This window comes from Notamacropus eugenii, chromosome 1, assembly GCF_028372415.1.
Source record: "Notamacropus eugenii isolate mMacEug1 chromosome 1, mMacEug1.pri_v2, whole genome shotgun sequence".
NCBI lineage: Eukaryota > Metazoa > Chordata > Mammalia > Diprotodontia > Macropodidae > Notamacropus > Notamacropus eugenii.
Genome location: NC_092872.1, coordinates 592,700,382 through 592,772,470, shown reverse-complemented (window position 1 = coordinate 592,772,470; position 72,089 = coordinate 592,700,382). Strand labels below are relative to the sequence as shown.

Below are 72,089 nucleotides of genomic sequence, written 5' to 3'. Positions count from 1 at the left end.
ATCAAATGGGAATAACAATAGGTACTACCTGTCAGGGTTGTTGTGAGAATCAAGTGAGATAATATGTGTACATTGCTTTGCATTTGTCACAGAGCTAATAAATAGCTGAGACTGGATTTAAACTCAGTTCTTTCTGCCTCCAGACCCAGTGCTTTATCCACTACTCTATCAGCTGCCTTCTGGAGTGGGGGAAAGTGGCAAAGGAGGGGAGCAATAGGGGAGAATATTGGAAGTAGTGCTTAAGGTAGGAAATAGGAGAAAAGGGAACTCAGGATTCCTTTTTTTTGGCAACTTCAATCCCCCCCTCTACTTGAGAGAGTGTAAAACTCATCACCTACATTCTTTAACCACCCTTCAAATCCTAACTCAGGTACTTCCTAGCAGTATGACCCTGGACAAGTCTGTTAATCCCTTAATTTCAGGATGAAGGAAGAAAAGTTGCCATGTTTTTTTGCTACCTCACGAATTGTTTAAAAATAATTTTTCCTAATCTCTGGCCCTGAAATGGTTCCTTTATGGCCTCATAATTCTTGCCCAGAGACATCTAAGAGTGATCTGAATACTATTCTCAAATAAGTGAAGGCTTTTCTTGAAGATGGACACTCACCTTGTTCTAGAGATTCATAGAGGACTTAATAAGGGGAAATGAACAGCAGGAAAACATTTTGTTTGGGTAGAATGATACACTATAAACTTCTTGAGGTCAGGGATTGTGTCATTTTTTTTTTTTTGGTCTTTATATTCCCAGCATGATACCTGATGTGGAGAAGGCATATTATGCCTTGATTTAGAGCTAGAAGTAACCCTAGAGATCACCTCATTTAACTCCATCATTTTGCAGATAGGGAAACCTAGGGTCAGAGAGGTTACATCACTTGCTCAAGGTGACACATGAAGTAAATGGCATGGCTGGATCCCACGACTCCAGTGGTCCTTTTCTTTTCACTACAGTACAAAACTTCTCTCTCAAGAGCTTGTTAATTGAGTAACTGATAAGGAAGTCAGGGTGATAAGAACTCTGGAATGGCCCCCAGGAGAGGAGGTAGGGCCTTTATTCTAGCAGGTTGGCTAGAAGATAAGATAACTGCAAGCCATCTGTCTTGGAGGGCTGATATACTCATTTACCTAGAGACCTAGGGAAAGTGAGATGATCTTGAAGGGTGAATTTTCCATTCCAGTGAGTTCCTTCTCCACTATCTCCCACACTCACCATAACAACAGTTCATATGCCTATATAACTTTAAGGTATGCATGGGATTTTAAAAAATGACCACCTTGTGAAGGAGGGTAATAAGAAAATCATTATTATCATTAATAATAATAATAGCATTTTTACAGTGGCCTTAAGGTTTGAAAAATCCTTTACAAATGTTATCTCTGTTGATCCTCCCATCAAGCCTGGTGAGACAGGTGATGTCATTATCCCCATTTTGCGGATGAGGAGCCTGAGGCTGAAGAGGTTAAATGACAGCTAGTAAGGGTCTGAGATTGGAATTGGACTGAGGTCTTCCTGATGCCAAGTCCCACACTCTTAGTCACTGTACCACCTGCCTGCCTATGTAGTGCAGTATCATTATCCTTATGTTATAGGTGAGAAAACTGAGGCTAAGTGACATGTCCATGGCAACACAGTAAGAGCTAGAGCTGAGGTCTGAATGTAGGCTTCCTGACTATAGGTCCAGGATTCTTTCCACTCCGTTGTGTTATCTCTCATTCCTGCTCCCAGGTCTTTGTTCATTTGGGTCCCTTCTTCTGCAAGAAATATTCTCTCAATTCTTTTCCACTTAATTAAATCCTAAATAAATTTCTTTTTTAAAAATTAATTTATCTGTTATTTCAAACATTGTTTCTTTTTAAATTTTGAATTCCAAATTTTATCCCTTTCTCCCCCTGCCTTCCCCTATCCACTGAGAAGGTAAGCGGTATATCAATTATACATGTGAAATCATGCAAAACATATTTCCATGTTAGTCATATTTTTAAGAAAACAAGAAAAATAAAGAAAATGAGAAAACTACACTTTAATTTGTATTCGGAGTTTATCAGTTCTCTCTCTGGAGGTAGATAGTATTTTTTTTCATCATGAGTCCTTTGGAATTGTCTTGGATCACTATATTGATCAGAGTAGCCAAGTCTTTCATAGTTGATAATCATGACAACATTGCTGTTACTGTGCATAATGATCTCCCAGTTCTTTGTACTTCACTTTACATCAGTTCATATAGGTTTTATCATATTTTTCTGAAATCATCCTTTTGTAATTTCTTTTAGCACAACAGTACTCCCTCACAATAATATACCACAACTTATTCAGCCATTCCCTAACTGATAAGCATCCCCTGAATTTCCAGTTCTTTACCACCACAAAAAAACAGCTTCTATAAATATTTTTGTACATATTTCCTTTTCCTTTGATCTCTTTGGGGTATAGACCTAGTAGTGGTACTGTTCAGTCAAAGGGTATGCATGGTTTTATAGTCCTTTGGGATAGTTCCAGATGGTTCTCCAGAATGGTTAGACCAATTCACTACTCCAGCAGCACTTCATTAGTGTACCTATTTACCCTTATCCCCTCCAACATTTGTCATTTCTGATAGGTATGAGGTGGGACCTCAGAGTTGTTTCAATTTGCCTTTCTCTAATCAATAGTGATTTGGAACATTTTTTCATATGACTACAGATAGCTTTGATTTCTTCTTTTGAAAACTGCCTGTTTATATCTTTTGGCCATTTAACAATTGGAGAATAACTTTTATTTTTATAAATCTGACTTAGTTTTTATATCCTTTGGCCATTTAACAATTAGAGAATAACTTTTATTTTTATAAATCTGATTTAGCTCTATACTCAGCATATACTTGAGAAATGAGGCCTTTATCAGAAAAACTTGCTGTAAAAAATTTTGACATTACTTCATTGTCTATGGTACCCTTTAGGAAAATATAGTTTCCCTGATTACATCTTTTAATTAGATTTATATTTGCTTTTGCTTTGTCTGATATCATGATTGTTATCCTTGCTTTTTTTTTTTTTTCTAACTTCAGCTGAATCATAGATTCAGCTTCAGCCATTTATTTTAACTTTATACATGTCTTTGTTTCAAGTGTGTCTCTTATAAACAAAGTATTGTTAGATTCTGGTTTCTAATTCATTCCACTATCTTTCATTTTATAGGTGAGCTTGTTCCATTCACACTCACAGTTATGATTACTTAACTATATGTTTCTCTTTCCTAACCAACAGTCAAAACTTATCTCAGGACCCACCTTTTCTGTAAAATCTTTGCCAGGTACTCTAGTGCATAGGTTTTATTGACCTGTTACCTCAGGCAAATCACTCAATCTTTCTAAGTCTCAGTTTCCTCATCTGTAAGATAAGAGAGTTGGAACTATCTGGCCTTTCTAGTTATAGCTCTAGGATACTACTGTAATGGGGAACACTAACCACTGTCCCATATACGTCTTAGCATTTGACTACCTAATGTCTCTATTGTCTAATTTTTTTTAAGAGTGGAGGGTTTTGTCTGTCTGGTTAGATCTCCTTGAAAAAAGAGGAAGCTAGGTGGTGAAATGGTTAGAGAACTGGCCTGGGAATAAGGAAGATCTGAATTCAAATCTCATCTCAGACACTAGATGTGTGACCCTAGGCAAGTCACTTAACCCTGATTGCCTCAAAAAAAGCAAAAGAGGACCTTCTATTTTATATTTTGTCATCACCCACATTATGGGTTATACAGTAGGTACTTAATAATAAGAGACATTTAAATAGCTCTTTTGAAATTGGCAGATCACTTTATGTACTTTGTTTTATTTGAACTTTACAATAGGAGGTGAACTAATAGCTAGTATTATTCTTTATTTTATAAATATACAAACTAAGAGAGGTAAATAGTAATATTTAGCATTTAAATAGCACTTTAAGATTTACAAAGTGCTTCACAGGTATTTTCTCACTTGATACAATAATCCTGGGAGGTGGATATTATTATTATTATCCCCTTTTACAGATGAAGAAATTGAAGCAGGCAGAGAACAGCAAGTGGGACTTGTTGAGGATTGCACAGCTAGCAAGTCTCTGAGGCAGGATTTGAACTCAAGTCTTTCTGAAGTCCCACTGTCCCACCTAGCTGACTTGTTCATGATAATATAGATAAGAAGTGTCACTATAGTATTTGAACTCAAGGAAGATCATGGATAATAAGCTGCAGAGGCAGAATTTAAACCCAGGCCTTTCAGACTCAAGGTGCATCTAACACTCTGTCTACTCTGCCATGCTGTCTTCTCTATTGGTTCATGCATAGATTACCCCAGATCATAGACTCAAAGCTAAAATGAGATTTATTTTGAAGGGGAAAAAAGTATATATCTTTGTATAAAATAAAATAAACACAATAAAATAAAATAAAATGAACACAAAAATGGGTGGATTGAGGAAGCAGGGTGGGGGATCAGATTTAATTTCTAAAATCAGGGTCAGAGTAACCCAGCTTTCTTCAAGAAGTCTTAATGGCCAGTCTTGACTCTGACCATTCTTTGCTGGGCCCTTTTCTCAGGAGATGGTCCTAGAGGTATATGAGTGTGAGTGTGTATGGAGGGAGCTGGGAGGCGTAATGTAGGAATGGGAGCGAATATAACAGCTAGAGTTTGTATAGTTCTCTAGGGTTTACAGAACACTTCCCACATATTTTCCACATGATCTTCACAATGACCCTGGATAGTAGGTACTATTATTATCCCCAATTTACAGATGAGGAAATAGAGACTTAGAGAGGTTAAATGACTTAGATAGGGTCACACTTTTCTAGTAAGCAATAGGGCAGGATTTGAACTCTGATCTTCCTGACTCCAGTCCAACACTATCATACTGTGCCACCTAGCTGCGCAGTTATGATTGGTTATAAAATAGAGTAAGAGTTGCTAGAGCACTTTCTAGGAGGATAGTAAGCCCCAAAGATATTATAAGGTAGAATCTAAAAAGGGGGAAGAATCCATCTGCAATAGATGAAGCTTGCCTCTCTATTCATGGGGAATTTTATATCTCCATTTGAACAAATACATGCAAAAAGAAAGACAATCCCTACCTTCAAGGAACTTAATTTTAATCAATGAAGGAGAAGACAATACATAAAACGGACCTGAAAAGTGAAGTTTGGGGTGTGGTTGGGGAACCATATTGAGAGTCTAGGAGTCAAGGGCTGATTCATATTTGGAGTGAGCATGGCATGCAGTTTCAGAGACAAACACCAATTATTCGGACAAAAGCCTAAGGACTGGTTACCTCTATTTATTCATTTGTTTGTTTAGTATTTTATTTTCCCCCAATTAAATGGAAAAGCAGTTTTTAACATTTGCTTTTCAAAACTTTGAATTCCAAGTTATCTTCCTTCCTCTTTCCCCACTCCTTCATTGTGAAGGCAAGCAATTTGCAACAGGCTATACGTATGTAGTCATGCAAAATATATTTCCATATTAGTCATGTTGTGGAAGAAAACACCAAAAAAACCAAACTCAAGAACAATAAAGAAATTTTAAAAGCATGCCTGAATTTATATTCAGACACCATCAGTTCTTTGTCTGGCGATTGATAGCATTTTTCATCATAAGTTCCTCCAAGTTGTTCTGGATCACTGCATTGCTGAGAATAGCCAAGTCATTCACAGTTGATCGTTCCACAACATTGCTATTGCCTTGTAGACAGTACATTTCACTTTGCACTAGCTCATGCCAGTCTCTCCATGTTCCCCTGAGAGCATCCTGCTTATCATTTCCTTTTTATACTTCCCTTGAGTCTTCATTGGAAAGTTAAATTTTCTATTCAGCTCTGGCTTTTTCATCAAGAGTGATTGAAAGTCCTCTATTTCACTGAATATCCATTCCCACCCCCCCTTGCCCCAAAGGATTATATTCAGTTTTGCTGGGTGGGTGATTCTTGGTTGTAATCCTAGCTCCTTTGCCCTCTGTAATATCATGTTCCAAGCCCTCTGATCCTTTAATGTAGAAGCTGTTAAATCTTGTGATATCCTGATTGTGATTCCACAATATTTTAATTATTTCTTTCTGGCTGCTTGCAATATTTTCTTCTTGATCTGGGAGCTTTGGCATTTGACTATAATATTCCTGGGAGTTTCCATTTTGGGATCTCTTTCAGGGAGTGATTGGTGGATTCTTTTAATTTCTGTTTTACCCTCTGGTTCTAGAATAACAGGGCAGTTTTCCTTGATAGTTTCTTGAAAGATGATGCCTAGATTCTTTTTTTTTTTTTTTTTGATCATGGCTTTCAGATAGTCCAATAATTTTTAAATTTTCTCTCCTGGATCTATTTTCCAGGTCAGTGGTTTTTCCAATGAGATATTTCACATTGTCTTCTATTTTTTTCATTCTTTTGGTTTTGTTTTATTATTTCTTGATTTCTCATAATGTCATTAGCTTCCGTCTGCTCAATTCTAATTTTTAAGGAATTATTTTCTTCAGTGAGCTTTTGTAGCTCCAATTCTATTTGGCCAATTTTTTTTTCCTCTAGTGAATTTTTCCATTTCTGCCAATTCTGCTTTTCAAGGGATTTTTCTCTTCATTGAATTTTTGTGGCTCTTTTACGATTTGACCTATTTTGTTTTTAAGGTATTATTTACTTCAATATTTTTTTGTGTCTACTTTAACAAGCTGTTGACTCTTTTTTCATGATTTTCTTGCATTGCTCTCATTTCTCTCCCCAACTTCTCTCACTTGATTTTAAAAATCTTCTTTGAACTCTTCCATGGCCTGAGACCAGTTCATGTTTTCCTTGGATGCTTTGGATGTAGGAGCTTTGACTTTGTTGTCTTCTTCCGAGTGTGTGTTTTGATCATCCTTGTCACCATAGTAAGTTTCTATGGTCAGAATTTTTTTCCCTGTTGTTTGCTCATTTTTCCAGTCTATTTCTTGACTCTTAATTCTTTGTTAAAGTGGACCTCTGCTTTCAGTGGGCTCACTGTCCCAAGCTTTAAAGTTTTGTGCAGCCATTTTCAGAGATACTTCTAAGGACCTGTAAGTTTTTAGTTCTTCCAAGGTGCTATAATCTAAGTGTTTACTACTCTCCTGGCCTGTAGTCTTTTGTATGAGTGACTACAAACACTCTTTTCAGTGATGGAGCTGTGACAAGGGACCTTGCTCCCCTATAGCTGATGTGCTAGTGTTCCTCCTTGCCCTGGGACTGCCTCTTAGGACTGCAACCCAGATCTGAGTATGGGCAAAGCAACATAGTGCCAGCAAAGAGATCCCTGCAATCTCCTTCTGATCAGTTGTTCAATCCCCTTGCTGTCTGTGGGCTGAGAGCTCCAGAAGCAGCTGCTGCCATTGCTGATTCAGTGGCTTCCAAGGTCTGCTTCTAGTTTGCTGTGGCTGGGGCTGTGCTGGCATGGCCTATACTGGACTGTGCTCCATTCTAACCCAGAGGCAACAGATCTTTCCTGCTGACTTTCTAAGTTGTCTTTGGCTGGAAAGTTATTTCACCCATCGTTTTGTGGGTTCTGCTGCTCCAGGAATTTTTTTCTGGCATTTAAAGTGTTTGGAAGGGTTTTGGGGAGAGCTCAGTTGAGTCACTCCCTTTTCTCTACCATCTTGTGGTTGCTTCTATTTATAAACTATAAAATATTTAAGTTGAAGGAAAGATGAAAATAAATCCAAACCTTTAAGTACCAGTTGAGCACCTTATATGAGCTTAACTGAAGTCTTTACTTGTTCATCCTTCTTTTACCTATGGGTTTCCCTAGACAAACTTCTATTTCCCACCTTTCTGGTTCAGTCAGTTCTACTTTATGTTTGTTTGCAGTTTGAAATATAAATTATAGTTTCCTTCTTAAAAGTTCCTTGACTCACTCTGTGGTCTCAACATCCCACTCAGCTCCAAGCTTCTTTTCTCCACAGTGAACCTGAACTGTGCTTAAAAAAACGATTCACACATATGTTATTCAGTAATTTTTTCAGTCATGTCCAACCCTTTGTTAACCCAGTTGGGATTCTCTTGGCACTCTCTTGGAGTGGTTTGCCATTTTCTTCTCCAGTGGATCCATTTTGTGGATCTGAGGATAAGTGATTTGCCCAGGGTCACACAGCAAGGAAGTGTATGAGGCGGGATTTGAACTTAGATCTTCCTGACTCCAGGCCCCCTGCTCTATCCACTGAATCGCTAGCTACCTTTTTGTATCCATTGAGCCATCAGCTGCACGTGTATAACCTATATCAAATTGCTTGTCTTCTTAATAAGTGGGGAGGAAAGGGAGGGAAGTAGAGAATTTAGAATTCAAAATCTTAAAAAATGAATTTTAAAAATTGTTTTTACATGTAATTGAAAAAATAAAATATTTTTTTTTAAAATAAGGGTTTTTTTGGGGGGGGAGGGGAAGAAATGCATACAATTGAACTGTCTTGTCTCAGTTTTTCCTAGCTTATTTAGAGCTTTTCCCCCTGGGGGAACAATCTCCTCCTTTTTTTCCATCTTCCTTTTCAAAAAGATGAGACTCTTATTCTTTCTGATAATTTAACATAGTCAACCAAAATATGGGTTATATAGAATTTTAAATGTATATTTCCTCTGATACCATTTGGTTTTCATTGGCAAATTTGTTTTCCATACAGCAGACAAATCTAAACACACGATGAAAACACCAGCAAAGTATATTCCCTGCAAAACAGTTAAGTGAAACAGATTCTTTAACTGTAGTAATACAGCTTTATACCTTTCAAACAGTTAATTATATTTCTTTCCACCTTCGCTGCAGTGTTTCCATTTTAAAGGAAGATGCCTGCAGAGTCAATCCAAAGGAAAGAGGAATGCGTCTCTAATGGTAGAATTTCCAAAACTATAGCAATTATGTAAACCCTGAGTAAGCAAAGACTGCTAGGTGAGACAGTGGGTAGAGGAGGTTAAATCTAGCCTTAGACACTTCCTAGCTGTGTGGAGGGAGAAGCAGTTGGGTGGATGGGGAGGGCTGTTGTATTTCTCAAATATTCTAATTATGACCTGAGATTTTTGACCTTATCAATAAATTTGCGATGTGTGGCCAACGTCATGCAGTTATGTGGTATCTCCTTGTCCCTCATGGTGGAGAACTTGGCACAAAAGAAACCTGTGGTGGGGGTGGGAATAGGGTTAAAAGTGGAGGAAACATGCCAAGCTCTTCTGTTTCTATGCCATTGGACTGATAATAAATGCTTTTAGCACCTGCTAAAGTTGTCACCCTGAGGCAAAACATCAGTCACCCTTCCTTATTTTGGTTCTGTATATATGTCATCATCCTTCAATATTTCAATGGATCTGTGATCTCATTAACTTGGATGGTTGCTCCTGCTACCAGTGCAAATTGGAAATCATCTATGACTTTTCAAGCTTCCTTGTTCTCCATAGGGGACTACAGCATCAAGAATATATGGCATCTATTTATTGTAAACATAATCTTACCTTTTTCAGTTCAAATGATGATGTTTTATTCCCTTAAATTCAGTACTAGTTTCTACATCTTTGTCATTTCCATTATCACTTTTCCATCCTGATCTTCCTGTTGACTATCATCTTTTTGTTTATTTTAAAATTTAATTTATTCTTTTCATTGAGCAAAAATATATTTTTTTGTCTTGCTCACCTACCACCTGCCCACAGGAAAAAAAAAGAGAAAAATAGAACCTTTATGAACAAATATGCATGGTCAGCAAAACAAATCTCTTCATTGGCCATATGCAAAAGAATATGCGTCAGTCTGCACCCTGAGTCCATCACCTCTTTGAAGGTACTTCATCATCAGTCCTTGGGAATCAAACCATTTATCATCTTCATGACCATCCATTGGCATTAAAATTGCAGCTGGAGGCTGCATTCAGGTTTTCAATAAGCCAAATCTAAGAAGCAAATCTGACTCCATTGGCTGACTGCTTCTGCATTGTGGGATGGGCTGCCCCCACCCCAATCTTTCTTTTCATTTGAATGCTGAGAGCAGTAGCAGCAGCACCCCCTCAGTTTCCTGCCCCCAAGTTGTGAGTTCTGAATTAGGTGTACAGAGGGTTGGTGATGATTGCTGTTCCCTTGCTCCCAACAGGCTGCTTCTGCATTGGTTATATCTGTCTCATTATGCCTCTGTTTGTGCGACTTGATATGAGCCTCTTCATTCCTCTATGTCTCCTCTCTCACAGTCTGAATGAAAGAGAGAAGCCTTTCCAGACATGTGTCATGTTTCCTTCCTCTACAGAGTCTAGGTTTTAGCTAGACTAGATTATTTCACCCGCCTTCCAGTATATCTCAGACTTTCTCACATCTGGACCTTTGCTCAGGCTGTTCCCTGTGCCAGGCATATCCTTCTCTCCCCTCTTTGCCTGTTGAATTACTACTCATCATTCAAAACCCAACTTGAATATCACCTCATCCAAAAAACTTCTCTGATCTCCCAGGTCTACAAGGATCTTCTTCCCACTATGCCCTCACCATATTTGACACTATATTTGGACTTCTCTAATGTGATCACAGTAGCCAAGTTGTTGTGTTGGTCCTTCGTTCTCAGAGGATCATCACATCAAGATGATGGCATGACTTGCAGTTGACTTTGACTGAGGGAAGGAAGTATGCAAGGTCATGCAGACTGCTTTCTCAATCTGTCCCTTCCCCTCCTCCTTGCCTTCTTAATAGGATGGGGCCCTGCAAGGAAGAGGCTGAGGGACAAGAGAGGAGGCTGGGCATATCTGAGGGAAGTGATGTAGGATCTAAGTTGGCTTGTGGGCCTTTTCAAGGAGAAAGAACTGCACAGGTTCACAAATGTTCTTAACCTTGAAGTCTGTGAACTTACTTATTTACAAATATTTTGATGACTGTATTTTCAATAAATTGGCTTCCTTTGTACCCTATGTATTTTCTTTTATGCATTTAAGACACATCCTTCAGAGAAGGGGTCCATAGGCTTTATCAGACAGCTAAAAGGTACCATGACCCAAAAGAAGTTTAAGAACTCCTGGTGTAGGGAGAAATTCAGTGGCCATTGGTTGAGACAGCCAATTTCTTGCCTTATAACCTCTTTACTGGTGATAAGATCTTAACAGTGAGAAGAATTTTGCATGAACTGGCTCAAGGCAAGTGGTAAATGTATGTGACACTGACATGTGGCCAGCAAAGTTCATCTGAAGGAAGAATCTTCCTTCCAAGCCAGATATCTAATGGAACCAAGGGCCAGAGTTGCCATCATGGAGAAAACAGAGTGAGGAGAACCAGTCAGAATCTTTAGCACTCAGACCAGCCATTTGGCTCCATGGATAACCTCTGTCCCTCTTTTGCAGTGGGAAGGGGAGGCTTGAATCTGAGCACCAGAACTATGTTTTTTATTTATTTTTATTTTTGTAGATTCTCTGTTTGGGCTTACCTGCTGAAAAAAAGAGGAGTGGGTGTTCTAGAAAGGAGCTGCCAGCACATAAGTCACTCTGAATATTTAACATATTTGGTTTTGTTCCTCTTCCTATTGTGATGAAAAAAAAAAGAACAACTCAACAAGCCCTGTATAAAGCTATGCTATAATTATGAATAAACATTCCTTGAAACACAGAAGGGATGAGAAGAGAGGCTGGAACTTTCCACTTGTGGAGGGCACTATGAACTAAGAGGTTGATTGAATAAATGAACACCCATTTAACCTTTAGATGTATGAGAAGAGGCCTACCACTCTCAGAGGGATGGAACTCAGGGAGAGAGATAACCTCTCTGAGCTCTCTGAAGCATCTGTGGAGCATCTTCTGGTGTTGAGTGAGATGAATACATTCTGGAGATGAACATGTTACTGATGGTATTTTGCACTTATTCCTGAATAAGATCAGGCAACTGGCAAGCAGTGCCTCCTGATGGATAAATGCAATATTGTACATTATAATTACCTTTGCTTTTGTATTATGCTCTGAATGGATTGCAATGAGGGTAGAGACCATATCTTGTCTAAACTTCATATCTGCACAGAGCTCTGCAAATCATGAACACTTCCTAAAGAAGAGCATAGGAATTAAGACCTATCTGACTGCTCCTTCTCAGTCTCCTTTGCTGGATCTTTTTCCAGGTCATGCCCAATAGCCAAAGGTATCCCCTAAGGCATTGTTTCGGACCCTCTTCTCCCTTAATACTAGATGATATCAGCTCCTGCTGATTCAATTATTGTCACTAGACAGATGACTCTCAAATCTTATTCAGTCTTGCCCTTTTCCCTGATCTCCAGTCTTACATTTTCCTTCCTCCCTCCCCCCTCCTTCCCTCTCTCCCTTCCTTCCTTCCTTTTTCCCTCCTTCCTTTCCTCTCACCCTTCTTCCTTCCCTTCCTTCTTTCCCCTTCTCTCTTTGCCTCTCTATTTCACTCTATCTCCTGACTCTAGACATTTTCACTAGCTGTCTTCTCACATCTAGACTGCTCTCCCTCTTTATCCCTGTCTCTTCTTTTCTCCCAAAATATCTATTTAGACATCTTGAACTAGATGTGTAATAGACATTTTAAATTAAATACATCCAAAATTGATCTTTTCCTCAAAACTCTTTTCCCTCTTCCTAACTTCTCTATGAGTGCTGAGGGCATTGCCATCCTTGAAGTCCCCCAGGCTAGCTAACAAGATGTCATGCTTGACTCCTCACTGTCTCAATCCCAATAGCCAAATGGTTGTCAAACCTTGTCAATTCTACATTTGCAACATCTTTCCTGAGCCGCCCTAATGCAGGTTCTCATCATCTTGCACCTAGATTATTGCAATTGTCTTCTGATTGATCTTCCTGCCTCAAGTCTCTTCTCATTCCAGTCTATTCATCACTTGGTCATCAAACTGCTCTTCCTAAAGTACTGATCTGAAAATATCACCCCCCCCCCCCCCATTCAGCATACTCCAGTTGCTCCTTATTCTCTCTTCAATCAAATATAAAACCCTCTATTTGACTTTTTAAGGATCTTCCTAACTTTCCAGTCTTCTTAAACTTTATTATCTTTCAGGAGCCTGGTCTTTACTGTTTCTCACACAGATATTGCTTCCCTACTCTGTGCATTTTCCCTGGCTGTCCCCATGCCTAGAATACTCTCCCCTCTTCTTTGCCTCCTGACTTCCCTGGTTTCCTTCAAGTCCCAGCTAAAACCTCACCTATTTTTTTCTTCCATTTCTTTATATTTATTCACTTATTCATTCATTTATTTGTTGTTGCATTTTGAGTTGTCTCCCTCCTTCTCAACCTCACATTGTGTGTTCATCCTTCCTTGCTGAAGAAGACCATGTCATCAGAGAAATGATGACATGACTTGCACTTGACTTTGTTTTGAGTGAGGGAGGGCTGTGCAGGTCACCAGCCTCCCTTCTCCAGAACCATCTCAATCCAGTGACTAGATATTCACTAGGATGACTGGAAATGACCCAGGATGAGGCAGTTGGGGTTAAATGACTTGCCCAAGGTCACACAGCTAGTGAGTGTCAAGTATCTGAGGTGAGATAAGAACTCAGGTCCTCCTGACTCCTGCACTGGTGCTCTATCCACTGCACCACCTAGCTGCCCCAGCAACCTCGTATTAGCCTACCCATGAGCAATGAATATTTCTCCAATTATTTAAATCTCACTTTATTTGTATAAAAGTGTTTTATAATTATGTTCATATAGTTCCTGGGTTTTTCTTGGCAGGTATACTCCCAGGTATTTTCTACTGTCTGGTTATTTTAAGTGAAATATCTCTTACTATCTCTTTTTTCAGGACTCTTTTTTTGTTGTTGTTCAGTCATTCCATCATGTCTGACTCTTTGTGACCCCATGGACCATAGCATGTCAGGCCTTCTATTCTCCACTAACTCTGAGTCTGCCCAAGCTCATGTTCATCTCTTCTGTGACACTACCTATCCATCTCATCCCCTTCTCCTTTTGCCTTCAATCTTTCCCAACATCAGGGTCTTTTCTATTGAGTCCTGTCTTCTCATTATGTGATTAAAGCACGTAAGTTTCAGCTTTAGTATTTGTCCTTCCAATAAATAATCTGAATTCATTTCTTTAAGTATTGACTGATCTGATCTCCTTCTTGTCAAGGGACTCTCAAAAGGCACTCTTCTCTAGCACCACAATTCTAAAACATGTTTTGCTTTTCTTATAATCCAACTCTTACAGTCATGCGTTACTATTGGGAAAACCATAGCTTTGACTATATGGACCTTTGTTGGCAAGGGGGTATCTCTGCTTTTTTAAGTATGCTTAAAATTTGCCATAGCTTTCTTTCCAAGGAGCAAATATCCTTTAATTTCATGGGTCCAGTCACCGTCTGCATTGAGCCCAAGAATATAAAATCTGACACTGCTTCCATTTCTTCTCCGTTTGCCAGAAAGTGATGAGATCAGTTGCTAAGAGCTTAGTTTTTTTAATGCCAAGCTTTAAGCTAGCTTTTATACTCTCCTCTTTCACCCTCATCATGAGGTTGCTTAATTTCTCTTCACTTTCTACCGCCAGAGTTTTATCACCGGCATATCTGAGATGGTTGAAATTTCTCCCTATCAGCTTTTGATTCATCCTTGAAGTCCTCCAGTCTAGCCATCCAGCTGGCTAACTATCCAGCCTGGTATTTTGCATAATGTACTCTGCATATAAGCTAAATAAATAAGTCTTTGTTAGTGATATATAAAAATACTATATGAAAATATATAAATACCTCCACTATTTCTACAAGACACCTTTCGCAGTCTCTTTAATGCTCATGCCTGCCCTCTGTTGATTATCCCCAGTTAATCTCATCTATATTTTGTTTGCACATAGTTGTTTCCATGTTGTCTTCCCTTGATGGCAGAGACTGACTTTGTCTTTCTCTATATCCCTGTGCTATGCTTAGCACAGTGCCCAATACACAGTAGGCCCTTAATAAATACTTGTTGATTGTTACCTGATTAGGAGTTAAAAAGGGCACTGGAGAGCATTTTGAGCCAAATCCCACATTTTGTTGACATGAGAAATGATTTGAGCATGGTCATACTGAGCTGTTGTTAAAAACCATCTCTTCCTATTAAAGATCCAATGTCCCTTCCATTATGCCATTATAAAGGGGGAAGGGTAGATGGATTGGGGGGAGGAGGAGATAATGACAGAGAAACAGAGAGGAAGGCAGATGAAAATAAGAAAAGAAAAAGAAGGTAAGTGAGAGGAAAAGAAGAAAAGACTCAGTATCTGTCATGGTCGTCTTTGAGAACAAAGGACAAACACAATGACAACTGTGTGCTAGGTACTGGAGATGTATGGAGATCTAAGGAAAGGTATAAAGATAGTAAGTACCCAGTTTCAAGGAGCTCATTGTCTACTGGGAGAGACACGATGCAAACAACTGTGTACAAACAAGCCATATGCAGGATAGATCTAGATAATCAACAGAAGAAGGCAGTAGAATCAAGGGGGAATCAGGAAAGGCTTCCTGTAGAAGGTGGGATTTTAGCTGAGACTTGAAGGAAGTCAGGAGGTGAGGATGAGGAGGGAGAGCATTCTAGACATGAGAGAAAACCAGTGAAAATATCTGAAGTCAGGTGATGGAGTGAAAGAGGGAGAAAGGCAGGGAGAGAAGGGAGGAAGGAAGAAAAAGGAAGGGACAAAGAAAGCATGGCAGATAGATCTCAGCAGATGCCTTGAGATTATGGACTCAGCAGGACCTGGAACTGGTTGTGTTCAAAGTGATATTTCACCTTCACATGCATCTGTAGAACAACAACTAGGAAAAGATACATAAACAAGTGAATCCTTGTCATTTCCCTGCTTGGCTAAGTCCCTTGCATGACTGTCACTAGAGGAGAGCAACCTGAGAGGATAACTGCTGCACATCTTCCAAAAGGTGTCATGACTAGATTGCCAGGGGCAGTAGGGCAGTCCCCTCTCTAGGGATCAGGTGTCAGAAGTGCAGGTTTGTCCCATGGGCCATGAAACAAATGGTTTGTTGCCCTCTGAAGGGGTGAGTCTCATATGTAACACTGGACAACTGTACTCCTTGTTTCTCTTTGTTCCATATTTTTATGTTCAGAACCTCAAATAGAGTTTTTTAAAGTATAAGAAAAACTTTGTGCTTTTACTAAAAAAACATTTCATTCCATTTCTCCTTTCTCCTTCCCTCTACCACACCCAATCTAGAAAAAAGGTGGAGGAACTGATTATCTGAAACCTGGAAGAAGATACAGAGAATAAAAAAAGATGCCTTAGTCATTTGAGGCATTTTAATCAAGTCACTCAGAAAGGGAGAGTTTTCTAGAAGATCTTTAGTGTGGCAAAAGAAATAGAATAAATTTCTGGGTAAAACAGAAAGAAAAGACACAAAAGACCCAGTCATAATCCCAGTTTTTCAACTACCTCAATGTATTGCTTGGGTTAGGTTTCTTAATCTCTCAGGGCTTCATTTGGTTCATTCATTAACTGGGCAATATGTACTAGACAACCTTTAAAATCTTTTTCAGCTCTAAAATTCTATGACCTGTGATTTATGAACATTTCACAAATGATTAATTATTTCTTTTTATAGTTAGTGTCCTATTACTTTCCTTCTCTGCACCATAATGTTTATTATATGTACCAATTCACTGATTCTTAGCATATTCTGCCTTTTATTGCTAGTTAGCTTTTCATGTGCATGTGTCTCAATTTACCAGCCATGTTGTAAGCTCCTAGGGGTTGGCATGCTTTTCCACATCTTTCACATCAGCTTGGCAAAGCAGATAGAAATAGCCTAAGTTGGAGACCTAAGTTGAAGTCTTGCCTCTGACTCACACTAGCTATGTGATCATGGTGGACAAGTCACTTAACCTCTCAGTGGCTCAGCAAACTCCCTAAGACCAGAAGCTAGAGGCAAATTGCAGAGCTGAATTGGTGAACGCTGAAAACCAAACCGAACCAAAAAACCTCCCACAGTGCCCTTAATGAATGACTGTTGATTGGTTGACTGCAGGTACTTCAGTAGAGGCTCAGTAAAGCCTCACTCTAACCTCTTTTCCCCATCAAATAAGAGAGGGCACTTTACTGCAAGTGTGCCTTGATTTAAGTGATGAAGGTTTTGCTTAAAGGATGCATATTTTAAATGCACCGTGATATCACTAGTTAAAGGAATCCTTTTGGAAAGGAAAATCATGCCCAATAGATTGCTTTTATGAATTTGGATCTTCCTACACAGGCAAACCTTATTCTCTGCAGGACATATGTTCCTTACTTTCTTTTTTAAAGCTAAAGCCTATTTTAAATGCTTTATAGGAAGTGGCTGTAGCAATATTATGTTGAATCAATTCTGAATTGATGAATGATGAATAGTTATTTTATTTTATCAGGCTTTCATGTATCATTTGATTGAAGTCAGTTTCAGCTGCACACACTTTTCCCATCTTCTCCATTTCTACTCTCCCTCCTGTTTCCCCCTTCCTTCCCTCAAAGCCAACAGGTTCTGGTAGGTATGGTAGAGCCAGAGGATAAGGCCTTATGCTAACTTGACAGCCTTTAACACAGGCCTCAGAGAGGAAAGCCCAGTAACCAGCTTTTCCAGAGTTGCTCCTAGCTCAGGCCTCATCTTTGCTGCCCTTATAAATTCTTGGTCTCAATTAGTATAGAAGAAATTTCTTTGGAGGAAAATACTGAGACATTGTAGTGCTGGGGATTCTGAGAATCCCTGGATGTCGTAGTACATAGTATCTGATTGGGAGTCAGGAATATCTTGGCCTTTTTAAAAAATTCAACTCGCCATCCCTCCAGTTAAGAAGCATTTATTTCTCTGCTTCTCATTCCTTTCCTCCAATAAAAGAGGAAAAAAGAAAAAGAAAAAAAAAACCTCTTGGGGTAAATATGTACAGTCAAGTAAAACAAATTCTCCCATTGGCCATGTCTAAAAATGTGTCTCATTCTACATGTCAAGTCTATAAGCTCTCTGTCACAAGGTGGATAATATTCTTCATCATTTGTCCTCTGAAATCATGACTGGTTCTTGTATTGATCAGAATTCTTAAGTCGTTCATGGTTTTGTTTTGTTTTTTACTATGTTGTTTTTGGTTAAATTATTCTCTGGTTCTGTTCACTTCATTCTGCATCAGTTCATATAAGACTTCCCAAGTTTCTCCTTTATCATTTCTTATACAACAGTAGTATTCCATTCCATCAATATTCCATACTTTGTTAAGCCATTCCCCAATGGATGGGTATCCCTTGTGTTTCCAGTTTTGTTTTTTTTTTTTTGCCACTATCAGAAGATCTGCCATATTTGTATCTATGTATGAGTATATATATAGATAGATAGATATACACACATATAAGTATGTATTTGCATATATAAATTCTTTCCCTCTTTCTTTGATATCTTTGAGGTATATGACCAGCAGATATATGGTATTGCTGGATCAAAAGATATGCACAGTTGAGTAACTTTGGGGGCATAGTTCCAAATTGCTTTCTAGAATGTCGGAATCAATTCAAACTCCATCAACAGTTTATTCACATGCCTGTTTTCTCACAGTCTCTCCAGCATCTGTCATTTTCCTTTTCTGAGTCAACCTTGCCAGTCTGATGAGGGTGAGGTAGAAATCAAAGTTGCTTTTATTCACATTTCTTCTATTATTAGTAATTTGGATCAATTTTTTATGTAACTAAGATTCAAAATTTAATATTGCCTCAAGTATTTCTTAGTTGTGTGACTGTAAACATTATTTTCCTTTATAAAGAGGCCACCCTCATTCATAGAGTTGTGATATCATATCAAATGTGATAATGATAAAGGACTTTGTGAACTTTAAATGCTTCTATAGGAATGTCTCTTACTGTTATCCTCTACTACTCTGACAAGCTTTCTCCTTCTCTAGGCTATACAGAATCCCAAGACCTTTCAACATTTGGCCCTGGTATCTAGCTTTAACCCTGACCTTTGCCACGGCTTCAGTATCATTTCTCAGAAAGAGGAGGTGTTAGCCCAAGTTGGGCAAACAGTCCAAAGTCCATTTTGAGTAAGCCCATGCTGATTGTCAAGACTTCCTGGAGGGGAGGCGGTGCACAGGATTTTCTCCTGATTTTCCATGTTTGCTAGAGGTGTGATGATATTGGACACCATTCAGATGGCTTATGCCAGCAACCTCCAGAGCAGCCTCATGTGGTTAAAAGGGACCCCTGGACAGTTATGTCTGATGACATATATTGAATTAGGTTCATATCTTGTCAGCTCAAGATAGATTTATTATCTCCCATATGCCCAGTTTTAGGCATTATTGGTGATATGAAGGAGACAAGAGACAGGATTCTTACTCTCAAGGAACTAGCTAGAGAGATAAGACCTATATGAAACAGCTAGAAAGCAAGGCAAGAGAGCTGTTAGTAATAACAGTACCTAACATGTGAACATGGAAAGCTTTATAGCTTACAAGGCATTTTACATGCATTATCAAATTTCAACCTCAAAAGAACTTGTGAGGTAGGCAGAGCAGATGTTATTATCCTCATTTAGCAAATGAAGAAACAGAGGCTCTGAGAACTTAAATGATTTATAGCTAAAACATCACAGGAGCCACCATTCCTTCTCTTGACTGGCTTATTTGTAGCTGCTGAGAACAAAGTACTTTGTTTGCATAATACTTCTTTAGACCCTGGGGAACATCCAGGGAACATTCCCCAAACCAATAATCTCTTTCCAATGGGTATGGAATGTGAGCACCTGCCCAGTTTAGAGAACAAGGCTGAAAGCCAGGCTACCACCTCTTCTAGCTTCTCCATGTGGGCACCAATAATGTTCTTCCTAAAGAGGAAAGGGCTCAGGAGTCTGAGTGGTTAAAGGGAGTTCAAGCTGGTTTGGATGGGGGTGGTTAGAGTGAGAAAGAAGGCATTGGACAAACAAAGTGGGAAAAGAAGGCCAGGCCATCTTTAAACACCACTTCTGGGTCACTTTTATTAGACTGTGAATTCCTTGAAAGCAGGGACTATTTTTTGCTTTTATCTGTAACCCAATTTATAAAGTAACAGTGCCTGGCACATAGTAGGTGTTTAATAAATGTTTATTGATTACTGATTTCAAAAACTTGTCCCAGGTCTGCCTAGACTTTTAAGGAAGCAGGTCAAGGAAACTTTGGGCCCCAGGGAATTGGGCTCTGGGAGGGTGTGGTGGGTTACATTCCTCAAAGAGAGGCAGCATGTTATAGTAGAAATGATGCTGGCTCTGCAATCAGAAGATCTGGGTTCAAATCCCACCTCTGATGATTAGTGACTGAAGACAGGTGCTTGCATTTTTCCCTGGCTACCTCCCATGCGTGGAATTCTCTTCCTCTTTTTCTCTGTCTGCTGGCTTTCCTTGCTTTCCCCAAAGCCCAGCTAAAATGCTGCTTTCTGCAAGAGGCCTTTGTAAGTCCCCTTCAAAGCTAGTCCCTTCCCCCTATTGATTATCTCTGATTTATCTTGTATAAATCTTGTTTGTCCATGGGTATCTGCATGTTGTCTCTCCTATTAGATTGTGAGTTCCTTGGGATCCAGAAGTGTCTTTTTTTTTTTTTTTTTGTATCCATAGCCCTTAGAACAGTGCCTAGCACAGAGTAGGTATTTAATAAATGCTTAATAATTTGACCTAATTTGACAGAACCTCCCTGGATCTCAGTGTACTTATTTGTAAAATGGGGGAGTTGGACTACTATACTCAGACTGAACTCTGAGATTCTTTCTTGGTCTGGGTCTATGATGTTAAGATTTTATGAAAAGCTAAATAATCTGTGATGAGTGAATCATTAATGTTTCCCCAAGTATTGATCTGCCACAAATTTACATTAGTGACCTTTTCAACATCCATTTGCCACCCCTATTCCCCTGGTCATGGCAAGAGGCGGAGGGAACCTATTAGCCTGTTCCTGGTTGGTGATGCAGGCCCAGAACAGAACTCTATTTTTGAAATTCCTGAAGGTGTTGTCATTATTTTCTAAAGAGGCTTTTCAAGTCAGGCTGTGTTCCTATAAATCCCCTTCTGTGCGACTGGAGAGAGAAAGTGTGGCGGCTGGAGGACCAGGTATTCAAAATAAGCCCTTTGTTTGAAATGTCTAACTAAGCAAAGCTGTCTGCAAATGTTCAAGATCTGGGCAAAGAGCACCCACACAGAACCAAACTCCACATCCCAAAACTGCCCAACTCCCCCCTGATTGCCCGACTGCCCACACAGGACAGAGAAAATGTGAGGCTGCTCCAGTCGAGAAAGATGAAAGTCAGAAGGGAGTGGGATCAAGGGATTTAAAATCGCAAAGGGTATGAACACAGCAAAGACAGATTCATTCACCAGATTCTACAAAATTAGAACCAAAGAGACCAGTCCCTTGAAAGGTAGTTTTGAGACTAATTGATGGAAAAATTATTTGATACATTCCAAGTATTGAACTAACACAACTCATTCCTCCAGAGAGGTCTGTTTTCCCCAAACTCATGCCTCTTCCAAACTGCCCTAGTTTAGTACAGGACATCATAATCAGTTCAATTACCCAGGTTCCTAACCTCAGAGTCATCCTTGACTGAACTGCTCTGCGTCATCCCCCACCACTCCCACCCCATCATATCCAATCAGTTGCCAAGTGTTGTTGATTCTATCTCCACCACACTTCTCACATCTGGCCCCTTCTTTCCATTCATTCAGACAACTACCATTCTAGTTTAGGCTAATCATCTCTCACCTGGTCTATTGCAAGAATTTCCCAATTGGTCTCCATGTTTTCACTCGTTTCCCTTTCAAACTCATCTTCTACACAGCTGCCAAATTAATATTACCAAGACACCATCTGATTATTTTGCTCTCCTCCTCTAAAATTCTCAGTGACTCCCTGTGGTTCCCAAGATAAAACACAGACTCCTCAGTCTGGTATTTAAGGTCTTTCATAATTTAACTCCCACTTCCCTTTCCAGACTTATTCAGTGTTATTTCCACTTGTTCATTCTGTGTGCTAGCCAAAATGCTCCTTTAGTTGTTCTCCAAAGTCAACATGCCCTCTCCCATCTCTTCGTCTTTGTACAGAGGTTATACCCCATGACTGGAATGTTCTCCCTCCTCCATCTCCATCTTTTAGAGCGTTTAACTTCAAGGTGCTGCTTCCGGATTCCCCCATTGTTAGTTCTTTTTTGCTATGTCCTCCAAACTTCCAATCAGAAGGGTAGAGGCAATTGAAGGTACTGACGAGGTACAATCTCTGTGATGATGCTTTTCTTGATGGTGAGTTTTTCCTAGGATGGATGCTTCATGATGGTGGAGTCCAATCTAAGGAGAACAGCTGATTGGAAATGACTTTCCTAAGGGTTTAGAAAATATCCTGGGTCATTATGAGAACTGGTGTCTAAAAGATTACTTAGGGAAGCTAGGGATGTTTGAGGTGTTGGTTTCTGGGCTGCTGAGGTCAAAGGGCAAATATGTCCTCTTGTCTCTCCTTGGTAGCTGTGCGATTATGAGCAAATCATTGGTCTTTGTATCTGTGGCAAATAGCACAGTGCTTGGGAATAGTAGGTGATTGATTAATGTTTGTTGAACAAATATTGAATTAAATAATTTATACTTTTGGGGCCTTAGTTTCTTCCTTAGTAAAATGAGTAGGGCATATTAGATCAATGGTGACAGACTCAAATAGAAAAAGAGACCACTAAATCATATATGAGGTTCCCTTTGGGTTATGTATTGACTTTGAAAACCACAAGTTTATATATTTCTTTTAAAAAATCAATACATTTCACTCTGGTTAGGGCTGTATTCAGGGGTGTTGTGGGCCACATGTGGGCCCAAGGGTCATGTGCTTGATAAGTGTTTATTTGATGATCTTTAAGATCCTTTTCAAGCTGCACTCCTGGTTCTCTGGACTTATTCTTCCATGCCATAGAGACCTCCTTACCTTTACCTTAGAAGTACCCTCTGCCCCTGCACCTTCTCCCTCTTATTGGTGACTTATTGGAGCCTCTCAGAACCTCCGCTTTAAGGAGGACACTCAGATCAGCCAAGTTTTCCTTGTCTCCCTTCCTCTGCAGACTGTACAGGCAGGTCCCACTTCAGATAATGTGTATGGAATGGGCCTTTGGGGGGCATTCCAGGAACCTTGAATTGGAGATTCTCCGACTACTTCTAGGGACCCAAAAGAAACACGTGACTCAGTGCTGAAGGCCTTGTACTTCGAGATGACCAGGGAATCCCATTATTAGCCTCTGAGCTAAAAGAGCCTATGGCTCAGTTGTCTTTAAAGGAAAGTGCCCCACTCAGCTAGGTGGCACAGTGAATAGAGTGCTAGACCTGGAGGCAGGAAGACTCGTCTTCCTGAGTTCCAACTTGCTCTCCAACAGCTCTTACTAGCTGTGTGACCCTGGGCAAGTCACTTAACCATGATTGCCTCAGTTCTTCATCTGTAAAATGAACTGGAAAGGGGACGACAAACCTCTCCAGTAACTTTGCTGAGAAAACCCAAATGGGGTCATGAGAACTCAGACACAACTGAAAAATGACTAGACAAAGACCCGACCTCAGCCTCTTTCTTCTCCTCCTGGATGCATAGTCTATCTAGACTATTTTAATCTCTTCTGGGAAAGACTCAAGGAAGGGGTCATCCTTTCCTTCACTCTGGGTCTACAATAACTGCTTTCATGTGGAGATTTGAGCCTGGGTGTCCCAAGCCGCCTTTTCCTCTTTTCTTTCCTGAATACGGATGACTAAAGAGATATCCTAAGACTGTACATATCCATTGGGACACTATGTGGGATGGCCATTATAGTCCTATTTCATGCATGGTCCCTGGGGTGCATATTTCAGTTTAACGCTTATTGTACTCAGCCATGCTGTATGACAGTCTGACCATGGCCACTGTGTGCTTTTCCACTGTCCATTCTTCAGAGGCCGTAGTATTCCATGACTCATAGCCATGTAACACAGGAAAAATATTGGTATTAAAATGATGGGTCTTTGTTTTGTGGAGAGCTTTGGAGTCATTAAAATAACTTTGTAATTTTCCAAAGGCAAGTTCCTTCTCCTTTGTTTCATTCTGGATATGACTCATTGTCCATTTGCCAGGAAAGCACATGTGAAGATGGACTAGCTCTACGATCTGGATCAGTGGTGTCAAACTTAAATGGGCTATACATTGACTTAGAAAACCACAAATTAATATTACCTATGTCATATTGTATTTTAATTTATTTTGTTAAACATTTCTCAATTACATTTTAATCTGGTTCAGCCATCCTTGGAAGTTTTGGGCTTGGAGATAGGCTCAGAGAGATTAAGTAATTACCAATGATCCCAAAACTAAAGCACGTCAGGACAATAGGTGATCTTCATTCATTTGGTTTTTCCTGTGTGAATCATTAGGTCAAATTCTTAATGAATCTTTAATCTTTCAGATGAAAAAGCACTCTATACATACGAGTCATTATTTATTTTGATTTTGAATTGTGACACCAATCAGGATACATAAAATCTCCGTGCCTCAGGGCTACAGGTGGCCCTCTAGATCCTCAGGTACTGCCCTTTGCCTGAATCCAAACTTCACAGAACAAATGTCCTTCGGTAAAATCTGGACCCAGGCAAAAGGCTGTACCTGAGGACCTAGAAGGCCACATGTGGCCTCAAGGTTGTAGGTTCCTCACCCTTGCCATAGAAGGATGTCTCATGTTCCTCCTAGAGAGACTGGACAGATCACACAATGGGAAAGAAAGCCTACCTTATAGACCAACGCCTTGGGCCCTCTACAGCAGGCAGATAGAATGGTCCAAGTAAAACATATGGTATCCAGACCATGTAGATGCTCAGTATCTCTCATTAGCATATTGTAATATTGTTTTTAGGCATCATTGATAAAATTTTTTTTGTATATTCTAACTGACATTCTAGTTATTCTGTTTACTGGGTCTTGCTTGAGGATTATAGACCTTTAAAATGTTATAATTCTTTAATTAGAAAACTGCATCAGTACAGCAGAAAACTAGTTTATTTTTCCTGACACCATGCTATGAACTAGCATTCTTACTGGAAAACTAGGTAGAAGTATCAAACAATATCCAGATGTAGTCCTTTGAATGGTCACATATGTATATCATAATCTTCTCTGAGAAGATAATATATTAATTATAATAATAGAACATATCTTACTTGTATTTGCTAAGCATCTTGAATAAGAGCACTAATGGAGGGAAAATTAAGAAAATGATAGAGAAAATTTTAATAATACAGACTAAACTTTAAGTGTGTTATGGGTACCCATATCCCTCTCCCCTCCTTCTCTCCTCCCCCAGAGCTGGTTGTTAAACATTTACTAGCATACCACTACTTTTAGGGTTCCTTATTGACTTGAAACTTATAGTTTGTGTTTGGTTCTTGATCTTCTCCCAGTGCAGTCCAGGGGTCACTAGCCTAGTACCTGATTTGGGCACTTGGGAAGAAGTCTCAGAGATATGGATAATAATAAAAAACAACAGTGATCACTCACACTTCTATAGCCCTCCTAGGTTTCCAGAGGGCTGGCCTAGATGAACTAACTCTCAGCTACCTTCCACTCTGATATTCAGAGATTCTGTGATTCTGCTTCTCCACTTGCTCAGCCCTGTGCGGTGCCTGGTGGGTCACTGGAGGCTGGCTAAATTTATTGAGAGACCCTGAGCTTCCCTTGCCCAGGCAACAACATGAGTCTGGAAATGATTAAGTGCTTAATAGTGTGGTACACTGCAAATGCCTTTTGGAGCTCAGAGAGGCAGCTGATAGATCAACGAAGGCTGGAATAGGCCTTGAAGACTTCTTGGAGGAAGTGGGGCTTGAGTTGGACTCAAGTTTAGGCTTAGGGGTCAGATGAGCACATTAACAGGTAAAGGGGGCAATGGGTTAGGCTGGACCTAGTGCGTTCATAAGACAATGAGAAAACTAATCTGAGATTCTCTCCTTCCAGCCTTTTCCTTCCCCGGCAATTCATATCTCTGTCTTCAGAATCCAGTTTAGGGCTTGTCTTCTTGTACCAGTTTGGCTATGACTCCTAATCTTAGTATGAGCCACTCTGCACTGGTCTCATTCTAGGGCAACTAAGTTATTTGTCCTGGGGTGGGCTGGGGTCTGTGTGTCTGTTTTTCTCCTTTATCAGAGTAGAGAAATCTCATCAAATCTTAGATCTGGGAAGAACCCCTGGAAATCATCTGAGTGAGCACCCTTCCTTGAGAGGCAGGAGTAGAGTTATGGTCCCCATTTAACTAATAGATCAGGGTTTAAGTGTCTTGCTCATTGTGGATTTAATGACTTGCTCAAGGTCACGTAGGCCTCCACAAGGGTTGGGGTCAACTGCTTTTTTCTACCTAACCCCGTTGAGCCACCAATTTCCAGATGCAGATGAGGTAAGGGGCGGGGGTGGGTGTGGGTGTGGGGAGTGGTCTGTGCACATCTGGAAATGAGTAAGGACATCATAGTAGGAAAAAAGTTAGGAAGCCCTGGGTGAAGTTCTCCTGGCTAAGGAAGTTCTCACTTCTTGTCCAGGTGAGCTGCTATCTTGTCTCGCTACTTCTAGACTCCTTAGCAGTGTTAATGGTGATGGTGAAATGTTTACTTTTCTTTTTCCTATGGCTTTAAGGTTTACAAAGTATTTTTTTTTTCTCACAGCAACACAGGTAGTTTGAACACTATCACTCCTATTTTACAGATGAGGAAAGTGAGGCTCAGAGAGGTCCATGGTGGTACAACTAGTAGGGGTCAGAGTTGAAGCTCCTTATGTATGCTGTATGCATCCCACTTCCCACCCTATCTCTCCAGCTTGAATCTGGAAATAATAAAAATGAATAATAATACTAGCTAACATTTATATAATGTCTTAAGTTTTGCAAAGTACTTTACACATATTTTCTCCTTTTAACCTCATAACAACCCTGAGAGGTAGATTCTATTATTATCCCCATTTTATAGATGAGGAAACTGGAGTTCAGAGAGATTATGTGTCTCGACCAGGGTCATCCTAGCTACTGTCTGAGGTTGGATTTGAATTCAGGTCTTCCTGACTCCAGGTCCAGCATGCTGTCCGCTGAACCCCATATACGTGTTGCTGTGACTCTTTTATTGTATATCCTAAACCTTTTTAAAAATTCAAATGAATTCTTTTACTCTTTTGTTTTGCTTTGTAAAGTATTCCCTTTGCAGTTTGAGTGGTATGGCACCAAATCTGCTGAACTCATTATCTTTCCTCTCAGCCCCCTCACTCCCAACCTCAAGCTCTTTTTAGAATCCCTTGTTTCCTTCACCTCAGGTACCTTACACTTGAAGCTCCAGACCTCTCCAAAGAGCCTTATATTTAGTTTCTATGTATCTCACATATGTTCATTTACGTTTTCTCTTTTCCTCTCTCTTACTTTTTCTCTCTTCCTCCTTCCCTCCCCCTCTCTTCCCCTTCCCATCTTTCTCTCCCTCCCTTTTTCTTCCCTCCTTTCTTCTCTCCTCTCTCCCCCTTTCCTTTCTCTCTCTTTCTGTCTCTCCCCAACCTCCCTCATCCCCCATATGTGCTCTTTGAGAGCAGATCTATTTTGAATTTGTCTGTTCGCATTCCTATCAACCTAGCACCGTGCCTGGCACATAGTAGGGTCCTGAATAAATGCTTGTTGATTGATATCCTAATGCTTTCCCAAACTTCCTGAAAGATCTCTAGTTCCTCCATTTCTCCATTTCTCCCATTCCATTCTCACCCCCAACTTCTAGACCTGTCATTCAGGAAACATGTGGAGCTGAAGTTTCTGGCAAACCACAATGCTGTGGTTTGCTGTAGCTCGCTTCAGGACCTGGGGCACATGTTCTGAATGTGGTTCCTTCCCCGGTCCACCCTGAGGCATCTGGACCAGGAGATGGATGGTGCTCTCTATATAACAGGGTAGTGACAGCAGGAAAGAGGCAATAAATAATGGTGGCTAATTACTTCGGTGTGCTTTGTCTGCAGAATAAAATTCCTAATCAGCCGCATGCATAGCCAGGGTATTGGCAATGAGTCCTGGCTAGCCTGGACTGGCAGCATTAGGAATTAGACCTTGATATAGTGCCTTGGTGACTGCGGGCTCTACAGAATCTCCAAGTGTCTAAGTTACCCCTGCAGGAGTCACTGAAGAGTCTTTGCAAGCTGTGTTCTCTCTGAGCCCACCAGGGAATCACTTGGCAAATCTCTTGGGATCCATTTCATAAATCCTCAGGGTCTCCTGTTTGCCTGTAGGAGGAAGTCTTAACTTCTTAACCATTTAGTGCCTTAGCATTTGCAAACTACTTTATAAGGCTGCTTAGAGTAGAGTGTAAAGAACCAGGCTCAAGCTAGCAAGATTCTGGACACATACCCACTGATTGTGTCACAATCCTGTTTTCCTCAGTTTCCTCATCTGTAAAATGAGCTGGAGAAGGAAATGGCAAACCACTCCAGTATCTCTGTCAAGAAAACTCCAAATAGAGTCACAAAGAGTTGGATAAGACTGAAACCACTGAACAACAGGAGGCAGCCTTTCAAAGTGACATAAACTTCTATCTTGGAGTTGAGAGAGATGTCAGAGGCTGTCTTGTTCAACCTGTACTTGAAACAGGAATCCCCTGACAAGTGGTCATCCAGCTTTCAGATGAAGACCTGCAAGGATCCCCTTCACCCAATTAGACTTTAAAGAATGGGTGGGCATTCGACTTGTAGAAAAGAGAGGAAGATATTCCAGGCATAGATAGAGGGAAGTGAAGAACCTATTTGGGGCATAGGGAATATTGTCATTCTACTTGAGTATACAGTACTGAGAAAGGAATGGATAAGTTCAATGGCAACAGAGTGAATTTCTCAGTAGGTGAAGGGAAATACTAAAAGATTTTGGGCAGAAGAGTGATATGACTATAGACATAATAGGTGATCAATAAATACATTATGGGATTGTCATTGTTATAATGAGAATTTATACAGCTCTTTAGGAATTGGATTCTTATAACAGTTCTAAGAGGTAAGGGTTATCATTATCTTCATTTTGCAGGTGATGACACTGAGGCCCAGAGAGGCTAGGGTCACACAGCTAGTGAATGAGGTAGGATTTGAACTCAGGTCTTCCTGATTTGAAGTTTAGGACTCTATTCACTATAACACTTACTTGTTATTTAGTCATTCAGTCATGTCTAACTCTTCATGAACCCCCTGACCATACTGTTCATGAGGTTTTCTTGGCAGAGATACTGGAGTAGTTTGCCCTTTCCTTCTCCATTGGATTAAGGCAAACAGAAGTTAAGTGTCTTGCCCAGGGTCATGTTGCTAATAAGTGTCTAAGGCTGGATTTGAACTCAGGACTCCAGGCTCAGACTCAGTGAGCCATCTGGCTTCCCCACTACACAAACTACCTACCTCATAAACATAGAAGCCTAAAATATAGGAAAGAGGAAGAGAAAATAATGGAGTTTTGTGACTCCTGAGGTCTATGTCTTCTTTTTCAAGCAGTTTTTTTAAAATGACATTTTACAACCAGAATATCAAGATGTGTGTTTGTCCTTCATTGCCAAAGAAGACCATGCCATCAGAGAGAAATAATGACAAGACTTGCACTTGACTTTATTTTGAGTGAGGGAAGGCTGTGCAGCTCACCAGCCTCACTTCTCCTCCAGAGCCATCTGAATCCAGTGACCAGATATTCATCAGGATCACTGGAGATGACCCAGGATGACACAATTGGGGTTAGGTGACTTGCCCAAGGCCACACAGCTAGTGAGTGTCAAGTATCTGAGGTGAGATTTGAACTCAGGTTCCCTTGACTCCTGTACTGGTCCTCTATCTGCTGCACCACCTAGCTGCCCCAAGATATCAAGATAATATTTGAGGGAGGCACTTGTCCATCCATCTGGTAAGAGAGCCAGGTTGGAGTAAGAGATTAGGGTTACAAGGAGATGGGATGGTATAATTAGGGGTGGGGTACCAAATATTTAATAATAGGCTATGGGGGGAGAATATACATATGTTAAAGCTTAATCTACAATGTTAATATTTTCTCCACTTTCTTAAGCCTAGAATTCAATAAAACAATAAATCAAGCCCTGATTTGTAGTGTTTGATGATTTCAGGGGTATAAATGTTCAGAATGAAAATTTAACCAGCAGGCTCCAGTCCACCACTGAACTATGTAACAGGAAGAGTCACTGAGTTTTGAGACAGGGGATGAGCATTTGAATATTAGCTCTGCTGTTTAATATCTATGTGACTTTGGGCAAATTATTTAAACCAGAGGGGTCCTTGGTTTTTTCATTTATAAAATTAAGTGATTATGCCAGTTGGGCTCCACAGGTCTTTCTGGCTCTGAACTGCATGATGCAATCCATACGATAACCTGTATTTGCTTAGGGAGCAACCTAAACTTTGTTTCCTTTTCCAAGAAAGAGCAGCAGGAGCCAGCCAAGCCCTGGAAACTCTACCTGGCATCCTGGGGATTTACCGAGTAAGCCTTGACCTTTAACAATAGAGAATAAGAGACTGGTCAATTCAATCCAGTTGAATAAGTATTTCTTGTGTGGTATATTCAGCATGGTGAGAGGTTCTTTTCTCTCTATAACATAGCTCACATACATCCCCTTCTCTCTGTTCATATAGCTGCCTACTTAGCTCAGGCCTCTCTCCTAGATTATAGCAGTGGCCTCCCTAATTGGCCTCTGTATCACCAAGGCAATAGTCACAGCACTGACAGCGACTATGAATATGCCGGTGTAGTTCTAAGTCACAAAATATAGCAGATTCTCTAAATAGAAAGCAGAAGAAAGACATTTATTCAGACACTAGAAAGCCAAATCCCAACACCATAAAGTCAAATCCATCATAGTAACCAAGAAGTCAGTACACATTAGCACTGCAGGGGACAATATCATTCCTGAGCATTCTTGGGCTCCCCATCCCCCCGCCATTATCCCCCTCGCTAGTAAAGTAAACGCTCATAAGACAAGCTGTGTCTGCCTGTGTTCTCTCTGTCCTCTGCCCTAACTGCTCTCACCAACTTCCTCCCAGCTCTACTCCACCCTTCCTGTTCTACCCATTCAACAAGCTTCTCCCACCATATGTGATTTAGGCTTAGATGAGATTTAAGCAGGTCACATGGGCCTATTAATGGGTGGGAAAGCTCTTCAAATTTAGCAAAAATACGTTCATCCCCAAGATCTTTCTTTTGCATTACATAGGTCAACGGGGCAACTGGTGTCAACAGAACTTTACAACAGTATAACAGGAATCACACAAAATAATCACATAAAACAGTATCTTAGGGCAAGGCTTGAGCACAAGCACCCCATCATTCCCCCCTCAAACAAATGGGGCCTAAAGTCTTAGAGCAAAGGGGAAGGTTTCTTCTTCTATAGCTACTTCCTGCTGAAATTGGATGTAGATCTGTCCCTGCCCCCAAGAGGCCCCATTTGAGAGGTCAGTTCTTCAGCTATAGTCCAGAGCTTGGTTGACACCAGGTCCTGAGGTAACACATCACAGTTGTGGACAGGGAGTGATATGTGGCTTAAGTGATCTAGCATCTGCAGATGGAGGGTACTAAGCCTGCAGGAAACAAATCTAGCAAACAAGTTTAACAGATAAAAAGTCAAAAAGAAACAAGGAGACAATAACTAGAAGCAGGGAAGAAGAAATCACTAGTATACCTGAATACATGCAGGGTCAGCCGTGTTTCTGGAGTCCAGGAACCTACCATCATAGCCTCATTCACAGTAGAATATGTGAATTAAGGGTACAATTTGGTAACCATCTTCTCCTGAATAAACAACAGTTATGGTATTACCTTTCCCATGAGCTATATAATTTCTGCAGCCTTTGGAACATTGTCTGGCTTCCATTTTACCCATACTTTAGCTCCCAATTTTATTCTATCAGTAGAATTCAATCCTTCAGTTCCTCTGCTAGTTATTTCAGAAGGAGGGTCAGTTTCCAAAAGGGATATTGTTTCACAAGGAATAATAATTACTTGAACTGTTCTATCATTTTTACAAAACTGTATGGGCTCTTCACCTAAATTTTGGAATGTCACAATAATTTCTCCTTGATAATTAGAATCTATCACTCCATCCAACACAAGTATTCCTCATGCTGCTAATCCTGATTTAGGTAATATCCATCCATAATGATTTTTAGGGATTCTCATACATATTTCAATACAGATTTTTCTTCTTTCTTTGTTATCCAACCAAAAGTCCTCTAAACAATGTAAATCATATCCTGCCAAAGTAGGTGCCCCTGGATATGATACTGGGACATCTGGTCTCATAGTCTAATAAGGATCTTATGTGTTTGTTGTTTTCTAATTTGCAGATTTGGTGTCATTATTCTGGCTAGAGGTGTACTTCATCCTGATGGTCTATTATTCAAATTACATAAACCAGTGAACTAAATGGCTGGCTATTTGATGGATCCATTTTGCTAGTATCAGATCATCAGTTGATGTCAAGGTAGGGACAGTATGTTGAATAGCAACCTTTACTAGTTGATCAGCATGCGCATTGTACTCACATTCTGGTGTGGTGAGACCATGTGAGCATCTACATGAAAAACTGACAGATTAACAACCAAAGACATGTCCCATATATCTTCCTATAATTCTTCGCCCCAGACTTGTTCGCCATGAATTTCCCAATTTTGATTTTTCTACATGAGCATCTATGTAGCTAACCCATTAGCTGCTGCCCATGAATGAGTGAATATATGGCACTGTCCTCCTTGTTCTGTTTTGATAGCTTGGTGTACTGCCATAAGTTCAGCATATTGACTACTTCCACCTATCCTAGTACTTTCCAAAGACTGCCTAGTACATGGGTAATAGGCTGCACTTTCCAATGTCTTTTGTGGCCCAAATATTTTGCTGTCCCTTCAGTAAGCCATGCATGTCTCTTCTGTTCTTCAGTTAATCCATCATAGTAACCAAGAAGTCAATACACATTAGCACTGCAGGGGACAATGCCATTCCCAAGGCTTCTGCCCACTGCTGGGACCTTCCCACAAGCAAACACTCACAGTACTAGCTGTACCTGTCTGTGTCCTCTCTCCTCCACCCTAACTGTTCTCACCAACTGCCTCCCAGTCCTGCTCTACCCTTCCTGTTCTACTTGTTCAGCAAGTTTTTCCCACCACATGTGACTTAGGCTTCCATGTGATTTCAGCAGATCACATGAGCTTATTAATGGGTGGGAAAGATCTTTAAATTAAACAAAAATACATTAACAATACAGTATCCCCCCCTCTCTTCTCTTCAATCAATCTTTCACACAGGCACTAAAGTGATTTTCCTAAAGCATAGCACTCTCCTACTCAATAAACTCCAACCGTTGCTTAATTCTTCTCGGATCAAATATAAACTCCCCTGTTTGCCATTTAAGATCCTTCACAATGTGGTCCCAATCTATCTTTCCAACCTTATTATCTGTTACTCCCCTTCACGCATATTATTGACTAGCCAAATCGTCTTCTGATACACAATACTCCATCTCCATCTTTACCTTTGTGTGGGCTGTCTCCCATGCTCAGAATGCAAACCCTCCACACCTTGGCCTCTCAGAATTCCTTGTTTCCTTCAAAATTTAGGTTGTATACTACCTGCTGCAGGAAACTTTTCCTTATTCTCCAGCTGCCAGTGCCCTCTCCCATTACCTTATATCTATTTATATATCTCTATACCCTATATTTATACACAGAGGCAGCTAGATAATGCCTAGATAGAGCACTGGATCTGGAGACAGGAAGACATGTTCAAATATTGCTTCAAATACTTATGTAGCCATGTGACCTTGGTCAAGTCAGTTAACCTCTGTCTGCCTCATTTTCCTCAACTGTAAAATGGGGATAATAATGGCACCTACACCCCAGGGTTGTTTCGAGTTTCAAATGAGAAAATATTTGTAGAAAATGCTTAGCACAGTGCCTGGAATATAGTAGGCCCTATAGAAATGCTTATTCTCTTCCTTTACCCCTGATTTTGTATCTATTTTTTATGGAAGGTAGCATGGTTTAGTGGATGGAAAGATGGCCTAAGTATCAGAAAGACCTGACTATAAACCTGGACAAGTTTCTTAATCTCTAAGTAATGTCAGTGACTCTCCAAGACTATAAGGAATAGGTACCCACATCCACTGGTAGAGGGAGTTTGTCCTTATGGGAGTTCTGTAGAACCATTAAATCACAGGTTCATCTACCCTTTTCATTTTACTTACGTAATGGGGATGGGCAGCTAGGTGGCACTGTGGATAGTGCATCAGGAGTCAGAAAGACCTGAGTTCAAATCCAGCCTCCAACTAGTCAAATCACTTCACCCTGTTTGCCTCATTTTCCTCATCTGTAAAATGAGCTGGAGAAAGAAATGTCAAACCACGGCAGTATCTTTGCCAAGAAAACTTTAAGTGGGGTCATGAAGAGTCAGACATGACTGCAATGACTGAACAGCTGCAACATAACGTGGACTGGTACATGCTCAGGGTATATTAGCATGCATGGCTCATGCAAATTCCCCACTTAGGGAGGCTGAGGAGCCTGATAATGTGTAATGTTGGAGCACGATGGAGAGACCTGAGCATGAATATCTAATGTAGACATTATTGAATTGCTTCTGGTCTGATGACCCCATGGCTTAGTAAAAGCCTTTTGTCATTAGCTGGGCAGCCAGAACTGGGAGTATCTTAATTAGGCCTGAATCAGTCTCAGTCTAGATTCATTCATACTCTTCAGCTACATTCTTAATGGATATTTGGGACTCCTTCACTGTCAGGATCCAGTGAGAGAGACAAGGTTGAAAGCAGAGAAGCCTTGAGCCTTCCCCACCAAGGCCTCCATATGGCCCTGGGAATACAGGCCAGCATTCCCGTCTGCCTTAGCATCTGGCATCTTAACATCTGGGTTTCAAAGTCAGCTGTGCTCTGAAGCCTCAAGGATCAGGGGGTGATCTTTGGGACCTTGACCAGCAGGATCCTCAGATCAGACAAGGACTCATCCAGTAGTTGTGCCACACCTGGATGTGAATGTGATGGGAACAATGCTATGTAGGAAATGAATTAAGAATGGAGGCACTCTCCCCGGGGACCAAAATGGATTAAGAAAGAATGTGTCCCTGTGCTGTTGAGGGGGAAGGAAGAGGAACTTATGCTATTCCTATTGCTATATTTTAGAAGTAAATGACTTTTTATAAAAGTTGATTGACATTTAGTGGTTAGGAGGAGCACAACTAGTGTGAGTTAATGCTGATGGCATTAGAGAATAGAGAAAGCCAAATCCCTCAGGGTATACCAGGACTGAGAGGGTTTACATAACCAGCCTGGTTCTTGGAGAGCAGACCAGAACATACTAGTTTATGTATGTATAGTTTGGGTCTTCTGATAGGCCCTCCTTGATGGCAGGGATGATTTCATTTTTGTCCATGTATCTCTATTTCCTAGCTGAAGGTGAGGAGGAGGACATCTGAGGGGTAATCTGGTGGAAAATATGGAAAGGGATAAAACCATGGGCACATGTAGATGGGTCGACCTTGTCAAGGAGAAGGGCCAACTCATTTTTAGAAAGTGAGGGAAAGAAGGAAAGAGTATGAAATGATGTGAACATGTTTTGAACATGAGATGAAGAGGAGGGAAAAAAGAAGTTCATGTGGAATGTCCTCAATTTTCTCAGTAAAGTAGGAGGTGAGGCTCAAGAATGCTTGATGATAGAAGACAACGTTTGGAAAAGCTCTTCTGGGGACTGCGATAGGAAATCAATTAGACAAGAATAAAAGGACTGGCTTGCTGCCTTGACCGCCCAGTTGAAGCTGGGTAATATGAATTTATAATATATCCAATCAGCAGGGTTATAAGATTTCCTTCAGCTCAATTCAGCAGCTTATGAGTAAGAGTGGAGGAGGTGGATGGTGGGAGTAATCTTTGGCAAGAGATAAGCTGTGAAAGAATAAGTGGGACATCAGTGTAGGCTAACTATTGGGTCAAGCAAGACTGGAGAAGGAAGGAGGTAAAATCAGAATAGAGGAAATGACTTGAAGAAAAACTAAGGGATGGAGGACTTTGGAGATCTTAATGAAGGTAAAGAATAGGTTTGAGGGGATAAAGTATAGGGAGAGATGGAATGAGATGGTGGTTGTGTTCTTGAAGAGGACCATGACATCAGGGAAAGGATGACATGACTTGCAGTTGACTTTGATTTGCAAGGTCACCAGCCTCCCTTTCTTCTCTGGAGCCATATGGGTCCAGTGGCCAGATATTCATCAGGATGACTGGAGATGGCCCAGAATGCAATGGCAGACCCTAACCCTTTTAGACTAAGGCCTTTTCAGCTTCTCATTTTGAATGAGGTAGACCCATTCAGTGAATAGGCCTTTTTAAGAAGTGAGTCAAGTATTGGCTCCTTTAATAATAATAAAAAATAATCAAACTGGGAGGGAAAGACCCTCAGGTTTGTTGGCCACAAGAAAAACAGTTACTCTTTACTAATGTGGACAGAATGCTGGGTCTGGGTTCAGGAAGACCTGAGTTTAAATCCAGCCTTAGACTCTTAATGGTTGTGTGGGGATACAAATAAGATAAATGAAACAATCCCTCCATGCAAGGAGTTTCCATTCTAATGGGGAAGACAACAAGGATGTATGTGTGACCCTGGACAACTCACCCAACCTGTCTGCCTCAGTTTCCTCATCTGTATAATGGCAATAATAATAGCCCCTACCTCCCAGGGTTGTGATGATAAAATGAGATAATGTTTGTATATGTTTTGCAAACCTTAAATCACCATGTAAATATTGGCTATCATGGTCAGACAGAGGAATGTCAGTTTTCATTAGGGAAGTGGAACGCTTGTAGGTAAATGGAGAAATTAAGATTTTGGATGAACTTTCTTTTTGATTTAAGAAAGTGAAGGCATTGGGAAGTTAGGGAGATCGAGGGAGCATCAGTGTGAATGTTAGTGTCCCCTCTTCAGTTAGTGCAGGCCCTGGACACCTCTCACCTAGGTTCTTGCAAAGCCTCCTAATTGGTTTCCCTACCTCAATTCTCTCTCCACTTTGATCTATCTGACATCCTGAAGCTAAGGTGATTTTCCTTAAGTGAAGATCTTTCTGTGTCACTCCCCTACACAATAAATGTCAATGATTTTTTACTGTCTCTAGAATGAAGTACTGCTTCTATTCAATAAATTATTTCTAAAGTCCCTACTGTGGAAATGTTGCTGGAGACTGGCACTACTGAAGTCAGATAGTACAGAACGTGCAAATACTCTCTGCTTCATTTTCAATTCCTACCAAAATTACTTTTTACATACTGTGGACATGTATTTTATATCTCTTTAACTGTGTATATGTTGTGCTCCCCTAGCAGAATGTAAGTTTCTTGAAGGGGAGCAATGTTTTGATTTTGTCATTGTATCCCCAGTACCTAATGCAGTGCCTTGCATCTAAGTAGGGCTTAAGAATTTGTGGAATTGACTTGACAGATGGTAAACACTGCCACTGATGGTGTGCTCTGTGAAAGACTCTCCTATATGCAAGGCCATTGCCAAACTCTTCAGGGTGGAGGAAACATGTAGGCTGGAGATAATGAAGCAGTTCTCTGGACCACATTCACTGTCAACAGACAAGAAGGTGTGGGGAAGGAGTGGCTGCCAATGTAATCAACTTTAAGCAGTGACTGTGTGCCAGGCCTTGGGGATACAAATAAGATAAATGAAACAATCCCTATGTACAAGAAGTTGATGTTCTAATGGAGAAGACAACAGGCTGTATAGAGGCTGTATATAAAGAGAATAAATGCAAATAAATGTGGAATAGTGAAATATAAAGTAGTATATGAGAAAGTCTTAGCAGTTGAGGGGAAAAAGAAAGGCTGAACGCAGAAGGCAGTACCTGAATTGCATTTTGTAGGAACTCTGCTTCACAGAAGAGTTGAAGAGAGAGGGCATTCCAGGTATGGAGGCCCAGCCAGTGCAAAGGCACAGAGATGGGAGTGTTTTGTTTGAAGACCAGAGAGAAAGAAGGCCAGTTTGGTTGGATCAAAGAATGCAGCAAGGGAAGTAATATATACTGTGAGATTAGAAAGAGAGGTTGGAGCCAAGTTATGAAGGCCTTTCAAGGTTAAACAGAGAAGTGTATATATGATTCTAGAGGAAATAGGAAGCCACCAAATTAACTGAGTCAAATTAATTGACTCACATTGTCAGATTAGCACACAAGGAAAATGACATCATTGGCTGCATGTAGGACTGGAAACTGGGCGAACAATTAGGAAGCTGGTGCAGGAATCTAAGGCCAGAGGTGATGTCAATTCCAATCTTGTTTTCCGTATCTCTGTATCCCTCTGATGGGTCACTAATATTTCAATTTCTACTGTGATTACCGTTGCTATTTCTGAATTTTCCTGGTACCAAGCTCTTCTTTCACTCTTTGCCAGATTCAGAATAGGCAGGTCTCAGTTCCTCCGCTGGTGCAGAATTCCTGTATAATTTGGTCAGTCAATGTCTGTCCTCTGAACCACCTTGCTGTTGTCTACTCATGGCTCTGTCCCAGATAGCCCCCAGTGCAGATGGTGAGTTCTTCACCATCTGACATTTCCCTTCCTATACAGGCAGGCACCGTGATGTCTTCTGGCCACTTATCCCTGAGTTGACTAGGTAGGTTATGGTTTCATAACTGTTCTGTACCTCACTTTGAACATTTGAAAGACCATACGACCTCTTTGCCCATAGCATTGAATCTCCTATGTTCCAGTTGTGTGAGCTGGCATAGCTTCCTTAGAATATGAACATTTGGATCCAGATTTTGTCTTTGTATTCATAGAAGAACTAGGATCCCTCATAAGGAAATGCTTTAGCCTATATCTATTTGTGAATGGTTGGAGAGACCCAGGTTCCTCAGGTGCTGGTTTCTGCCAAATTACTAAGAATAGCTGTTTGTGTGAAACCCATCTCTGAACCAAGGTCAGTTTCTTCTAGTCTGAGAGAGTAACTCTCTGAGATGCTTTCAGCACTACTCTTTACACACAAAACCTGGAGAAAAAGGAAAACAACCTCATGCAAATGGTTGTCTCTTGCAGCTGCTAACTGAAATTTCAAAACAGGAGAGAAAAAAATATACAGAAGTAATTTAAGAATAACTCAAATCACAACCAGGTTCTTGACCAAAAAACCCCCCAAAACCAGGGAAAATAATGTTCATATCAAAGAACCCTTTCATAGAATTATAGAATCACACAGATTTAAAGTTGGAAGCATCCTCAGAGGCCATCTAGCCCAAAAGGTACCCCAATTATACTGTGACATCTGTTTGAAGGCCTCCAACGAAGCGGAACATATTACCTCTGAGCTAATGAGTTCCACTTTTGGGCAACTCGAATTGTTAGAAAGTTCTTCCTTACTTTAAACCTTTCAGCTTTGTACCCCTTGTCCGAGTTCTGCCCTCTAGGGTCAAACAGAACAAGTGTGGTCCGTCTTCCACAGAACGGCCCCTCAAATACTTGAACAGGGTTACATGTCTCTGCCCCTCCCTCTCCCTGCCTTTTTTTATTTATGAGAAACCTCCCTACTTCTTTCAAAAGATCACCATCTGACACACCCCCAGGTCCCTTCACTGGCTTACTTGTCCTACTATAGACAATTGTGACCCAGCGCAAACCGGTTTGACTGGTATGCCCCGCCTCTTCCCCAGGATGCAAGTATTCTAAGGCTTAACTGACCAGGAGACCAACATTGCCTTCCTCTGCCTACAGACCTTGCTGTCCCACAGTTAAGAGTTAAGTTTCCTGGGTCCCTGCTTGTCATTCTTCATTCCTTATTAGACAGTTCAGAGAATACCTGGTTTCAGTAGTCTAGCCCAGTGGTGACAAACAGATAAAAATGGATCCTTGACGGGTGTATATTGACGTAGAAAAACATAGATGAGCATTTATGATGTATTGTACTTTTGTTTACTTTGTTGAGAACTTCCCAATCACATTTGAATCTAGTTCTGGCCAGTCAGGGCAAATTCAGCACTTCTGGACACCAGCCCACCGTTCTGGCTCATGAGTTAACAGGGCATTTTCTTATCAGCATCACACCTTTGTCTGAAACTCCACAGAAGTTTGAGTTGCTGGTGGCTTTAGGACCTCGGCTTGGAGTGCACATCTTGTTATATGTCCAAGCCAGAAGCCTGCCCGTGGGGCTGGGCAGGGGGACACAAAGAGGGTGGGAGGATGAGAGGATGAGGGTGGGGACTCCCATCTATATATCTCCTTATTGTCCTTTGTCTTCCTTCCATGGATACTATTCCTGTGTGACTGTTACTTTTTGGTAAAAGATCCCTCCCCATTGCCTTACAGTATTCTATTATTTATCCATGTCCTGAATGTGCCACCTTGATTGCAAGAGAGGTAGAGGACTTTCCCCATCATTTTGCCCATAGAATTCAGGCCAGAGAAATCAGGATGGTTCCTTTCTATGGTGTTATTAAAGGACAACCTAGGGGTAGGATGTTATAAAGTTGTAATTTAGAGGATTGGATCCGGTGAGTAAAGAAATGTTAGCTAACAGGCAGTCTGACCTTCCTTTCTTGAGGCTCAAGCTATAATAGCATGCTTTGCATTGAGTCCCATCTACTTTAGAGATCTTGGCAGACTACAATGTGCTGTTAATCCTTTAAGCTTTTTGGAGACTGTGGGCTCAGACACATTCTCTTGAACTGCTTATTTGGCCCAGCAGACTAGAAACATACACCTATCCTCCAGGCAGCCTCTTATGCCCCTAGCCACTGTCCACCTTGATGGCACAGTACCCATGTCTTCCCTCTCCATTTCTTGCTCTTAGAATTGTAACCAGCCATCAAACCCATAGCCTCAGGGAAAATGTCCTTAAACAACAGGCCTCAAACCTTAGGGGGATGTCTACTCCAAGCGTGGGAAGACTTTCCAGAAGGAATGGGTGGATGAGAACAATTTGTTTCAACAGCCATGAAGGTGGCTGAAGTAGGCACTGTGGAGCACTTAGAGCTTGGTGAGGTCATCCACTGGATCCTGGGCCATCACCAGTCATCTTGACTTTTGATCTGCCACTGGACTTCATGACTCAGAAACAGAGAGTGAGGCTGAGAGGACTTTGGCATCTGTCTCACCTAAATCCAATTCACAGCAAGTCAGGACATCACCTGTGATGTCATGGGTCCTTTTCAGAAAACAAAGGGCTAGCACCAACAATAATTAATTACCTACCCTATTGTTCCACCCACAGTTGTTGTGACTTCCCAGACTCCTTTCCATGGCTACCATTCTTAGATATATGTTGTCTTCCTCATATGAGCTCCTTGAAGTCGAGGATTATTTTATTTTTTGCACAGTACTAGGTACATAATGAGCACTTAATCAATGCTTTTCATTCATTCATCATTCATTCATTCATTCACTGAATGTGAGCAGCCTGCTCTCTTTGGCTGATTATTGGCCTGTGTTAATAATATTCTTTCCTGCTGGTGAGCTCGTAGTGTAGCTACCAGTGTTCTTAGTAGGGATTGTGGGAAGGTGGAAAGAACAAGAAGGATAGAGACAGAGAGAAGGAGAGGGGAAGGTGAGAAATACTCTGGAACCACTGAGCTTTGAACAGGAACCAAAAGGAGAATGGGAGCTTTGTTCCTTCCCCCACCTTTAAGTGCTTGTTATGACACCAAGACCCTGTTTCTATTACCCCAATCATCGAAGCAGATCCTTCCCCATGGGTAGTAGTGTTTTCCTAGAGCCTCCTCTTACCTTGGGTAAGCTCTATGACAACCCAGTGAAGCTTATGAAAAGGAACTCACTTGACAGGAAAAAATTCATAAATGAGACGATGCATCCAACAAAAAGTAAAAACATTTTCCCCTTATGTCAAGTTCTAAGGGCCTGTGGGCCTCTGGAGCAATTGTAAAGCACCCTCACAACGCTTCCTCCTGTTAAAACTTGGTTCTGCTTAACCTCTCACTACATTGACCATGACATTTAACTTTTGAAAAGGCAACCCCCTCCATTAAGGTGGGAGTGGCAGGGCAAGTGGGGACAGCAAGAGACTTTTGATGTATTTGTTGGTGGCCCTCTGCCTCTCCACTGCTCAAGTACTCATTTCTTTTTCCTTTCTCTATTCTCCTCTTTTCTCTCCTTCTTTTCTCTTATCTCCTTCTTCCATCTGTTTTTCCATCTCTCTGACTTTTTAACCTTTCTCTCTGTAATTTTCTTTCTGTGTTTGTCCCTTTGATTCTCCCTTTGTTTTTGAATCTTTCTGACTGTGCTTGTTTGTCTCTCCCTGTATCTTCTCTTATTTTCCTCTCCCTTCCTAGACCTTTGAGATTACTCATAACTCCTGCTTATTTGTAGCCCTTAATCCTCAAGAAGCCATTGACCACCTCTCCCCCTTACATTTTAATGGTATTGGAAAAGGTTGGAAAATGATTTCAGATCTCTCATAGCATCTGAACCTCACAACTTTGTAAGACAGGCAAGGAGGGTATTGTTCTCAACCCCATTTAACAGATGAAAAAAAATGAGACTAAAGGAGCTTAGTTTGATTAGGTCAAGGTTCTGTGGCTAATGAGTGACAAAGTTAGGACTCTGATGGAGATCTTCTGATCCTATGCAGCCAGAAGTTTGCCGGTAAATGTTTAATAACCAGCTCTCTGAAAAAAAAATACATGCATGACGTATTTTTAAGTTTAATCTGCATTATTCACATTTTTTTCTTCACTTTCTTAAGTCTAGACAATCAGCAGAATAATAAATCAAGCCCTGACTCCTACCATTTGCTGATTGCTAAGATATAAATGGTTTCCAATGAAAATCGAACAATTGGCTCTTTCCAAACAGTTCATGCCATGGATGCTGGTTTTATCAATGACCCTCCCTCCTCACACACACCTTCCCACTGCCCCAGGCCCCCAAAAAGGGGGAGATTCTCCTATCAGCTTACAAATAGCTTCTTGGGATGTGAGTAGGGGACAACGTTGTTCATCTGCTGTACCATGCTAACCAGTAGAAAGCTAGGCACAGAAGAGATAGCTAGGTGGCACTGTGCATGTAAATAGTAGACTTGGAGTCAGGAGGGGAACTGAGTTCAAGTCCTGACTCAATTGTTTTACCAGTTGGGCAAATTATTTAACCTTCTCACCTTCAATTTTCTCATCTGTAAAATGGGAATAATAACAACACTTACCTTCCAGCGTTGTTGTGAGGACTAAATGTGAAAACTCTTGTAAAGTGCTTTGTAAACCTTAAAGCATGATATAAATGCTAGCAACAACAGTAATAATGGTGGCTGTACCAGTCCCCAAAGGACTGTGGGAAGCTTCAGTGAAATAATGTAAGGCACTTTGTGAATATCCAAGTACCGACGTAGATGGCAGATATTATTATTGACTATTATTGACCTTGTTGTAGTTCAGTCATTCAGACTTTTCTTGACCCCATTTGAATTTTTCTTGGCAAAGACACTGGAGTAGTTTGCCATTTCCTTCTGTAGTTCATTTTACAGGTGAGGAAACTGAGGCAGAGTAAGTGACTTGCCCAGAGTCACAAAGCTAGTAAGTGTCTGAGGTGATTTGAACTCAGATTTTCCTGACTCTAGGTTTGGCACTCTATCCACTCACTGCGCCACCTTAGGAAAGTCCTTTCATATTTCCATGTCCTCTAGTTTCTTATATTTAAATGGAGGGACAGGAGATCTCTAGGATCCTTTCTACTCTAAGTCTGCTTTATGAACAAAGACTTCTACTGGCTTTTTTATCCCTCCAAGATGGGGAGAAAGTGAGCTGGTGCAGAAGGGTAGTTTGAGGAAATGAGTTAAGGCTAAGAGAACTTCTTTGGGAAGGCTGATGACTCTTCCTAGAGCTAAGCCTTGGAAGCCTGAAGGAGAGACGGTCAGGACCAAAAGTGTAGCAAAGGCATGAAGGAAAGGAGGGACCTTGTGCAGGTATGTTCCCCTCTCCCTTTCTCCTACTCCCATCACACCAGAGAAGCAGGGGAGGGAGTAGTTTTAGACAAACATCCAATAGGATTCATTGCTTCCAACAGTAAGCTCAGCTGAAGACCTCTGAAGGTGTAGAAATGAGATATGGAAAGAAATGGAAGACTGGCCCATGGACTAAATCACACGGGGAGTTACTTAAAAAGGGAGATTAGGAATATATAGAAATATGTAAGATGCAGAAAGAAACCTGATTTGAAATATAGATAGAAAAAACCTGAAGTGGATTTGGTAAGAGAAATAATAGACAAATCTCATTCAAAATTCAAGTATAAAATGAAGAAAATATTTGGGATTTAACCTATCAAGATGCAAAGTATTAATATAAATACAACTATGAAATAACTCTTTACAAATGTCTTTTGTGGATTTTTGTGTTTGACTACTTTATTAAAGCTATAAATCATTAAAAAAAAGTGGATTTGGGGGCAGGGAGGTGTCCAGACTTGAAATTTCATATATACATTCCTGACATGGAAATTTCCTTCACCAATCAGATTAGAAACTGCCAGATTCCTGGAGGCACTGATAAATTAATTTGCTAGATGCCACAGCACAGGTCTTCCTGACTCTATGGCTCACACTTTCTTCCAAAGGATTCTGGTTACTAGGCACCAGTTTTATAATTTTTAAAAAATTATTCTGTGAGTTCATCAAGCTCTTGAATTCCCTGTAGCTATGCAGACTGCCTCTTTTTTTTTTTTTTTTGCAAATTAGAGTCTAAGAAAATTGCCTGCAGCACTCAGAGATTGGTTAAGTGCCGTGCCCTGGATCACAATGCCAGTGTATGTGAGAAGTGGAACAGTGTGTCAGCATATTATAATCTATCTTGCCAATGCTCCCCAAAGGCTCTTCCCTTCTTTTCTGGCACATTGATGGCTGGACCCCAACCAACACCTGGTCTTCCCTCCTGACTCTAAACGTTTTCACTGGCTGGCCCCCTATGCCTGGTGCACTCTCTTTCCTCATCCCTGCCTTTTGGCTTCTTTCCAGTCTCAGCTAAAAACTTACCTTTTCATAGGAAGCCTTTCTTGACTCTTCTAAATTCAAGTGCCTTTTCCCTCTGTTGAATATTTCCATTTTATGCTGTCTCTAGTTGGCTTCTACTGAAGAACTTTAGTATGGATTATGAGATATGGGAGATGCTGGCACAGGACCACCTAGCATGGTGTGTCCTCATCAAAGTCTATGATCAAAGCAGAATTTCAGTAGCTCAAAAGAAATATGAGAAATGGACTATTTGTGCCCCAACCTGTGGTAGAACCTTCTGAGCTCACATTGGACTATCAGTCACAATCAGACACAATCCGTACCTTGATCCCAATATCTCGATGTCATTGATCCTCTTTGAGTATGAGTATGAAGGACAAACACCAACTACAGTCATTTGCATCTTGTCTCCTCTCTTAGTTTGGGAACTCTTCAAAAGTGAGGGCAGGTGACTCATCATTTTTATCCCCAGTATTTAGCAAAGTGCCTGGCACATAGGAGATACGTAATAAATGTTTATCAATTGATGGACTGAATGAATGAAGTTAGATGCTTCTTTATGTGTTTTCTCTTCTAATTAGAATATGCCTGCCATCAAGGGCTTCCATTCTTTTAGGGGATTCAACATGTACCTAGATTAGTATGTGGATAATAAATACAAAAGAAGTGTAAAGTAGGTGAGAATTCTGGGCACAACCAATTGGGAAGATTAGGAAGGGCTTGGTATAGAAGGTGGTGCTTGAGCTGAACCTTAAGGAAGACAGAGGTTTTATGCAGGAGAGGTAAGAAGGGAATGTATTACTTTGATAGATGCATGGTGGATGGCTAGTGCAAAGATAGGAACATGGGAGATGGGGAGCAGTGTGTGAGGAACATCAAGAGAGCTATTTTGACTGGATTGTAGAGTAAAGAAATGAGTCATGACAATGAAGCTGAAAAGGTAGGTAGGGGCCAGTCGGTGAAAAGCCAAACAGAAGAGTTCATAGTTTATTTTAAAGGTAGCATAGAACCACTGAGATTTATTAAATAGGGGAGTAGCATGAACAATCCTGGGCTGAAGGAAGCTTATGTTGGCAGCTGTTTGGAGGATAAATTAGATTGAGGAGAGATGAGGCAAGGAAGTCAATTAGGAGGTCATTACAAAAGACCAGAGGCGAGGAAATGAGGGGCTGTGTGAGTAATGAGAAGGGATCAGATGGGAGAAATGTGGAGGTTAGAAATGATGAGATTTAGCAACCGGTTAGATATAAGAGGTAAGGAAGAGTGAAGAGTCCAGGTTAACCCTGAGGTCAGGCAAGGGCTCTTTGATTTAATTCCTAATGTGGAAATTCCCCCTTTCAATGCTAATCACAAGGCATGTCTGATTTAGTAGATTCATCCCAGGCTAGAGGCTTGTTGGGGTTAAAGTGACTTGCCCAAGGTCATTGGTCTAGGAAGGACTATAGACCCAGATCATTGGAGAATCATAGATTAAGAGCTAAAACAGGTCATAGAGGCTATTGAGAACAGTCTCCCCATTTTACCAGTGACAAAACTGAGATTGAAAGAAGTTGAGCCACATGCCCAAGGTCCCATAGTTAAATGTCCTATGCAAGATTTGTACACCTATCTTCCAAGTCCAGATTCCAGGTCTAGAACTCTGTCTAGTCCTAATGGAAGTTTATATTTCTGGAGTGTAACCCAGCACTATATTCATCAAACTGATATGCCTCTACTCCATTTATGAGGAAACAATCTCAGAAAGATAATGTCTAATGTCATACAGTTAATAAGAGGCAGAGGTAGAAGACCTGGGTCTTCTGATTCTAAATGTAGATCTCTGTCTTACCAAGAGTTCCTTTGTTATCTACAAAGACCAGAAAGAGAAGACTGACTTTAGTCAAGGCCAGTTGGTTATGCATTTTCCTTCCTCTCCCTCCTCTCCCTTCCTCTTATCTTTTTAACTCTTGTGACTCCTCTATCACGTGCCATCTTTCTTTGTGCCCTCCCCTGAGCCATGGAGATTTAGTTGTTCTTTGGACACATGCTTCTTTTCATTTCCCCCCTCTACTGGGCTTATTTATTTAAATTAAGCTTCTGCTGATCTGTTTTTTCTAACTCTTTGAAGTTATTACTGTGGACTAGGTCAAGCTTTTATTTGCTTCCTTGGGAGTTTCCTTTCGGACATTAGAAGGAAATGAAACTTCCAAAAATATGTCCAGGGTTTTTTTTTTTCTTTAAAAAAGTAGAAAGAAGATTTTGAGTTTAATTCAGTATTGTGGGATCAAAAGCAATAGTTAAGGTGGAAAGGTCATTCTTTACCCATCACCAGATGTTGCATCCCTAAGCAGTTAATGATTTACCTCCAGCTGGACAGGTTTTGCTAAACCATTAGCAAAGTTTTCCAAGTGAACTTTAGCTTGTCCTGAGTTGGCCTTATTCATACACTAAGACCTGTGGAGCTGAAAGGGCTATTAAGAGATCATCTTGTCTTAGTCCCTCTTTTTTATAGATGACTCACAACATTTATAGCACCCTAGTGATGTACAACACAGAGCCAAATTTCATCTCTGTTCTGAAGGCCTGTAAATTAAGACCCATAAACAGAGAGTTTAGGACTGCTCCCCCCTCAAAAAAAAATAGCAGAAAACAGATGGCCTGAGCATTCTGGGGAAAGTTGGGTGCAAGTATCCTTCCATCTTTTAAGTCCCAAGTCAAGTTCTTTCGCTTCTGTGAAATCTACCCAGAACTCTTAGCACTCACTGTATCACTCATTGGGCATTTATCTCAGGATCTATATTTAAAGGGACCTTAGAGACTATTGTGCTCAATAACCTCATTCTATAGATGGAAAAAATTAGGCTAAGAAAAAGCCATCTAGTCTAACTTCTTAATTTCACAGAGAGGAAGTTGAGGTCTGGAGTAGATAGGTGGTAACACTCATATTTCAATGCAGGGTCTCTGATTTCAAACCCAGTGCTTAGTCTACTATGTCATGATGTAGGAATGCTTTCTGATATCTCTTGTACTGTCTGACTTGTTATGTGTATATGTCTTATATTCCCAACTAAATTAAATATTCTTTAAAGACAGCAACCAGCTTTAACCACTATCATCGGGCTGGGTCCACAGAAAGAATGTGGTAAATAGTTACTGGTAGCAGAATCCAGTGTTTCAAGCACTATCACTAACTAGCTTTGTGAGTCACCCTACTTTTTTGGACCTTAGTCTACTCATCTGTAAAATGAGGAGGTTAGGCTAAAAGCTCTCCTAATTTTAAAAATTCTATGATTCTATGTTTCAAGGTAAGAGTAGCTAATGTCATGACAGGAGGAGGAAATATTTTATGTTGAAGGTGGGAATATTTGCCTCAGGATATGTCTTCAGCCTGTACCCTCTCTTGGGACAAGGGTATTTTTAAAATTTTGTTCTCTCCATCACCAAGACCCATGGCTCATAATCATTTTAAAATTAGTTATTGATACCTTTTTTTGTATTAATTTTCCAACATGTCTCTCCTCTTTCCCTCTCCCAGAAAATCATTCTTTATGACAAAGAATTAAAAAAGAGGGAGAAAAAGATGCAGCGAAACTAACATATCAGCCAAGTTTAACGTTATGTGGAGTGCTTCATACCCAGAGTCTTCTACTTCTGCAAAGTAGTGAGAGAAGCACTTTATCATGTCACTTCTTTGGGGCCAAGCTTGACATAGCATCCAGTTGTGATTGTTCTGTTTTTATCTCCATTTTACATATATCACATACATATTTGTATATATTACAATACATGTATATTACATATATTGTTTTTGATATAATTCCTTATGGACATTTCTATTTTTCAAACTTTTGACTTTGTCTCATGAAGTCATTAACTTCTGTTTGGTGTTTTGAATTTTCAAGGTATCTGTTATTTGGATAAGGTTTTCACCCTTGTGCTAAGTTGTTAATTCTCTAATTCTTTCCTCCATTGCCTTCATTTCTTTTCCAGTTGTTTCCTCATTCATTCGCCTTTCATTCATAATATAGTGTTAAAATCTCTACTTCATTCATTCCAAGAATTCTAATTAATCTTGTGACCAAGTTTTCTCTCTTTTTCTTTCTGTCTCTTTCTCTCTATTTGAAGCTTTACTTGTTTTAGAGTGATTTCCCTCTTTTGGATTGTTATTTTGGGTGGCTCTGGCATCATAGTAGCTCTTCATCTTTTTTTGTTTACTCATTCTTTCTCAGATTCTGTGCATTTCTGGTGGGACTTTCCTGGCTTTGTATGGTCCTGGCTTGTCTTATCTGTATCTTGCCACCCCATTCTCTGGGTAATTGCTATGTTCTTCAAGAATCATAGGGGTGGCTTAGGCTGTGCAATTTTATCCTTTCAACAGGCCCTGTGTAGTCTTATCAAAGTCTAATTGAGGCTCTCTTTGGCTTTGCAGGCTCCAGACCCCAATTTGGGTCTAGGAAACACAACTATAGACTTGTCCCAGGGTTGAGCTCCAGTAAACAGTTGGTTCAAGTCTCTGTTACCTAACGGTAAAGCTCTGTTCAGAGTAACAGTACTAGCCTGTTTACCCCTGTTCTGAGCTCAGGGGGCTCTGTCTACTATCTACTCTGGGATCAGAGTGACAGCATTATTGACCTAGCTCTGTTCTGGGCTTGGAGGCTAACTCTGAGATCCCTCTGAGGTCAGAAAAGCAGTGCCCTCATTCTATGACCACCTCTGCTTTGAGTCTAGGGATTCAATCTGAGATTTGCTCTGGGGTCAGAGAAATAGAACTATGACCCTGTTTGAAGCCTTAATCCCAGTCTATCTCTGTTCTATAGTTCTTGCCCCAGTCCAGGGGTGGGGAACCTGTGGCCTTGAGGCCACATGTGATCTTCTAGGTCCTTGGGTGTAGCCTTTTGACTGAGTCTAAGTTTTAAAGAACAAACCTTTTTATTAAGGGAATATGTTCTGTGAAGTTTGGATTCAGTTAAAGGACTGCACTTGAGGACCTAGAGAGCCACATATGACCTTGAGGCTGCAGGTTCCCCACTTCTGCCCCAGTCAATTACCTACAAGTCAAATTTGTGATCTTGGACTGGAAAGATGACCCACTGCCATCTCCTTAGATTTCTCTGTTGGGGTAGTTGTGGGGGGAACTTGACTGTACTCCTAGTCTCCCATTTTGCATATTGTTTTCCTGGTTCTGTTTACTTCACTTTGCATCAGGTCATGCTTCTCTATATTCATCATATTCATAATGTCTTACTGCTTAGTAGTATTCCCTTACAATTATGTGCTGTGACTTGTTGAACCATTCCCCAGGTAACGGATGTCTACTTTGTTTCTAGTTCTTTTGCTACTACAAAAAAGTATGCTATAAATACTTTAGTATCTACCTGATCTCTCTTTTAATCATCCTCCGCCTTAGAATTGTACTCTGAAAAGATATTAAGGCAAATATTTGGTTGGTGAATGGGTTACCTTGCCATAAACTAATCAGCTGAATTGTTTATGAGTATACTGTCATCTCTATCCCTTATCCTAACTAAGTGAGAAAACCTTTGCTGGGTTCTTATCCCAGATGGGAAGCGCAGATCTGTGTGGCCTGCTGGGGATGGGTTTCTAACGTGGGAGACTCTGAAACCATACCATTGTGAATCGATTTTTGGGCAGCCTTGGCCTGCAGGAGATCTGCTGAAATGGAAATCATGGAGGCATTTGGGGGGGACTAAGAATTGAAGACATTTTGTAATTTTGTTGAGTATTTTACAGAATCTTAGTGTTTGCAGGGAACTCCAAGTCCATCTAGTCTAACTCTTATCTGAGCAAGAATCTCATTTTGACCATCAAAGCAGAGGTCATCAAACTTCTTGACAAGGAAATTCTACCTCTTAAGACCACCCATGCCACTTGTGGATAGTTGTAAATGTAAGGGAATGGATTCCAGAAAGGACAACTCTATCAATGGGTAGAAATTATCAGCAAAGAGATTTCCACTGAATATAATGAAGAGCTTCCTGAGAGAACTTTCTAACAAAAAATGGACTGCCTTGAGGTAATTACTAGAGCGGTTCAAGCCGAGATTCATGAACACTTTGGGGGATTATTTGGGGGATAATTCTGCTGATTAAATTACAAAAAGATGATGGTAGTTGACTCCAGACTCATATTCCCCCCCATCCTTGAGGTCCTTGAGGGCAGAAAGCTATTTCTTTAGCACTTGTCTACAGTTGATAGTAATAGTAATAATAATAATAATAGCTAACATTTATATAGTGCCTACTGTGTGTCAGACAATGCACTAAGCACTTTACTCATTTGATTCTCACAGCAACCCTGGAAGATGGGTGCTAATATTAGGTAGCTCAAATTTTGAAAGAACCAAATGATCAGTAGAGCAGGGCACTGATGTGCTCTGGATGAGGGTTTATCTCCCCTGCTTCTCATGAAAGTATCAAAACACATTGATTTTAATTCATAAAATTCTTAATTCTTCAATTTTAATTCTTAGAAGAAGAGTTGCCCACTAGAAAGTTTGAGTCTTGGCTATAATATCTGTGACTTGCTTTACCATAAAACAAATACTAATGAACCAGGGAGAATGGAATTTTCTGATATTAAAAATGTGTCCTCTGTTGGTAGAGTTGTGAACTGATTCAATCATTCTAGAGAACAATTTGGAACTTTGCCCCAAAGGCTGTAAAACTGCATATTATTTAATCCGGCAGTACCACTGCGAGGTCTATATGCCAAAGACATTTTAAAAAAAGGGAAAAGGACCTATTTGTACAAAAATATGTAGGAGCAACTCTTTTTGTGGTGGCTAAGAATTGGAAATTGAAAGGATATGTATCATTTGGGGAATGGCTAAACAGGCTGTGGTATGTGAATGTAAGGGAATACTATTGTGCTATAAGAAATGACAAACGGGATGATTTCAGAAAAAATTGGAAAGATTTACATGAACTGATACAAAGTGGAGTAAACAGAACCAGGAGAATGTATACCAGCAATATTGTTAGATGGAGAACTGTGAATGACTTAGCTATTCTCAGCAACACAACGATCCAAGACAATCCCAAAGAACTTGATGAAGCATACTATCTGCCTCCAGAGAAAGAACTGATAGTTTGAATACAGACTGAAGCATGCTATTTTCACTTTCTTTCATTCTTTTTCTCATATTCAGTTCTTCCTGTACAAAGACTGATATGGAAATGTTTTACATGATTGCACATGTATAACCTACATCTGATTGGTTATTGTCTCTTGGAGGGGGGAGGAAGAATGAGGGATAGAATTTGAAACTCAAAACTTAAAAAAAGCTACAGATTATTTTTAACATGTAATTAACATAATTTTACCAAATTATTTTAGCATGTAATTACGGGGAAAATGAAATATATATTTTAAAAAATGTGTTATGTTAAAAAAGTGTCCTTTATTGCCCCTTCCCATATTGTGCCCTGGGCCACTTCCTTTCTTGCCTAACCCTAATTCTAGCTGTGGGGTACAGTGGTTGCCTTCCAGGATTACTGACTTAGAGGGCAACCCTTTGTCTGGCATCTGGTATCGTCTTTCTCCTTTCTTGTTCAACTAGGCAATGAAGGACCCACATGAAAAGGAAACTGAGCCTTAGGAAATCTATAAGATCAGAAAGGAATTAGCAACAGACAATTAGGGAGGAGTGCTGTTGTGAGAAATCCACGGGAGTGATTCTAACCCAGCACTTAGCTATTTTTGAGGTTGGGAAAAACAGTGAAGAAAGGATCTGGGCCAAGAGGGATAAGCATTTAGTTTCTCATTGAGTCTCTAAATGACCATCTTGAAGGCTGCAATTTCTAGTCTGGGAGGACTGGTCTTTAATTGATGGCACCATGGAATGACTGAGGAGAAAAAGAGACATGACAAAGAAGGGGAAGTAGATGGAGTGAGAGGGAGAATGCTTAGGGGCCTGCCTGGCACCTCCACATTTACAGATAGAGATGCTGATTCAAAGTTCCCTTCTCTTTGTTCTTTTTCCTCATCGCCAGGTTCATCGCCACAGTCCCAGTGCTTCAGACCCCAGAGCCTTTCCCTATGAAATCTGCTCAGAAGAAAGTAGTTGCTAAGTAATTTACATCTTAGTATGAATTAAAGTTGAAAACTTTTTTCCCAAGGGTTTTTTTTTCTTCATTTTTAACTCCTAAGGCTTACTGTGAAGTGAAGGACTTTGACCTTTATAAAAGGAATTTTTTTAGGTTTTAACTAGAAAAGCCTGAAAGTTTTTATTTGAGTTGGAGGGGGTGGGCTCTTCCCACTGCCCTGGAAATCACGCCTCATAAACAGTGTCTGCCTTGTAGAAAGTCATGTTAATTCCTAAGCTCCAAAGTCCCAGTTGTTCAGTTGTGTTTTTCTTCATTGACCCCATTTGGGGTTTTCTTGCCAAAGATATTTTTGGCTATTCCTTTCTCCAGCTCATTTTTATAGGTAAGGGAGCTGAGGCAGTTAAGGGACTTGCCCTGAGTCATACAGCTAGTAAGTGTCTGAAGCCAGATTTGAACTCGGAAAGATGAGTCTTCCTGACTCCAGGTCCTTTACTATATCCACTGTGCCTTAAACTTCCACTATCCATGTTCAATATACTGGAAAAATTTGGAGTCAGAGGAATCGAGTTCAAATCTTAGCTGTTACTTACTAGCTGTATAACTATGGCCAATCCACTTTCCCTCTTTAGTTTTCAGTTTTCTTATTTGTAAAATGGAGAAAATAATAGCACATCCTCCTAGGGTTGTTATGAGATTCCAGTGGGATAGTATTTGTAAAGGGCTTTGCAAACCTTAAAGTGCTAGATAAATGACAGCTCTCATCATCATTATTATTTTTGTTAGGATGGGTAGCTAGGTGACTGGCACAGTGGATAGAGTGCCAGACCTGGAGACACAAAGGCCCATCTTCATGAGTTCAAATCCAGCCTCAGGCATTTACTAGCTGTGTGACCCTGGGCAAGTCCCTTAACCCTGTTTGCCTCAGTTTCCTCATCTGGAAAATGAACTGGAGGAGGAAATGGCAAACCACTGCAAGTATCTTTGTCAAGAAAACTTCAAATGGGGTCACAAAGAGTCAGACATGACTGAAATGACTGGATAACAACAAAAGTGTTGGGTTAAAAGGTTTGCTAAAGAATTGATGGAAAAAGTAAAATCAAATCTGGAGTTTATGATGGTTAAGTTTAGATAGAAATGAAGTCAGAGTAGTATAGTAGAGTTCAAGGCTTGGAGTCAGGAAGACCTGGGTTATAATCTCACCCTAGATACTTCTTGGCTGTGTTATCCTGGATAAGTCACTTAATTTCTCTGATCATCAGGCAACACCCTAGGAGTGCCTATTAAATTATAGGCTGGTAGGACCTCTGATCCTTCTATGGTCTCTCTCTTTACCACCCAACACAGGGCATTCCTACACTTGGAGTTTCCCACTATGATTTTTCTTATAAAGAGAAGAAGGGTCCCTATTGCCTCCAGGATTACATTTAAAGTGCTCTGACATTCGAGGCCCTTCACAACTGAGCCCCCTCCTTTTTTTCTAGTCTTCTTACGCCTTATGCTTTATTGTAAAATATGATGATGGCTTGGGAGAGAGAGATTGACAAAGACGTTCCTGATGATTCTGATGCATAGGTGAGACTGATTGTACCTCCTTATCACCCAGAGTCTTGGGGAGTGTATGCAGGAAGCTGTGAGATAGGATAGAGGGGATACTGGATCTATACAGTGTAGGGCTGGTTACTCGCCTACCTGTCACTGCCTAAGATTGTGATTTTGTGACCTTGATGCAGGCATCTGTTTTGATTGTTACTACTTGCATTGTTAGTGACCTTGATGCAGGGGACGATTAAGGAAGCTGAGCATGCTCCTATAGGTGTCTACAAGTAGCAGCTGCCTTTGAATTCTACCTGAGGTGGGAGGAGGAGAAAATGAGGCAGGTGACCTTGCACAGCCCTCCCTTACTCAAAACAGTCAAGTGCAAGTCGTGTCATCATTTCTTTAAGGTCGTGGTCTTTTTTGAAAACAAAAGATGAACACAACCTGTGAGTAGACCCAGCTGCCTGAGTGGGGACCCAGCTCATCCTCTCCCTTCTATCTCCCTCTCCCCTTCCTTTGGGGCTTTGGGGTTTACTGGCTACATATTTTTCCTTCCTTCCTTCCTTCCTTCCTTCCTTCCTTCCTTCCTTCCTTCCTTCCTTCCTTCCTTCCTTCCTTCCTTCCTTCCTTCCTTCCTTCCTTCCCTCTTTCCCTCCTTTCTTCTTTCCTTTCTTCATTCTTCTTGTTCCCAAAACTTTAAACCCAGTGCACTCGGAAACCTATGGGCTGCACAACATTGAGTCCCTGTCCAAACTCCACTTAATGGCTGGTTTAGAATGATTATCACCACTAACAGTGTCTGTTGATTTAGTTATTTTTCTTTTGCTCATGAAAAGGGCCATTCCCTGACTACTTCTTAAAGAGACCTGTTCACTCAATGGGCGTTACCTCCCTAAGTGAGTTCCTGAAAAGGCCAGCCTAAAAAGGTCAAGATCTCCTATTGTATCCTGGGCCATCTCTAGTCATCCTGATGAATATCTAGTCACTGGACTCAGATGACTCAGAAGGAGAAAGTGAGGTTGGTGACTTTGCACAGCCCTCCCTCATTCAAACCAAAGTCAATTGCAAGTCATGTCATCATTGCTCTGATGTCATGGTCTTCTTGAAAAACGAAGGATGAACACAGACAGACAGACAGACTCTTACACCTTACTCCTTAACATATACTCTGACATGGAATGCATCCTCACTGTTGTGTGAGTAATATACTCCATTTCTTGCTCAGTTTGTGTCTAGAATGCTCTCCTTTCTCATCTTTGTCTCCTGACTTCTTTGGCTGTCTTCAAGTCCCATTTAAATTTTCTACAGGAAGGCCTTTTCAAATCCTCTTAATTCTAGCGCTTTTTCTCTTTTAATGATTTTTCAGGCTATCCTTTATATAGCTTATTTGTATAGATATTTGTTTGCTTATCCACCTTACGCCCCACCCCACCCCCATATTATGAGTTTCTTGAGGCAGGGGCTGTTTTTTGCCTCTTCAATATTTCCATGGCTTAACACAGTGCCCAGAACATAGTAGGTGCTTAATAGATGTTTGTCAGTTAATTGATTGGCTATTAACAATGTTTGAAGAACACACAACTCCTCTGCCCTTACCTTCTCCTACTCCTCTCTGGGGCCAGAGAAAATCTAGTCACTGAATTTGTGAAGAAAATGAGGAATTTAGAAGACATGACTCCAGCTTCTCCTGGAAACTAAGGGTCTTCTTAATAGTTATTTACATGTTGTTTCACCCCATTGGACTGTATGCTCATTGAGGGCAGGAACCGCTTTTCTCTTTCTTTGTAAACCCCCCTCCCCCCCACCAGAAGACAGCAGTCTTCATGTGCATGATTATATGCACTGTGAGAAACAGAACACATCAGTCTCCAAAGACTGAAAATGAATATCACCCAGAGGGCAATAGTAGATTTGTGGTGGGTGTAAGCAGGTGAGGACTGTCATAGAAACCAGGTGTAGGAGATGTCATCAGGAGAATGGATGATAGGAAAAAAAGTAATGGGTCGTCTGGCAAAGGAAAAGGATGACAGGTGAACAGTCCAAATATTCTCTTCTAGCCTTTTCATGATGCCAGGAAAAAGTGAGGAAGGCCTCTAACACACAGGTTGGACTCCCTATGGATTCCTTGTGGTAGACCTTGGTCAAGAGTTGCAGAGGTTGAATTGGCATGGATGGGATGGGATCCAAAATGGTGGAGGGAGGTACCAAGCTGATGAGATCACAGATACATTCTAGTTGGTTTTAGTATTGAAGGAGATCCCTCTTAGATGAGGAGTTCTTAACCTCAGGTCCATGATAGATTTCAGTGAATAAACCTGAATGGAAAAAAAAAGTTACATTTTTCTGTGACCTCTAAGTGAAATTTAGCATTTCCTTCAATTATGTATTTAAAATAATAACATTGTTCTGAGCCTTCTCAGAAGGTCCATAGGCATCAACACTACTGAAAGGGATGCAAAAAAATTTAAGAACTCATAATCCAGATTATTTTTTTTCACCAGTATAAAAATCTTGTTATACCTATAAAAGAATTCCTTTCCATGCCAGTCACTTCTGAGAACCCAGGCCCTTTGCTGAGTCTATATATGGAAGAAGAAAAGGAAAAAACAGCAGAAACATACCATTCTTCATGCCTTTCACACTGGCTCTGACCTTCTGTCTTGCTAAGGTGAACTCTGGTGGCATCCACGGGGTTAAGATCCCTTTGCCAAGGCAGAAGAAGACCTTAAAAGTGAGTGACTTAAAAGTGAGATTCAGGAGGACTGGGGCAGGGTGGGATTTTTAGTGCCTGGGGCTAGTTACAGGTTGCCTCCCAAGCAGATCCAACTCCTCCCATTATCATGACTCAAGAACCGTATAGAACTCTTTCCCAATCTCTCACATCTTCAGCATTGCCCTCTAGGGATCCTGGTCCCTAGGATCCTGGGAACATTTCAGGAACTTGGGCAACGAGGCATCACTCTTGGACTGCTGGGAAGTAACCGTGGTTCCAGAACAGCTGGAGATTGGCAGTGAGGATGGGGTGACAGGATAAGACTGGGGCTATTCCTTATGGATGATTAGACAGGGTTTATAATTCTTGTTTCACCTTTCATCAAAGGATCTGAGTGTCTAATCAGCCACCAGGACTAGCCTTTCTCACATTTACAGATGGAGAAGTTGAGGCGAGGGTGGTAGGGTGGTTGGGTGGGGACAGTGTCTGCCCTGGGCTATCACTTATCCATCCTGGCCCTTGGGCAATAGCTCTAATTGGCAGCAGACTTTCCTGCTGCCCCTGGAGATTCTCTCAGTCATAGCCTAGTTCCTTCTGTTGAATGCATCTTAAGAAGATGCAGCTGGGCTTTTACTTCCAGCATATTGTTTGGTAATTGTATTTGTCTTTTCCTACTGTGTCCAGGAGGGGAAAATGTGCTGGTACGATGTCAGTGTGAGACAGAATGAAGAAAAAATTCTCAGGGAGAGCAGATTAGTTAGAACCAGCCAGGTTGCTGTATGTGGAGGTGAGAGAGGAGAGGAGGAATCCATGGCAGTCTCCAGGAACCGAGGAACCACGGGAGTCCTGCCTGGGATTTGATAGGTGGGAATGACATTAGAGCTCTGGGAAATTTTCTCAGTCTCTTGGGGTTTGCTCTTAACAGCATTCGATGGAAATGGATCTCCCAGAGTTCTTTTCTTTTCCCTGAAATTTCTTCTTCCTGGTATCGGACAGTGTGGGACTGATGGACAATAGTTTGAGAATAAGCTAACAGGGTTACAGATGGTCATGGAGGCCAGAACTGAAAGTGTGGTGGGGCAATGAGAGCTTTTCCTCAGGCTGCTGAAATTTAGAGGGGCTAATGATATTTATACTGCTTCAGTAGTTTTTTCTAGTCTAGGTCTAACAAAAACTAATCCATTTTTTAAGACTCAGGATTAGAATGCAATTAGAATGAACTTGTAGACCATTTCATGTGTAATAAAAGGGACATTTAATAAGGATACAACACTGATTCAGGAGGACACAGCTTTTCTGCCTCTGCATTTGTTATGATGGCAGATGAACGTCCGAAAGATGTGTTGAGGATTCCATTAAATCTGAGGAGTTCCAAGCACATCTGGACCTTTTATACCCCAAGTTACCAGGAATCCATGTCAATATCTGGAATCCCAATCCCTCAGTCCAATTAAGGTTTCCTTTAAAGTGAAACTAATCCAGTCTGCAGGAAATGAATGTTACAGGTAGGTAAAAACAACAGTCGAACAGGGGTGGGGAACCTGTGAACTTGAGGCCACATGTGGCCCCCCTAGGTCCTCAAGAGTGACCCTGTGACTAAATCCAAAACACATCTATGAAAGACAAATCTCTCTCTCTCTCTCTCTCTCTCTCTCTCTCTCTCTCTCTCTCTCTATCCATTTTTGATTAAAGGGGCCATCCCTTGAGTAACTACTTAAAGAAGCCTATTCATTGAATGGGTGTATCTCATTCAAAGTGAGAATGTGATAAGACCTTACCCTAAAAGGGCCAGGGTCTCCCATTGTATCCTGGGCCATCTCCAGTCATCCTGATGAATATCAGGCCACTGGACCCAGATGGCTCAGGAGAAGAAAGTGAAGCTGGTAACCTTGCACAGCCCTCCCTCACTCAAATCAAAGTCAACTGCATCATCCTGATGTTGTGGTCCTCTTGGAGAACAAAGGACAAACACAACAACAACTTAATTAACCTCCCTCAACCTCAATTTTCTCATCTGCAAAATAGGAATAAGAAAAGCACCAACCACCTAGGCTTATTTTTGAGGATCAAATGAGATAATTTATCTAAATTGCTTTATAATCCTTAGAGTGCTATCCAAGTACCAATATTATTACTATTATATGTTAAGAATGACTAAGCTTAGAAAAAACCTCCAGCTATCTGATTAAGACAGACTTCTAGAACTCATTTCCATTAATGTTTTCTTATAATGTATTTATGTTCTACGGAGTGCTACATTTATTTCTCAGTGATATATGAGTTATCCAAGATTGTCAGTTAAGGCATAGAAAGGGACATATTGAGGGCAAACTCAACTTAACACAAGTGTATTGAGTGCCCAGCTCTAGGCATTATGGGGAATAGTAAGGTAATAAGGACTCACCCTTGTCTTCAAGAAAAACTGAATTTAATTGGGAGTACAAGACCAATACACACAAAACTATTAGGGAATACTACAAACCACTGTAACTAAATGCAGGTTTTGTGCTGGGAAGGAATGGCAGCAGCGTCTGGGTCCATCTCCACCTGCCCTAGCCTCACTGGGATCTGCTCTGCTGTTAATACCATACCACCCATTTATGGCTTGTTAATCCCCTTATTTATTCTTGATCTAGGACCTGAAAAACAAATCTCTTTTCTCCTCAGTTCAGCTGAATCAAATTTAGACTATTTTCTACAACAAATTTTTACTTGGAAGCTAAGAGAAAACCAGAAATCCCACAAAAGCTGAGAAACAAATAAGTGCTTAGTAGAGATTTCAGAACAGAACTTTGAATGTTTGCTTAATGATTAGTTTGACTAACATTGTTCATGGAGCATCCAACCCTCAGTTCCCTTTTCTCACCTCTGCCCTACCTGGGGAGGATGTTAAATAAAGGTTCTCAAACTTCTAGCTAGACTAGTTAGATTAGTCTTGGCACTGATTCTAGATCTGATGTATTCTTAGACCCCTTTCCAGAACTTCCTCCCTTGTTCTTTCTTCTAGCCTCAGGCAGTGACTGTTCCCTAGACTTCTTAATTCAGAAAGACATTTCCCTTTCTGGCCCCTTAAACTTCATCCTCTAGGCTTTGGGCCAATCTGCACTGGACTGATAATTGCTTTCTCTGCCCACCTTGTGGAGGTGGCTCCAAGCCATACTCTATTTCATAAGTGGTTTCTTTATAACCATTTCTATTTGGGCAAGTATCATCTTTCTCTGGAGCTTGTCTAAAGCTTATCAACTCCTTCTAATCACAGATTAATGACATTTGTAAACCCATCAAAAGTTTGAAAAGCTCTACGTACATTATCTCATTTGATCTTTACAATAAGCCTGAGAGGGAGGTACTTTTTCTGGTCCAGACTTGTGATTTCACCAATGTAGGAAGCTCCCCCTTGAAGAAACTCCTTCCACAAATTCAGATCAGCAAATGTTTGGCAATTCATGGTGTGGGAGAGCTGCCTTGGGGCACTGAGAAGTGGTCTGCCCAGGGCCACACAATCAGTATACATCAGAAGTAGGACTTGAATGAGGGTTCTTCCTTACTCTGAGGTCAGCTTGTTTTCCACTATACAAGGCTGTCTGGAGTATGCAGGCATGGCAGGCGTTATTACCTCCATTTTACAGATGAGGAAATTGAGGTTCAAAGAATTTCATTTTAAAGATTCCAAGAGTGACTTGCCCATGCTATTGTTTAGTTATGTTTGACTCTCCATGATCCCATCTGGGATTTTCTTGGCAAAGATACTGTAGTGGTTTGCCATTTCCTTCTCCAGCTCATTTTACAGATGAGGAAACAGAGACAAAGAATGTAAGGGATTAACCTGGGGTAATTGTTAGAGGCTGAATTTGAACTGAGGTCTTCTTGACTTCAGGCCTGGTATTCTATCCACTGGGCCACCTAGCAGCCTGTGATCACATGGCTAATAAATGTCCCAGGTAGGAAGAAAACACAGTTTTCCTTGACTCCAAATCCAGCGCACTATTCACTCTGTCACTGGAGAATCAGATTCTCAGTTGCTTCCTCTATCAAAGCTGAAATTTTCTCCTGGGTTATCTACAAGGTTGTTATTTCTAGCCCAAAATATGCCTTTACATCCCAGCTACTGGCAAAGCCAAGGTAAGGGCCATTTTGTCTCTAACTAGCTTGACCAATGCTAAGGTCTTTGAGGTTTACCCCTCAAGAGAGAACAATACACTCCTTGCTGTGAGGAATTATAACTTTCCTTTGGGATTTTACATATAAATGATAACCTAGATTGGGTTGGTAGTGAGACTTCAGAAAAGGCCTTAATTTACTACTCAGACAGATATACATTCTCTAGCAAGTAAATGTAAATTCTTTTTCATTTGGGAAAATACTGGCACTTGCAGTTAAAACATTCTAAATAACAGACTTAATGATTAGGGGTATAGAATCTAAAGACCATCTTGATGCCGGGGAAGCCTCTTCCCCTGTAGTTTCCACCTCTGAATGGTGAGTTCATCCTCAGACATTCTTTTGAGGAAGGACCCATGCCTGCCAGTCATTTCAGCCATGGTCAATTTTTCTTGATCCCCTTTGGGGTTTTCTTGGGAAAGATATTGGAGTACTTTGTTATTTCCTTCTCCAACTCAGATGAGGAAATTGAGGCAAACAGGGTTAAGACTTTCCCAGAGTCACACATCTGGTAAGTGTCTAAGGCTGAAAATGAGTCTTCCTGACTTCAGGCCCACCATACTAAACCCTGTACCACCTAGCTGCCCCCATGCCTGTCACACTTACTCCAGAGTTTGTTCAGTTGATAATTTCCCAGACTCCTTCTGACCCTTAGTATATCTAGTGCTTAGTACAAGACTTGGAACATAGTAAATGTTCAATAAATGTTTTATCTAGGAAGTTTTATCATGAGAGCTAGATGGTACAGTAGATAGAATGCTGGACCTAGGCGGAGTTACATTTGAGTTCATATTTGGCCTCACACACTTATTGACTATCCTCCCTGGGCAACTCACTTAACCACTGCCTGTCTCAGTTTTCTCATGAGTAAAATGGGGATAAAAATAGTATCTTATTCCTTATAAAAATAGTATCCTAAGGTGGTTGTGAGAATAATATTAGGTAATATTCATAAAGTTCTTTACAAATTCTAGTTATTATTACACGAAGGACCCAATTAGAGTGAATAATAAATTCTGTGAAATTATCGCATTGGAATTTACACTGCACATTCCATATACATACATACATACATACATACATATATATATAGTAAATGGAAAATAATCTCAGAGGGAAGACACTAGAAGTGTGTCCACAGAGGGATGGGGGCGGGAAAGGCTCTTGCAGAAAGTGAGTTTTGTGGAAGGAAGTCATAGCTATATAAAAACGGTGACTGAAATGACCATATTTTTATTTTTTCTATGTCATTTGTTCAATACCCATTGTATGTAATACAGAGAATTAGGACATATGTCAACCCAGATATGTAGTTTGTGTCCTCAAGAAGCTTATAGTTTAGACAGAGTAAAAAATAAGTTCAATAAACATGTTAAAATTCCTTAAGGGCTCCTTTGAAAATGACCATTATCAGGGATTTAGGTGACAGTGGAACTCAGATAAAATTTGGGAAACTTGGAAAGGAAGAGAGCAGTGTGGTGTGTGTAAACTGGAGGTCAGAAACCAAGTAAGCGCTAAGAATCCTGGGCAAACTGAGAAATCAGAGGTCAGGATGAGGTGATAGGCCAGAAACCACCAAGGCAGCCAACACACAGCCACCATCAAGGATGTTAGTGCAGCTGAGCCTGGCAGTGGGAAGGCAACAGCTGTAACCTAACCCCAAGGAAACATAAGGCTTTCTCCTAATTAGTGGTGTTGATCTTGTTAGAATAGGGAGCTCAGGGTCACAGTCAAGGGCAGATCTACATAGGATCAACTTTAACCACTCAACAGGGACTTGGGTTGAAGTCAGGATTTTCTATGTTGGGGTGTGCTGGTAAATGTTTAATAAGCAGATCGGGGTGGGGAAGGAGTTCATAACACATTTTAAAGTTTAATTTTCATTATTAACATTTTCTTCATCACTTTCTTAAGTCTAGAAAATTAAAAAAGCAATAAATCAAACCTTGAATTGTAGCATTTGCTGTTTTCCAAGGTATAAATTCTCACATTGAAGATTTAACTATTGGCTCTCCACAGCTAACTCTCAGCCTGTTCCAGGATGCCACTGCTTCTATGTAATCAGGAAAAGTCAATGAACAAGCATTTATTAAGCACTTACTGTGTACTAGTCACTGGACTAGGCCCTGAGAATATGAATACAAAGAATGAAACCATCTCTGTTCACAGAGTTTCATTCTCATGGAGGAGAAAAATACATATAGAAGTATACACAGAATAAATAAATAGAAATAAGCACAAGACAGTTTGGGAGGAAAAGCAATAGCTATTGGAAGGATCAGGAAATACTTCATATAGTAGAAGATGAGCTCTTTTTGAAGGGAGAGAGGGATTCAAAGAGGCGGAGGTGAGAAGGAGGTGGATTCCAGGCATGGAGGATGACCTTTGCAAAGTCACAGGGATGAGACATAGTGTGCTGTGTATGAATAACCGACAGAAAACCAGATTGGCTGGATTGCAGAGTGTGGCAGGGTAGGTAATGGGCCTGGAAAAACTGATAGGGGACAGATTGTGTAGGGCTTTTAAAGGTAAACAGAGGAATTTTACATTTCATCCTAGAGGCAATAGGGAAGCTATGAAGAGAGAGTATAGGAGTGACATGGTCAGATTTATATAGGCATACATAATTTTATTGTTTTGCTTTATTTGTACTTTGCAGTTATTGGGCTTTTTTTGATTTTGTGTATTTTTTTTTTTTTTTTTTTTACAAATTGAAGATGTGTGGCAACCCTGCATCAAGCAAGCCTTTGGGCATCATTTTTCCAACAGCTCACGTTGTGTCTCTGTGTCACATTTTGGTAATTCTTGCAATATTTCAGACTTTTTCATTATTATTGTATCTGTCATAGTGATCTGGGATCAGTGATCTTTGATGCTACTCTTGTCATTGTTTTGGGGTACCAAGTACTGCGCCCATATAAGATGACAAACTTAATCAATAAATGTTGTGTATAAATTTCAGGGGTGGGGAACCAATGCTCTTGAGACTACACGTGGCCCTCTAGGTTCTCAAGTGTGACCCTTTGACCAATGTGGCGTTGAGGCTACAGTTTTGGTTTTGACTGTTCCACTCATTAGCCATTCCCCTTCTCCTCCAGCCTCCCTATTCTCTGAGATACAAGAATATTGAAATGAGGCCAATTAATAACCTCCCAGTAGCCTCTAAATGTTCAAATAAAAGGAAGAGTCAATAGATGAGGCAAACTTCATGGCTATCTTGTTCTAAGAAATTGCCATGGTCACCTCCACCTGCAGCAACCACCTCCCTGATCAGCAGCAGCCAACATCAGGGCATGACTCTCCACAGCAAAAGACTACCATTGACTGAAGGCTCAGATGATGGTTAGCATGTTTTAGCAATGAAGTATTTTTAAATTAATGTATGTACATTGGTTTTTTTTAGACATAGTGCTATTGCACACTTAATAGGTTACAGTATAGTGTAAATATAATTTTTATATGCACTGGGAAGTCAAAAAAATTTGTGTGACTGGCTTTATTGCAATATTTACTTTATTGCAGTGGTGTGGAATGGAACCCACAGTATCTCTAAGGCATGCTTGGCCTGAAGAAAATCATTTTGGCAGTAGTGTGGAAGGCAGAATGGTGGGACAATTGACATAGGGAGAACAAGAATGAGGCTATTACAATAATCTTGGGGAGAGGTGATGAGTTCCTGAACCAAGATGGTAGCTCAATGAGTAGACAAAAGGGTCAGATGTGAGAGTTGCTATGGAGGTAGAAATGGCAAGATCTCTCCATTAATTGGATTTGTGGGGTGAGGGGGTTGAGGACAACCCTGAGGTTGTGACCCTTGGAGTCTGGAAGAACCGTGTTGCCTTTGACAGAAATAGGGAAGTTTGGAAGAAGAGTCTGGGGAGAAAGAATGATAAGTTCAGTTTTAGATATGCTGAGTTTGAGATGTCTGGGCCAAATGTTTAAGAGGCATTTGATGATGTGAGAATGAAACTCAGGTGAGAGACTAGAATTAGATACAGAGATTTTGTGAGTCATTCATAGAGAAGATAATTAAATTAGTGGGAGCTAATGAGGTGACTGAGAGTGTAGAAAGAAGAGTAACAGGTCTAGAACAAAGCTATAAGGGACATCCATTTAGAGGCACAAGCCAGGATGATATACCATCAAAGGAGACTGAGAAGAAGCGGTTAGACAGAAAGGAGAACTAAGAGCAAGTAGTGTTTTGAAAGTAATGTTATGTGGAGAAGTTGGGTGGACAGAGTGCCAGGCCTGGAGTCAGGAAGACCTGAGTTCAAATACAGACTCAGACACTTACTAGCTGTTTGATCCTGCAAAGTCACTTACTGTTTGTCTCAGTTTCTTCATCTGTAAAATGAGCTGGAGATGGCAATGGCAAACCACTCCAGGATTTCTGTCAAGGAAACCCCAAATGGGGTCAAGAAGAGTCAGATAAGACTGCAAATGACTAAACAAAACCAACAAGGAAAGATCATCAGATTTGATAATTAAGAGATCTTAACTTTTAACTCTAGAGATAGTTTCATTTCCAGATGAGATTGGGAGCCAGCTTACAAAGGGTTGAGGAATGAATGAGAAGAAAAGTGGAGACAGTGAGTCTAGACAACTTTTCCTTCTAGGAGAAAGGGAGGAGAGATAAAGGATGGGATCTTGAGAGGATGGTAATATCTAGTGAAGATTTTTTTAAGGATGGAGAAATGGGTATATTTGAAGGCAGAAGGGAGAGAACTAATAAATAAGGAAAGCTTGAAGATTCAGAGAGAAAATTCACTGGAGAAGAATCTACTGCAGGAGAAAGGGATGCTAAATGACCACATGGGTGGCATTTTCTCAGACAAGGGCTCACCTGGTTGATTTGGGATCTCTTCCATGGCTGTGGCTACTAGCTCATTGTAATGTTACAAATAATCATAGCTCCTAGCCTGCTGAACTCACTCCTTTCTTCATCTCAGGCCTGGTTTCTGTGTTTATGCCAAAACTTCTTGAAGCTAGAAATTGGACCTTGGCAGAGAAGCTGAAGCTGGATAGCTACATCAATACTGATGTCATCACTGCTCAGAGATAGAAGTAGGGAGAGGCAGCTGGGAGGTTGATTAAAAGCATAAACTATGTCCTGCATAAGGAGGACATATTTCTTCCCCTAATGATCCCTCAACACTGTAGAAGCTCTGTTGTCTGCTCCAGCTGCCCAACTGGATCCATAGATTGACTGCCTCTGCCTCCTGGGCTGTCCCCAGGATGCCACTCCAGACCCTTTGATGAGAAATGGGCCCATTGACTAGTCTAACAGACTGTAGGCTCTGACTTGTAGAAATGGATGGTGAAGAGAGACTTCAGCTGCCCTTATTGCTACGCAGCCCACCCTCTTTGCTGCTTTCCCTCCCCTTCTGGCCTCTATCCTAGGGGTTAGGGGCTTAAGAGTTGTCAGCCGGAACTCCAAGGTAGGGCAGAACTTCCCTGGGGATAGGCCACATCTAAAAGCCAGCTCCTGCCTATATCCCTGCTGAACATCTCTCCAGACTAGCCCACCCTGCTCCCTCCTCTGGCTGTAGCTTCCCCAGGAGCACTCTTCCCTCCTTTCCCTCCCTCCATATGACTTCTTCCTCGTTTTGTTTGTCCCATGCCCTAAAATAACTCCTTAAAGTTGTGCCTGTTTTCTGTGGATTCTCAATTCAGAGAAGGCCTTATAGGATCACAGACTTAGGGTATGAAGTGATCATCTAATCCAGGAGTTCTTAGCCTTTCTTCTATCGTGGATTCCTTGGGCAGTCCTGTGGACGTTTCCTTGGAATATTGTTTATAAATGCGTTAAATAAAATACACAGGATTAAAAAGGAAACCAATTACATTGAAATATAATTATATTTTTAAAATATAAACTAAGGTTTGAACCCAGGTTCTCTGATTCCACATTTAACAATTATTCTTCATAATTAAATAGATTTATATTCAGAATCAATTTAATATTAATATATCATGTTAAGGAATTTTTACAATTTTCTTCTTTATTATTCTCCCTATCACCTCCATAACCATTCAGATTCTAAGCTGAAACTTATGGAGATGAGTCCAAAGCATCACCCTAATGTCATTCCTCCATTCACGAAGAATCAGAGCTTGGTCCTCCCCACCCTGGGAGCCTCCTTTCAGAACTTCAGCCAGTCTCAAATACAAGCAGGCCTCGGATCTACAAATTCCACTCCAGAGATTCCTTTTCTCCAAGACCCGAGCGTGCTCTCATAATTTCCCTTTAAAAGAGGGCAAAAAAAAAAAAAGAAGATCTGAAGTAGGTTTCAGGAAATATTTTCTACCCCCTCCTGACCAGCCAAAGGGAGATCTGGAGAGACTGAAATAAAGAGAAGGGCTCCCTGTAACCTAGCATCGCAAATACACTGGGAATAGCTTTCAGATTCTGAAATATAAGGAGCCATAAAGCAGCTTCCAAGAAAATGGTTTTGGAAAACTTCCTGGGAACCAGAGGGTTTTTTTCTTTAAGTAATGGTAAGCACAGACTCTTCCTTTCTTTCTTCCTTTCTCTTTCTTTCTTTCTTTCTTCCTTCCTTCCTTCCTTCCTTCCTTCCTTCCTTCCTTCCTTCCTTCCTTCCTTTCTTTCTTTTCTTCTTTCTTTCTTTCTTCCTTCCTTCCTTCCTTCCTTCCTTCCTTCCTTCCTTCCTTCCTTTCTTTCTTTCTTTCTTTCTTTCTTTCTTTCTTTCTTTCCTTCCTTCTTTCCTTCTTCCTTTCTCTTTCTTTCTTTCTTTCTTTCTTCCTTCCTTCCTTCCTTCCTTCCTTTCTTTCTCCTTCCTTCCTTCCTTCCTTCCTTCCTTCCTTCCTTCCTTCCTTCCTTCCTTCCTTCCTTCCTTTCTTTCTTTCTTTCTTTCTTCTTTCTTTCTTTCTTTCTTTCTTTCTTTCTTTCTTTCCTTCCTTCTTTCCTTCTTCCTTTCTCTTTCTTTCTTTCTTTCTTTCTTTCTTCCTTCCTTCCTTCCTTCCTTCCTTCCTTCCTTCCTTCCTTCCTTCCTTTCTTTCTCCTTCCTTCCTTCCTTCCTTCCTTCCTTCCTTCCTTCCTTCCTTCCTTCCTTCCTTCCTTCCTTCCTTCCTTCCTTCCTTCCTTCTTTCCTTCCTTCTTTCTTTCTTTTTCCTTCTTTCTTTTTTCTATACAAGAGACTTCCATACAAGTATCCCACCACTCATGCCCAGGAACATCTGTCCAGTATTGCCCAATGCCTGCTCCCATGCTGACTGAATCTTCAGAGTGGGTTTCTTAACCCTTTCTGTGTCATAAATCCCTTTTGAAATTTGATGAAGCCTTGGATCCCCTCTACAAATAATGTTTTTGAATGCAAAATTTAATATGGAATAAAATGCATAGAATTACCAAGGAAATAAATTATATTGAAATAGAAGTGTAAATTTTTTTTTTCTCCATCTAAGTTCCCAGACTCCTTGAAATTTCTGCAGGTATCACTTGGAGTTCTTGTTTTATTATTATTTTGTACTAGCAATGATGAAAGTCAAGGTGGTTAATTACTGCTTTGTATAATTTTTGGTTGCTTTTATTTTGTAAGATATTTGAGGGTTGTGGGGGTGGGCTAGATTTTTTTTCTAAAGGCCAGGACAATTTACTTTTTGTCCTGTGAAGTTTTCATTTATGATTTCTTGAGATATAGTTCTGAAAAAACAGGTGTTAAAAAAAGCAGCTAGTGGTTTTAAAGGGGTCCAGTGATTCTCTGGACCAGTCCATTGTGTTTCAAATGGAGCTACTTGACTACACCTTTAAACTCAAATGACTTTAACTGTCATTGAATGGCCACTAATAGCCCCCAGCCCAAGCTTCTGTGGTTCACTGTTTAAATTTTGAATGCTTAGAATGACAGTAAATGGAAATTGTTTTCTGTTCTGGCCATAACTTTGAGGGTCTTCCCTTTCTAGATTGATATTTTTGTAACGGTAACTTAGGCCATCTTTTGTCTCAACTCATATCTAGTCATTAGTCATTGAATGGGAGTTGCCTCAGATGAACTGAGACCTGAGAAAGACCTTAATTTAGAAAGGGCAAAGTGACCCACTGCATGTAGGCCCTTGACTTTTGTCTTGCCGCTGGACTTCCATGACTCTGGAGGGGAAAGTGAGGCTGATGACTGCCTCACTTAAAGCCAATCCACTAGCAAACCTAGATACCATCTTGTGATATCATTGGTCCTCTTTGGAACAACAATAACAACCTTCTGCTATCTTCTGGTTTGCTTTGAATTTCCTTGGCCTCAGTTTCCTAATTTGTAAAATAGGGATAATAACAGCACCTACTTCCCAGGGTGGTTGTGAGAATAAAATGAGATAAAGTTGTGATTCTGAGAGACTGGAAGGATGGTGGTAGCCTTAACAGGAATAGGGAAATTCAGAAGGGGAGAGGGTTTGGAACCTGAGAAAGATAAAATCACGGACATATTAAGTTTAAGATGTTTATGGGACATCCAGTTGGAGATGTCCAAAGGGCAGTTGGAGATGAGAGACTATTATAGGTCAGGAGAATCTTTAGGGCTAGATAATTTAGGTGTGAGAATCATCAAATAAAGATAATAATTGAATCGGTGATAGTTGATTAGATCAGGGCTTCTCAAACTTTTTCCACTCAAGACCCCTTTTCTCTTTTCTGCTACATTGGTTTGGAGTTACTTGGCCTGAGGGTGTGCACAGTGCAAAGTGTGAATGCTTTGTGTTCAAAACCAAGGCTCCTTTGTGAAGTTGCTCGATGTACCACTGACAAGTGCTGCCAGAAACACTTCGGATTCATTATGCTTGGATTTTTAATTATCTTTTGGTTGTTGTGTGTTCAGAAACCTTTTACTGTTGCCAAATTTTTCAAGGACCCCATATGGAGTTGAGGACCCATAGTTTAAGGAGAGCTGGATTATGTCACCAAACAAAATAATATGGAAAGAGAAGAGAAGAGAACTCAAGACAGAGCCCTGGAGGATACCACATAGTTAGAAGATGAGACCATCCTAAATGAAGATCCAACAAAGGAGACTGAGAAGTCTGGGAAGAAATTTGTAGGCCCAGAGGACTATTATTTTTTAATGTGACTCAAGTCCCAGATCCCACTGGTCTGGGACTCTCTCCTCATTGGTAGCATATCAACACCCTGTATCTGCGTAAGGGGCAAGGTGGAATTGGTGAGAACAAAATATAGGAGAGCTCCATTTTCTTTAGATTTTTTTGGGGGGGAGTCTCTAGAGTCTCTATAGGCTTTGAAGGTTTGGAGCTGTGATCAGCCAGGAAGATTTGACTAGAAGTTTCAAGTTTAATTCTGTGGGGATCAGGCTGGAGTATTTTCAACCCCTGAGACCTAGAAACAAGGTTCTACACCTGTTTATCAAAGAACCATGTGCAAGATACATCTGTTACCTGATGATTCTAGGTTATATACTTGTGACCCATAAGGTGATTAAGGCAATTAGTGGGCCTAAGGGGAAATCCCTTTTTGGGCAAAGGGAGCCTAAAGCAGATGTGAGCTGAAGCTAGTTTGAACCAGCCCCAGAACACTGATTGTTCAATTTTCAGTGTAAGCATTTATACCTTGGAAATCAGCAAAAGCTACAAATTAGGGTTTGATTTATTGTTTTATAGGTTGTTGACTTTAAAAAGTGATGGGGAAAATGTTAACGTAGAGTAAATTTTAAAGTGTGTCCCCCGATATTTTCTCTCAGAAAGTCAATTGTTAAACATTTTTAGCACACCCCTAAAAGTTTCAGTGTGCTTAACTAAAAGCTGAGCTAGGTCAGGCACTAAAGTCATTTAGAAAAATGACAAATACAAGGGGCTAAGATGGTATAGAAAGCTATGAGTCAGACAAGGGGCTTTACGCTCTGTAGGTCTATATGGAAACTATGAAAAAACATTATTAGGAGTACTGGAAAATTCGATTAAATTCTTTTCAGTTAAATTCACTTTGGCGCCACAAACATTAAGTGGTAGCCAAATAAAAGGCATTATATTAGGCACTGGAAGTACAAAAAGAAAAACACTTCTTGACCTCAAAGAGCTGATATTATGTTGAAAGAATATAATAAAATCCCAGAAAATTATGTACAAAGTACATAATTGGGGAGGAAGAGAAATTTAACAAATGAAGAATCAGGGAAGGCTTTGTGATTGTAGCTGATAAAGTTTATGTAAGGCTGGGATATAGGGGAGGACATTCCAAGAAAACCTTGGGCAAAAGGTCAGAGGTGGTAGATGGACATAAAGTCTAGTGAGTAGCTGATAATTTGGTTGAAAAGTAGAGTAATGTGTTGTAATTGTGTGTGCATTAAAAACTAGGTTAGAGAAAGATTATCAAGGGCCTTAAATACCAGACTGAGGATATTGTCTTTTATTTTATAGAGAATAGGGAGCTATTTTTGTTTAAGTCAGACTAAAGTTTAATCTAGATTACTTTGTTATGTAGAGGCTGGTTTGGAGAGGGTCAAAGCTAGAGTCTTGGAGATTGAGGAGGTGGTTGCAATAGTCCAGGTAAGAGGTGATGATGACTTGCCCTTGGTGGTCAAGGGAGTGGAGAGGAGACCAAAATGAAAGATGTGAAGGTAAGATCAACAAAGCTTGGCAAGCTAATTGCATATGGCAGATAAGAGAGGAAGGGTGCAAGGATCACAGGAAGTTGTGAATTTGGAGTGAGAATGAAATAGAGAAGTGTGGAGAAGGATATACATCTGCCTTCAGAAGTGGAATGAGGTACAAGGATGGAGAGCAGTGTTATCTCTAGGTTATT

At 40.6% G+C, this 72,089-nt stretch overlaps 1 long non-coding RNA gene across 1 annotated transcript; it reads right to left on the bottom strand.

Moving 5' to 3' along the window:
- Window positions 1–21,177: 21,177 nt before the first annotated feature.
- On the bottom strand, window positions 21,178–55,040 carry LOC140520541 (uncharacterized). Its single transcript, XR_011972568.1, has 2 exons — window positions 44,894–55,040; window positions 21,178–22,235 (listed from the first exon to the last, which is right to left on the bottom strand). It is a non-coding gene; the product is annotated as an uncharacterized lncRNA (long non-coding RNA).
- Between the last annotated feature and the right edge of the window lie 17,049 nt (window positions 55,041–72,089).